General features: G+C 35.9%; 2 protein-coding genes across 5 annotated transcripts in view; both read left to right on the top strand.

Annotated features, from left to right (window-relative positions):
• The first annotated feature begins 32,071 nt into the window (after nt 1-32,071).
• LOC150109914 (glycine receptor subunit alpha-2-like) lies at nt 32,072-62,863 on the top strand. Of its 4 annotated transcripts, XM_090415810.1 has the most exons (10): nt 32,074-32,213; nt 38,542-38,643; nt 39,377-39,498; nt 41,377-41,507; nt 41,853-41,923; nt 45,689-45,915; nt 48,551-48,633; nt 53,762-53,887; nt 57,685-58,022; nt 62,611-62,863. In XM_090415810.1, the coding sequence occupies exons 3-10, from the start codon at nt 39,407-39,409 to the stop codon at nt 62,809-62,811; spliced, it is 1,269 nt and encodes a 422-aa protein (XP_090271936.1). In that variant the 5' UTR covers nt 32,074-32,213; nt 38,542-38,643; nt 39,377-39,406; the 3' UTR covers nt 62,812-62,863. The 4 variants fall into 4 exon arrangements, with proteins under 4 accessions (XP_090271916.1, XP_090271943.1, XP_090271936.1 ...); XM_090415790.1 differs by lacking the exon at nt 38,542-38,643 and having other exon boundaries at nt 32,072-32,213; XM_090415799.1 differs by lacking the exons at nt 32,074-32,213; nt 38,542-38,643 and adding an exon at nt 38,920-39,039.
• Nucleotides 62,864-69,770: 6,907 nt separating this feature from the next.
• Nucleotides 69,771-72,089, top strand: part of LOC150109913 (uncharacterized) — a 20,503-nt gene continuing 18,184 nt past the window's right edge. Inside the window, exon 1 of the mRNA XM_090398343.1 lies at nt 69,771-69,943. Coding sequence (XP_090254469.1) covers nt 69,771-69,943 — 173 coding nt within the window. The remainder of the gene's footprint in view (nt 69,944-72,089) is intronic.

Below are 72,089 nucleotides of genomic sequence, written 5' to 3'. Positions count from 1 at the left end.
TTCATTCCTTCAACGTCACCTCCTGGATGATATACTTTTGCAAAGTGCTCACTCAGTAATTACACTATATCGACTGATTCAGTGATCTCCCTACCATTGGTGTTCCTGAAAATCATTCTGCCATGTACAGTTTTTCTTTTACTAGCATCATACTGAAAGAACTGTTTGGGATTTTCTTTAGCTTGCATAGCTAATTTCCTTTCATAATCTGTTTTCATAATCAAAGAACTAAAAGCAATCTCGCCACCAGCAGAGATCTTTGAAAATGACATCTTGGAAGAGGAGATGAATAAGGCTATAAAACATCTCAAGAATAACAAGAGTCCTGGGAATGACAACATAATAGGCATGATGCAAAAATATGGGGGAGAATTATTTGCAAAAGAAATACATCAGCTATGTAATGAAATATGAAGATCGGGGTATGCCCCCCGAAGAGTGGAAAAAATCGGTCTTGGTTGTTCTTCATAAGAAAGGCAATGCTTTAGAATGCACCAATTACAGAACTATTGCATTAATGAGTCATCTTGGCAAAGTGCTGATGAAAATACTAACAGAACGCCTGAAGGGGCATATGGAGGCACATCTTCTGGGTGAGCAAGCCAGATTTCGACAAGATCGAAGTACAGTGCAACAAATGCTCGCACTAAGACTAATAGCAGGAAAAGCTTGAAGAAAGAACAAAAAGATATATTGCTGTTTCGTGGACTTCCAAAAAGCATTTGATAATATTAACCAAAATATAACAATGGCTGTCTTGGAATCCTATGGTGTGGACAATAAATTGATCCTCCTGCTGAAAGATATAAACAGCCAAGCACAAGCAAAAATCAGAATAGCAGGTGACACTGGAGATTGGTTTGCCACTAGTCAAGGCACAAGGCAAGCGGGCCCAATATCACCAATCATCATCTTCATCACACATATCTGGGAAGAACACTAGATAAGATTAAAGAAGAAGGTGGAGGCATTTCAATAAATGGCATGAGAATAAACTACCTCTGCTTTGCAGATGACATCGTCCTGATTGAAGAAGATGCAGCAAGGCTGGAACAGACATTGCAAACACTATACACAGAAGGAAAAAGATATGGACTAAATGTCAACTTTAAAAAAACTAAAATAATGATATTCGGACAACAGGAGTTACTGAACAGAGTTACGATTGACAGATTTCAAATGGAAAATGTGGATCACTTCTCATATCTTGGATGCCGCATGACTTGGACCCCAAAAAAGAAATAAAAATTATAATAGCCAGAGCAACAACTATTTAAAAGCCATGGACAAAATATGGAAGAGCCGAGCTATAAAGATGCAAACTAAACTGCGCATTGTAGAAACCTGTATCTTCAGCAGCATGCTCTATGGATGCGAGGCCTGGGTATTCCTGAGAGAATCTGAAAGGAGGATATTGGCATTTGAGAGGAAGTGCTATAGAAAGATCTTGAGAATAAGCTGGATACAGAAAGTGAACAATGAGGAAATCTGCAGACGAATACAACCAAAAGAAAACCTGATCCAGAAAATAATCAAAAGGAAACTACATCTATTTGGCCATATATGTAGAATGAATGATCAGAGAAAATTAAAAGCGTTGCTGTTTGGAATGATCGAAGGAAAGGAAAAAAGAGGAAGACCAAACAGAAAATGGGGCGATGACATCGTCAAATGGTGCAGAAACTCTATACACAAATTGAGTCATCTGCACAAAACAGAATGCAATGGAAGAATCATATCAGGATGGCAGCAGACACCTACAGGCATTGGACCCATGGGTGTTGACGATGATGATGAATCTGTTTTTGCTTTTCTCACCACACTCGTTACCCTTCTGACGTGCACATTATACCACTCATGTGCCTGCAGTTGTTCTTTTTCTGCAACTCAAGTTTAATGGTGTTATTTATCCATTTAACCCCTATTTGCTTTACTATTCAGACTCTAGGTATACAGTCAGCCATAACTCCTGCAACTGAACCAAGCAATCTCCTAAGCTTTTTATACTTGCCAGCACGGCAAGTCCACATGTACCTTGTCTTAATCGAAAATTTCACATTTAGCCACCTCCCAGGTCAAGATCCTATGATCACTCTCACCGATAGGTGGCAACATGGTCATATTCATTACAGTCAAATTCTCATATGCTATTACTAGGTCAAGCACTCTCGAACCCTTAGTATTTTCCTTTACATGCCGTCTCAGATAGTTATCCCTCAGTAATTGGATAAAATCCATTTCCTTCCTCACGTGTCCTCTCCTCCTTCCAATCAATGTTATCTTAGTTGAAATCCCCCATAATAATTACCTTTCTTCCACTCATTTCATCAATTTGCCTATGCATATTATCCCCACTATCTATTCCATCATCTGGTCTATAGCAGCACCCAACTGTACATTTTGTTCAGTTAGTCTCAATCTCATACCAAATAGCCTCAAATGAGCTCTTTTCACTATCCTGCAATACAACTTCTATTCTCCTTGGTTGCAGTTCATCAGCTATCATCAATAACACTCCTCCACCCATTTTATTCTCTCTGTCCCTCCTGAACACACTATACACTACACATTCTATCCCACTAACTACATCATCTTCTATCAGCCATGTTTCACCAATGCCAATAACCTGTGGCCAGGAAGAGCCAACCAAGGCCAAAAATTCTTCCTTCTTGTTCCTAATACTCCTGGCATTAGTATACATGAAATGCAGTGATCCCTTAGTCCCAGCCCTATATTGATGCGTTATTCTAAATGACCCATTCCCATTTTTTGTCCTTAGTGCTGGCTCGGGTACATTATATACATTCTTACACTCATCTGTCTCACTGATGTCTGCAAATCCACTTCCTCCCCTCCTTAATAGTTCTAGTTTCTCTGATTTTGCACATCCACTCTCACTTCACCCAGCAACACTTTTTCCAGTCTTTGACACCAAATCAATTCAAATGTAAGCCATCCATCTTGTACAAATCCTTTCGCCCATCAAACTCACTCCACACATTCACAAACTCTACACCACACTGTCTGCATAACCTGTGCATAAAGTCATTTGCGATTATGGCCCTCCTCCTAAACTCTTCTCTGTTATACCATGGCAAAAGACTCACTATCCTAACTCTGTCACTCTTTTCTTTCGCTACCTCTAATAATTCCTTCACGTCCTCTCTCATATCAAATTTACCTCCTTCCAAATCATTCGTTCCCGCTACGACTATCATTTCTTTCACCCTCTACGCTCTAATACTCTCACTCACATCCTTAATTTTTGCACCCGTAAACGTTTATCAGGGTTCATTCAAGTGCACATTATTATCTAGTAGCTAGTCTGAAGAAGAACGTTATAAAACTGTACCTATGAAAAAAAAAAAAAAATATATATATATATATATATACACACACACACAGGTATCCCTTGCTTAACTTGGTTTTGCTTAACGCAGATTTGATTAACGCGGCGGAATCAATTGTGGCAATCCCTTGATATACATGGCAAAAGTTTTGATTAACACGCCTTTATCTCTGCGGAGTTCACAGCTGATCTGACAGATACATGGAAAATGTTTAATATAAATATTCTTACACGATTCAGTGTATAGCTTGGAGGTCATGAGTTGCTGTGCATTCATATGTTGCGAGTGATATTCCACACTTATTTTTGCTGTCAGTTTCGTTTAACACGTTATGGAAAGGTTTGCGATATTTGACAGCAAATTGTATCTGAGAGATACCACTACCTCCGATGTCACTATAGTATTGTTTAGTTGTTGTTTTTTTTATTCTTTGTCCAATAATTTCTAGATTGTAACTGAAAATAAATAAACCATCATGTAATACTGAAATAGAGAGCCAAAGGCTTATTTATCATATATGTCCTCTAGGAGATGTGTTTTACATTATGGAAAATACTAAGGAAAGTGATCTGGAGCTTACTCCACCTTTACTATGACTTGCCCATAAGGTTGCCTATGCTTGCATCTGCCGAAACTTTTAGTTTCTATATATTCGGAACAAAACTCTTGTAGTTTCTATATTTGGCTATGAAATAATATTAGATTCAATATTAACTTCATTTGTTATGTATTATATTTGCAGCGTTTTTTCTTTATGTTTCATTGCTTATTTGCCAAGATCTGGAGAGTCATTTTGCTTGTTATCGTACAATTTATGCCGATAAGAAAAAAACTAAAACTGTTCAAACGACTCTTGATAACTTCTTTTGATAAAAAAAATTGCAGTAAATAATGTAGGTACAAGTACTTATTAAACATTTACTTTACATTCCATATTTATCTTTCCTAAAAGTGCACCATATAAAACGAATTATTAATACAGTAATCGATTATGGATGAATTGTAATTTTACCATTGCTTATTAGATTTAACGCGATTTTGATAACATCGAGGTATTAATTAACTGCATTAATCGAGGGATACCTGCATGTGTATATATATATATATATATATATATATATATGTGTTATGGTTAAAGTGATAAATCCAGTTATTATTAATAATTACCGGTTAAAGTGAATAATTAGAATCACTTTAACCTTTTAAAGTGAATAATTCCTAGAGGAGTCTGGTAAATGTAATAAAAACATGTTTATAGGTTTTATATAGATGTTTTCATTCTCAATAGAAATTATAACAGCTTAGGTTAGGTTAGCTTATAATGAAAAAAGTAAGGAAAGTACTTCTTTTGAAATCAGAAATCATTATAAACTAACCTAACCTAAACTAACCTGGATGTCGCATGTCAAACCAGAGTGGAGTCGTAGTTTGTCGTAGGCAGATTAATGTGGATGAAAGATAAACGGTGTTGTGGGCCGAGATTAATCATTGTAGGCAGATAAATGGAGATAACAAATAAAAGTTATTGTGGGCAGATGAATTGGGATAATAGATAAATCAGAGAAGAACTGATCAGTGTTTTTCTCCATTGATGAGGAAAGAGGTACAGCAATGACGTTTATTTATTAATCATTCATCTGTCCACAACAACTTTTATTTGTTATCCCCATTTATCTGCCCGAAATCATTAAGCTTGGCTCATAACAACGTTTATCTTTAATCCCCATGAATCTGCCCACGTCAAATGCAACTACACTCTGGTTCAACATGCGACATCCAGCTGAGTTTAGGTTAGTTTATAATGATTTCTGATTTCACTGAGTGCAAAAGAAGTACTTTCTTTACTTTTTTCATTATAAACTAACCTAACCTAACCAATAAAGGTTAGGTTAGTTTATAATGATTTCCAACCAATAAAGGTTAGGTTATGATTTCTGATTTCATTGAGTGCAAAAGAAGTACTTTCCTTACTTTTGTCATTATAAACTAACCTAACCTAAGCTGTTATAATTTCTATTGAGAATGAAAACCTATATATAAAACCTATAAATATGTTTTTATTACATTTACCAGACTCCTCTAGGAATTATTCACTTTAACTGGTTAAAGTGATTAATTCTCGTAAATTATTCACTTTAACCAGTAATTATTAATAATAACTGGTGATTATTAATGATAACTGGATTTATCACTTTAACCGTAACATATATATGTATATATATATATATTGCTCTAAACATGGTTTTGGCTACTTCAAGTTTCCAATAAGCAAAGTGGTGTATTATTCATGAAAACATCTACTACATAGTGGTGTCTAATACCACAGAATTTGGCTTTTATTTAAGGATGTTGATGCTACACAACAATCCTTGATATCCGCTAGCCAACAGTTACTTATACAATAACATAATATTCACTGGAAAAAAATTATGCATCTTTATTAGCAGGATAATTTTTGGAACAATAACAAATACTTTACTAAAATAAATTGCATCACGGCCAGTGCTGTGATCGATCTCTTTCTCTGTCACAACATAACCTCTACATTTTAACAGATTTATCAAAAATTTATAAATTAATTTATAAAAAAATTGAATGACCCTTCAAAAAACCATGTTGCTCAGTGAGTAATCCCCATCGAGGATGCAGATATATTTTTTCCATTCGTTTGTCAGTAACTTCTATGAGACTAACTAGCATATACATCTCTATTTTATACAAGTCTCTCTCTTATGGATTAGCATTATCATTGCCAATTTTCAATCAGTAAGGATGATTCCTAATCTTAACATATAACTGAAAATAATGATAGGCAATTGAATTATCCCTGACAAACATTTATTACTACCAAGGCTAATAAGACATCACTAATTTCAGTCTTATGGTTACCAGGCTTTTATCAGTAAGTTCCTTATTCTGTATGAGATCTATGACTGTATTTATCTTCTTGACTTGCATTATCTCATCATCAGTTGTCCCTTCTAGGTTAACTCAAAAGTAATTATTAAATTACTCTACTACCTCAAGAAGAGGAATTCATTATTTTAATTTAATTTTTAAGAGTTTTTATATAAGCTATAGAAACTCTTCGAAATGGTCTTAACACTCCTAGCAACCATGAAAAAAAAATAAGAGGTAGTCTTTGGAAGGAAACTGTGAGTTTCAGTCCTGAGGTTTGGTATATCAGTAGTATGTGAGGAAGGCAAAATATTTTAGATTAATGGATTACTAGTAATATAAAATTAGATAATGCCTACAGCATTTCTTGTCATCCAGAGATGAAATGGTTTATTTTTAGTGAATTCACAAAGGGCATAGCGACAGAAGAAGTTTGTTATTATGTAAGCAGATAGCTCAATTATCACTGATTATATATTATTATTTCAGGATAGGTATCAAGAAATGATGATAATGGTAATTTCACAAGCTAAAGAGAAGAATAGTATATATATGTGTGGTTACTGGATTGTTATGGTTTATTTTATTTTATTATTCATTTATTTATTTTCTGTATGGAAACAGGTAAAGACCAGTTTAAAACAATAATGTCTACTAACCAGGTTTTGATTACAAAAATAAGCTAGTCTGTCAGAAGCTGGTCCAAGATGACAGAGTTCTTGCAATTTAGTTCATAAGATTATGTGCATCAAACAATATTTCAGCAGGAGAGGAGAAAGGAGGGGAGGAAAAGAGAGAGAGAGAGAAAGTAAATAATGTAGCAGAGTTACTTATGATGAATTCTCATAATTATCAGAGTAAACAATCTGAATAGAAATAGCACTGATGGCAGGATAGGATATTTGGCATAATGTTACTATAGGCTCAGGGAACATAGAGAAGAATGAGTGGAAAATATTAAATAAATCAAGGGGATATTAGATCCTACATTGTTTTGAAACTGAATAAGAAACTCAAAGATTGGAATCAGAGAGTTTCATGCCGAATATAGTATAAAAAAACTATAAAAGTATCAGAGAATACTAGCGTGAGCTAAATGCAAGTAGTCCTAGAATTTAGTACAAACACGGGCAACTCATTGCAAAGGTGGAGAAAGTTCTAATTGCTATTCTTGGTATTTACCATAATGTAAAAACACATTTCCTAGGAAATGTATGCTGTTATTACATTATGGTGGAAGGTCACTGCCCAGACCGGTTTCAGCCTTTTTTGAGGCTTCATCAGTGAGTAGCTAGACCAAATTAATACCAAAGGGTATAGTGAAAAGAAAAAGTGGAAAGAGTGGAAAAAAAAAAAGAAAAAGAAAGAGTGGAAAATATTTATGCAAATTAATTTAGGGAAAAATAAGTGATAATTATGGAGAATTTTAATTAACGTTCTGGAATTCTTGAGGAGCCAATGTGTTAAGCAGCATGTCTGTGTGATGGGAGTAAACATGAGGACTAAGAGTCTTAGAGAGTTTTTCAGGGAGGATAGAGAAGACAATGGGGGGGGGGGGGGGTACTGTTGATGATAGCTGATGAGTTGCAGCCAAAGAAAGTAGTATATCAAAATGATAGGCATGTGAAATGATAGTTCATTTGAGGCGGTCTGGTGTGAAATAGTGACCAACGCAACCAAATATACAGTTGGTTGTTGCTATAGGCCGGTGGGGGGTACAGGGGATGATAATGAATTCATGCATCAGCAAATTAGTGCAATGAGTACAGGATTAGTGATTATTGTGGGGGATTTTAATTATGGTGATATCAATTGGAAGAAGGAAATATCACGTGGCAAAAAGGAAATGGAATTCATACATCTTCTACGAGATAATTGCTTGAAACAGCACATAACTGAAGGGACACGTGGTATGAGAGTGTTGGACCTGTTCATTGGTTCAGAGGATATATTATTATTATTCCTGATAGCTCCAAGGAGTCCGAAGACTCATCGTGGGAAGACACCTACAACTGTCTCAACCACTGCACCGAACCTCTACTACGAATCAACGCTATCTACCGCCCACATATATATGCATGAGTAAGGTGTCCTCGTTACCTCCAATTGGTGAGAGCGATCATGTGGTATTGACTTGGAAGGTTGCAAAATTTGTGGATTTCTCTCTTAAGAAGGGGTATATATGGAACTACAGGTGAGGCAATTATAACAAGCTTCGGAGTGAGCTTGCAGCCATTCCATGGCAGAACATATTGCAGGGGAAAGACGTTAGCAGTGGATGGGATAAAATCAGTGGGTATCTGAGGAAGGCAATATCAGATTGTGTCCCCATGGTCAGGAAGACAAACAAGGTAGGCGTTAGATGGATGAGTAGTAGCATCAAGCTTGATCTGCAAAAAAAAAAAAAAAATGTTATGGGGAATTTACAAGGAGAAAGGTGATCTTTGGGAAGACCCTAGCCAAGGAGATCAAGGGTCATCCCAAAGAGTTCTTCCACTATGTGGCAAGTAAAAGGAAGAATGACTTTCGAAGGACAACTTTAGTGGGTGCTGATGGTACTGAGGTGATAAATTCAGATGTAATAGTAGAGTTACTGAGTGATCATTTTTCAAAAGTCTATCACCCAAGTGAGGATATATCTCTGTACCTGTAGAAATAACTAATGTGAGAATTGAAGTTAAGAAATCAGAGGTACTTAGTACATTGCAAAATTTAAATGCAAACACTGCTGTAGGTTTAGATGGAATATCAGCTCGCGTGTGTGAATGTGCAAAGAAATTGTTAACGCTTCTTACTTGGTTATTTAACTTAAGTTTGAACTCTGGTATGGTCCCTAGGGAGTGGAAGGAAGGTAAAGTGGTTCCTTTGCATGAAAGTGACTCTAAAACAGCAGTAGTAAATTACAGACCAATCACCATCTCGGGAGTGATGATAAAAGTATCGGAAAAGTTGGTTAAAGACAAAATTCAAGAATGGGTGGATCAGGATATGGTACTTTATAGGGGACAACATGATTTTGTTAATGGTCGATCCTGCCTTTGCCTTAGCAATTTATTAACTTCTTATAATAGAATGACATCTGAGTTAGACAAAGGAAATGGCTACACAGTGATACTTTTGGATTTTGCTAAGGCTTTTGACAGGATACCCCCCATGGAATACTGTTGTGCAAATTGGAGCAGATGGGGATGGATACTGAACTGGTGATATGGATAGGAAAATGGCTCAGGGAGAGATACCAGAAGGTGGTGTATAGAGGAGCAGAGTCCAAGATGAGGCAGGTGACCAGTGGTGTGCCTCAGGGCTCTGTGCTTGGGCTATTGTTGTTTATTTTGTATATAAATGATATAGGAAATGCCTTAAAGGGAGATATTCAGTTGTGTGCTGATGATGCAAAGTTGAGTAGTAATCCAACTACCCAGAACAGCTTCTACCTTCATTATCTTCACACAACGTCATTTGCTGCCCATCACCACCACTAGTATTTTTTTGTCCGTAAATTTCATGTATTCTCAAGTTTGATTTGCCTGTACATGGGATTAAAAACCGAAGTTTCCAAGAGACAAACCCTGCTACCTCTGTATGAGATCAGCTAACTCGCCTTCAACTGAAAAAAAAAACATATAAAGATTCCTCTCATCATAATGAGAATCTAACTTAGGCCTTTTCCAAACCAAACAGTTCAACATACCATTGTTCTTCAAATTGTAACTATTTAGTCCAACTGGAAGAGATTTGGAATGGATGAGATTTTGCCATGTGCTTTAAGTGACCGTGCTAATGAAGTGACCACCATATTCTCGCTGTTTAATGAAAGCTTTCTAAGTAGAAAAGTCCTTAAGGAATTAAAGTAGGGTGAGAGTAAAAAGACAATAGAATGAAAGTATTGAAAGTATAGACCAGTTTATGTTTCTTCTGTTGATGTCAAGAGATGAACAAGTTCATAGAGCTTGTGAACGGAATTGTGCAGATGAGGGTATTACTATTTATGAAAATTAGCATGGATTTGTTACAGGATGCTATTGTTCTAAGTGGTTGATGTGGAAAAGGCATACATTGTAATTTTTCTGGATCAAAGGCATGTGATGGAATGCTACATGATAAATGGCTATTTAAGATGCAATGTATGGGTTTAACATCTGATTAGTGGATTAGATTGGAAATTGGTTATTTGATAGATATTATCAGAGTTGTGTATGGAAAGTAGTATCAAGAAAAAGAAACTCATAAAGCATGTTCTGTGGACCCAGAACTAAAACCATTACTGTTAAACCTTTGCAACAAAGATATGAAGATATACAATACTGTTATAATGGAAAGACATGAGTTCAATTTTCATTGCGACAAGAGGAACATTCAAATGGGTTTTGCGAATTGAAAGTGAGTTAGCCAATCTCATACTGAGATAGAGGACTTTTTTCTCCTGGGAAATCTGCATATATGCAAACCAGCCAAGAAAAGAACACACAATTTACAAACAAACAATACTACTGGTTGGCAGTAGATGGTATAGTGTAGGATGGAGGATTATGTAGTAGAGATAGAGGTTGTGTGGAATGTCTGCCCACAAGGGGGGGGGGGGAGGACATAATAAATTATTGTCACATCATAATAAATAATAATGATGACACTGGAGTATTCACAGAAGTATTTGATTTTTTGCAGATGATGCAAAGCTTGGAAGGCATATTAGCAATAGAACAAATGGTGTGGTTCTTCAGAAGGATTTGAATGGGCTGCAAACATGAACAAATGAATAATGATAGTTTTATATAAAGTTTAGCTCCATTAAACTATCAGGGTGTTTCAGAATACCCATTACAAACTTGTAGGGGAAGTAGTGGGATCAGAATAGATCAGGTTTTGATCAGCAATCCATGTCTCCAAACATATTACAATGATACAGGTTGAAAATGTTTTATGTGATGTGCACATCACAAAGAATGTAAATATCAGACAGGATTATTATTATTATTACCACAGGCTACTCTAGGAGTCCTTAGACTCATCGAGGGAGGCCCTAAACATCATGTTCACACAGCTGTTCAACATTCTCACAGTATCTATCATACCTTGCCTTGAACTCGCTCACTGTCATAGCACCCACAACAGACTCTGGCAGCTTATTCCACTCATTTACCACTCTAAAAGTAAAGAACCCAGCTCTAACACCCCTGCTAACCACGCTCTTGCCCAGCTTCCATGGGTGTCCCCTAGTTCTCCCACCACCAGTCCTGATCTCAAAAATATCCTTTGAATTAATCCTATAGAATCCCTTTAGCAATTTGAATGTCTCAATCATATCTCCCCTTTTTCGCCTATCAACTAGTTTCTGCAACCCACAAATCTTCAACCTGTTCTCATATGGTTCATTCCATAGACCTGCTATCATCTTAGTCACTCGCCTCTGGATCCTCTCAACCTCCTCCCCATCAAGAAGGAACCGAGGTGACCAAATCTGGGCACAGTAGTCAAGATGAGGTCTTATCAGGGCTCGGTACAGAGGTACAATAACTTGTTTTTCTCTGCTCGTCAAGGTATTTTTCAACAACCAAGTGAGTTGATGAGCTGATTTAGCTACTTTCGCAATGTGCCCCCTAAACTTCATCTCCCTATCCACCAACACTCCCAAGTCCCTGGCCTCATCAATCTCTTGGAGTACAGTTCCACCAATGTGGTATACTGCTGCTAATCTTTTCACTCCGAAATGCATAACCTTACATTTTGTCACATTAAATTGACATCCATTCTCCTTAGTCCAGAACTCCAATCTATCTAAGTCATCTTGCAAGACTTTGACATCTTCTGCATTCACTATCGCCCTACCCAACTTTGCATCATCAGCAAACAAATGAACTGTCCCACTTAGACCATTCCCTATATCGTTAATGAACAGATTAAACAGCAGTGGTCCAAGAACAGAACCCTGTGGCACACCACTAGTCACAGGCCGTTTTTTGGACTCTACTCCTGAATAAACTACTCTTTGATATCTCTCCATCAACCACCCAGCTATCCATCTCACCAACCCTATATCCATTCCCATATGTTGTAGTTTACGGATTAGAATTCCATGTGGTATCCTGTCAAACGCCTTTGCCAGGTCCAGCAGTATCACTGTAAACCCATTTCCCTTATCCAGTTCAGCCGTCACCTTGTTATAAAACTTGAGCAAGTTACTGAGGCATGATCTACCCTTCACAAAGCCATGCTGTCCTCTGTACAGTATCTCATTTTCATCAATCCATTCCTGTATTTTTCCCTTGACTACTTTCTCCAAGACCTTGACAACGACTCCTGATATGCTGATCGGTCGGTAATTTGCAACCATAGTCTTGGATCCTCCTTTATGCAGTGGAACTATTTTCCCCTCTTTCCACGCCTTCGGGACTAAGCCAGACCTGAGACTCAGATTAAACAACATGGTCAAGGGCACTGATAATTCATTAGCCGCTTCATGCAAGACCCGTGCCGGTATACCATCCAATCCCACAGATGTATTCACATTAAGGTTCTGTAATAGACTATTCACCTCCACTTCATTCATCACAATTCCCATATAAACTAATGGTTCCTTCATTTTTTCAACGTCACCACCTGGATGATATACTTTTGCAAAGTGCACGCTCAGTAACTCCACTATATCGACTGGTTCAGTGAACTCTTTACCATCGTCATTCCTTAAAATCATTTTGCCATGTACAGTTTTTTTCTTGCTTGCAGCATATTGAAAGAACTGTTTGGGATTCTCTTTTGCTTGCATAGCTAGTTTCCTTTCATAATCGGCTTTTGCTGTTTTTACCACACTCGTTACCCTTCTAGCCTGTACTTTATACCGTTCGTGTGCCTGCAGGTCACCCCTTTCTTTAAATTCCCTCCATAGTTGTTTCTTTTTTTGCAGCTCAAGCTTAATGGTGTTATTCATCCATTTAACCCCTCCTTGTTTCACTATTCGGACCTTAGGTATACAATCAGCCATAACCTCTTGTAAATGCTCTTTGATCACTTCCCATGCTCTATCGACGTCCAGCCCTTGCAGTTGTACATGCCATGGCATTGATCCAAGCAATCTCCTAAGCTTGTCATACTTGCCAGCACGGTAATTCCACATATACCCTGTCTTAATCACAAATTTCACACCTTTAGCCACCTCCCAGGTCAAGACCTTATGATCACTCTCACCAATAGGTGGCAACATGGTCATATTCATTACAGTCAAATTCTCAGATACTATTACCAGGTCAAGCACTCTCACACCCCTAGTATTTTCAATTACATGCTGTTTCAGATAGTTATCCCTTAATAATTGAATAAAATCCATTTCCTTCCTCACATGTGTCCTCTCCTCCTTCCAATCAATGTTACTATAGTTGAAATCCCCCATAATAATTACCCTCCTTCCACTCATGTCATCAATTTGTTTATGCATACCATCTCCACCATCTATTCCATCACCTGGTCTATAGCAGCACCCAACTGTATATTTTATTCTGCCAGTATCAATCTCACACCAAATAGCCTCAAATGAGCTCCTTTCACTATCCTGCAATACTTCAATTCTCCTTGGCTGCAGTTCATCAGCTATCATCAATAACACCCCCTCCCCCAATTTTATTCTCTCTGTCCCTCCTAAACATACTATAACCTACACATTCTATCCCACTAACTATATCATCTTCCGTCAGCCATGTTTCACTAATGCCAATAACCTGTGGCCAGGAAGAGCCAATCAAGGCCAAAAATTCTTCCTTCTTGTTCCTAATACTCCTGGCATTAGTATACATGAATTGCAGTGTTCCCTTTGTCCCACCCCTATCTTGATGCGTTATTCTAAATATCCCATTCCCATTTTTTGTCCTTATTGCTGGCTCAGGTACATTATATACATTTTTACACTCAACTGTCTCACTGATGTCTGGATATCCACTTCCCCCCCTCCTTGGTAGTTCTAGTTTCCCTGGTTCTGCACAACCATTTTCACTTCATTCAGCAACACTTTTTCCAGTCTCCGCACACCAAGTCCATTCAAATGCAGTCCATCCATCTTGTATAAGTCCTTTCGCCCATCAAACTCATTCCACACGTCCACAAATTCCACACCACACCGTCCGCATAACTTGCGCATAATATCATTTGCGATTATGGCCCTCCTTCTAAACTCCTCTCTGTCATACCGCGGTAACAGACTCACCATTCTAACTCTGTCACTCTTTTCTTTCGCTACCTTTAACAATACTTTCAAGTCCTCTCTCATAAAAAATTTATCACCTTTCAATTCATTCGTACCAGCCACAATTGTTATTTCTTTCACCCCCTGTTTTTGCACTCTAATGCTCTCACTTACATCCTTAAATTTCGCACCCGGCAAGTACGATTTAGTTACACTCCCATCTATTACTCCTCTTAATAACGAGTCACCATACAATACTCTCTCCTTCATTTCGGAAACTCGCCCACGCTGTTTATTTCCGTTAGCCGAATCACTCTGGAAAGAGTTTTGCAGGTGCTCTAATTGCCGCTGCGCATCTTGTATCACTGCGCGCAGCCTACATGACATGACATTTTTTCATGAACATTTACAAAAGGTGCTTGAAGCTGTGACCACCAACTTCACAGCATGCATTACATCTGCATAGCAAGTTCTGGTGCACTCTTTCAAAATGCCTGGCATACTTTGGATCTCACCACTGCAGTCAGTATCCTTGCCAACAAATCTTCAACCGACTCCACAGGGGTTTCATACAAGACTCTTCATGTGGCCCAAGCAAAAAAGTCCAATGGAGTTAAGTCCCATGAATGTGAAAGCCATGCAACTGGACAACCTCTGTCAATCCATCACCCACCAAACATTTGGTGGAGATGGTGTCAAACATCATATGAAAAGTGTGGTGGTGCACCGTTGTGCTGAAACCACATGTTGCTTGATATGCAATATTGATGGCAAACTTGTTCTAGAATCCATGGAGGTGAGTGACATGAGGGTTGCCCCTGGACCAAATGTCACTCACCTCCATGGAAAAAATGTAGTTGATACTGCAAAGGATAGAGCTAATCTATATGCAGATCAACTACATTTTTTCCAGTATCAAGTGCAAAACAGTATCAAATACAAAACCCAGGTACAGGAATGAGAGAGACACCCATGACATGTTTGCTGCCATTGATACTCACATAAGGATTCCCCTCAACCCAACAAAGCATCTCATTGTTGAAGTCTGGGATATGGAGAGTCCTTGGAGCTCCACAGTCATGCTGTTGGCAATGAAGGAACCTGTTTCCTGTGCCTGCTGATTCATGCTGGCAAACAAGATGTGTGATGGAGTTGAACAATGAGGGGAATGTTGTGCATATACAACTGACAGGCAGCCCTCCATTATGTTGGCATAGTTATCATCCATGTAATTTGCTACTGTGCATTAATGGGATGTGCATCAATGTGACACTGCATTATCATCACTAGGGAGATGATTTTTAAGGTAAAACATCTTCATTTATATATATATATCCCACACGACAGTTTCGAGAACCTACAGCACATTGGTGCCATGTGTAAGGTGCAGATAAGGATTGAGAAAGATGTAAATGTAAGGATATTTGAAATTTAGGATCCAAAGATGGAGAATGCATATTCTTTTGGTGAAACTCAAGAGGAAGTGAGGAAGCAAGGGATCTTGGGACGACAGTGGTAGAAGTTTGTAGTTAAAGGGATACATTGCAGGGGTGATGAAGACCAGAGGAATGATGCAATACTGAAAAGGACAATGATGAATAAAAGGAACAAATATAATAGTGTAGTGATTTCATTGCATGAGAATCTAAGCAGACCTTTACTGGATTACTGTGTGCATATCAAGCTGCAGGCCAGAGGTGTGCTGGCAATTCTTGGTACATATGTTTCCAGATAGAGGATATCTTGATCTCAATGACTTCACAAAATCAGGTTAGCTTTCAATGTCCATAGGATATAGGTGTTATATTCATCGTTTGTGTTATCATCATCTCTGGTATCAGTGGCATAGCTAGGGCAGCACTTTGCATTTAAGAAATCTTGCCATACTGTTTACAGAAGAGAAAATGAGTGATGAAATAGAGTTCAACAATGTCATCAACGATTTTGCTAACAGAAAAGCAAGAAAAATAACATTTTAGAATGTTGGAATTAAAGTTTTACTTCAAAAATAAACATAGTGTTTTAATTTATTTTCCTATAAGTTGTTTTGATTTTTTGTAGTATTTTTGATGTGCATTGAGAGGGACGGCAAACTCAGGAAGTGCCTCAGGCACCAAACGCTCAAGCTACACCACTGTCTAGTATTGGCTTTTTGGTTCCGCTTTTCTTTTTTGAAAGGATAACATGTTGGTTTCATTGATTTTAAAATTAGGTTAGCTTTCCAGTACCACAAGCCAGATGTGTTTGGTAAGATGTTTGTGGTTCATCAGTATTATTATTATTAGTGTAGGAACATAACCATGAAACCGCCACCCTCTATCATCTATTATCTTCCTCAGATAAGCTCTGCTAAGCTTCGAGGAAGAAAATTATTAACTTGCAAGTATCTGTTATACACAATTGTAATGCGTTATAAATATTATATATATATAATTACTACAGCAACTGTGTATGCAATCCATCTGAGACATAAAAAAAAAAATAATAATAAATAAATAAATAAAATAAATAAATTATTATTATTATTATTATTATTATGTATATTCTAAATTCAAAAATTCTGTATAATCCTTATTGTAAATATTGTAAATATTATTATTGTATGTAATTTATACTGAGACATAATAAAATGTTAAAAAAAAAAAATTAAAAAAAAATTATTATGTCCCAAGACCTCATGGAGTCAAAAACTAATCTGGGAGGTCCTTTTATCACACACACACATCTCATCATACCGTGTCTTAAACACACTCAATCTCCTTGCATACACCACACTCAGGCAAGGCATTCCAATCATTCACAACTCTGCACGAAAAAAACCTGCTTCTCACTCCCCTACTCACACCCTCTTTATACAGTTTCCAGGGATGACATCTGGTTCTCCCCTAATCTCCCACTATTCTCTGTAGAACTTCTCCACCATTGATCTTATAACAACCCCTTACCAACTTGTAGGTATCTATCATATCTCCCCTCTTCCTTCTCTCCACCAGACTCTGCAAATTACATCTTCTCAATCTTTCCTCATACTCGACATTCCAGAGGTCAGAAACTACCTTAGTCAGTCACCTTTGGACTTTCCAACATCTCTTCATCCTTCTGAAAACCAGGTGATCAAATCTGGGCACAATAGTCCAGGAGTGGCCTAATCAAAGCCTTATACAATGGAACAAGAATCTCCATACTTCTACACATCAGTGTCCTCCTCATCATTTCCAGAAGCCTTTGTGTTGTTTTCACAATTTTGGCTGTGTACCCTATTCAAATCCTTATCTACTATCACCCCCAGATCTCTTATTTCCTCTACCTCCAACAATATATTCTCACCAAGCATAAATTCTGCATCCCATCTTTGTTTTCCAAATTTTAAAACCTTACATTTTGCAACATTGCACTCACATCCCCATTTGCTAGCCCAATCATTCAATTTATTCAAGTCTTCTTGCAAGGCCACAACATCTTCACTACTCTTTATGGTTCGTCCCAACTTTGCATCATCTACAAACAACTGAATATCTCCATCCAAATCTTCGCCAATATCATTAATATACAAGTTAAACAGTAATGGCCCAAAAACAGACCCCTGAGGCACTCCACTAGTGACTTTCCTTTTCCTGGATATCGCACACCCATACACAACTTGTTGATACCTAGCAGATAGCCAGTCTCCAATCCAATGCACTAATCTAATATCCAACCCCATCTGCTCTAGTTTGACTGTCAACTTATCATGAGGTACTCTATCAAAAGCCTTTGCGAAATCCAAGTATATTACTATGTATCCTTCTCCTCTGTCCAAGGAAGCAGTCACTTTATTGTAATAAGTAAGTAGATTACTAAAACATTACCTCCCTTTAGCAAATCCATGCTGTCTATCAAAGATTATACCATTGTTGTCAACTCAACTCTAAATCCTAGTTCTCACAAGCTCCTCCAATAACTTAATCACAACACCTGACACAGAGATAGGCCAATAGTTTGATACTTGAGTTCGATCACCTCCTTTATGAAGTAGCACAATCTTGCCCTCCTTCCACTCTTTAGGAACTTGACCAAGTGCAAGACTCGTATTAAAAAAATATCCAGGCAGGTGTCAACTCTCTGGCACATTCCTTCAGCATACACGGTGATATATTATCAAGTCCCACAGCCTTATTTATATCTAGTTTACTGAACTCCCCAAACACCTCTTACTCACTTACAGTCAGTCTTTCCTCCCCATCATCAACTGTTCTCAATCTCTCCATGAAGTCACATTCACAAGATTGAAAGATCTTTATGAACTGCTCATTAAGTATCTCCACTACACATGCTGCAACATCTGTCTTTATACACCATTTCCTCCAATCAATGTCATCCTTCCATAATTATTCTTTCTTTTGCTGGCTACATAGCGAAATAACTCCCTAGGATTCTTTTTGGCTTCATTAGCTAATTGCTGTTCATACCTCTCTTTAGCTACTCTCACCAACCAAGTCACCCTCCTTGCCTGGTCTTTGTAGACCTCATGAAATTGGTTACTTCCACTTCTCTTATGCTGCCTCCACAATGCCCTTTTTCTCTGTATCGCATGCTTAATCTCTTTATTCATCCATCTCACACCTACCTTATTTAACCTTCTCACACTTGGAATACATTTAGACATTGCATCTACTAAATAGTTTTTGAAAATCCCCCAAGCTGCATCGATCTCTTTTCCAGTTAACTCCTCATTCCATGCTACACCCGCAAGCTGTCTCCTGAGCTCTTCATAATCACCCCCCCCTCGTAGTTCCACATATACCCTTTTTCACAGGGGTCCTTGCACTGCTCGCAACCACCCAGGTAATCACATGGTCACTTTCACCAATTCGTGGATGATTTGACACTTTTTTTATATTTTCTCATTTATAATTACATCCTCTGATGAGATGACCAAATCAAAGACGCTCTATCCTCTTGTGCCCTCAATTACATACATTCTGAAGTAGTTATCTCTCAAAATCTCAAGAAACTCATTTTCTTTACTTCCCGTTGCTATCTCATCATTCCAGTCTATATTGCCATAATTAAAATCACCCATAATGATCACCCTTTTCTTATTTACTTGGCTAATTGGATTGTACATTTCATTATCACCACCATCCACATTATCTGGTCTATAACAATATCGAACCAAGTATTTGATTCTATTCAGCTCTATCTCACACCATACTGCCTCAAAACCACTGGCACTATTTCCCTCTTGCATCTCTACTTTATATGGACATAACTCTTTCTCTATCATCAATAGCACTCCTCCTCCCTTTTTCCCCTTCTGTCCTCACGAAACACATCATACCCTTCCATCTCTATTCCTGTCTGGATGTCATCCTCTTCCAACCATGTCTCATTTATTCTGACAATCTTTGGGTGAACAGACGCAATTAGTGCAACCATTTCATCTGCCTTGTTTCTTATACTTCTAGCATTTGTATACATACACAACAGATCATTTCTGGATCCACAGCTAGTTCCACTGATACCACTCACTCGATGTGATCTTTCTCCATGCTGGACTGGGGCCATTTCCCTTTCTGCATCTTCATTTTAGAACCCTTTTCAATTTCATCTGTTTCCTCTTGATCCCTGATCATCCCATTTCTTTCCTGCCTACACATGCTCTCACCTCCTCTTGGAGCATCCACCTTTCTCACGCTGTGTATCCCTGTCCACCCTGAGCTTCCCTGTTTCCCTGTTCCTCTTGCACACCCATTCTCTCATTTTCTATACTCATACTGCTCACTTCCCCATTCATTTCCACTTCTTCAATCTCTCCTGTCTTACTCTCCTGCTCTTCCACATCACTCCCCCTCTCGATCTGATTCATTCTCTCTATTCACTTCTCTACCTTCCAGCAGCAGTCATGGTACACACATTTTTGGTATTGACTTTTTGGTACTGATTTGGCTGTGTTTGTTTCTAAGGTGTGATATATTGGTTTCAGTGACTTTAAAAAGTTAGACTAGCTTTTAAGGGTTGTAGATATGTGTGAGGTAGTGTTAGTTGTAATTTTTATTACATATATGATTGTGTTCATATGTTGTTATTTTTTTAAGTTTGCGCTGTAGTTTCCTATTATGAATTATGTGCAAATAAAGTTTAAAAAGCTTATCTTAATTCAAGACTGCAATTCTGCATTCTGTAAATTTTTGTATTTTTCTTTCACTTGTCAGGATTGTTATTATTGTTGATGTTATTAGTGGTGTTTCTTTGCTTGTTAGATTATATTTTTGTTGGGATTCCATTTGATGTTTATGGTACTGTTGGTATTTCACTTGGAGATTTTTCCTTTTAATTCAGTATTTCTGTTATGGTTACATTCTGAATTCTCTTAACATTTTACTGATCTTAGCACAAAACAATTATCTTGGAATGATTGCTAAGTTGTTATTTCTTCATTTTATAAGTGAGTGTGCAAGTACTGTTGGTAATATTTATTCACGTACTGTGATATTTTTTTAATTGCATTGTGTTTATTATGATTATTATTATAAGTGTTATATATATTATTATTATGTTTATTAATATTTTTTTTTACTTTAAATTACACAAAGTAAAATATAGCCTGTGGGTAATTTCCAGTTGGGTAATTTGTACTTAAAAATATAATATTTTAGTATAGTTATAGTAGTTCTTAGTGATTGGTTCTTCATGCAGTATTTGAATGATGGTGGCAGCTGCAGCTCAGTTTGCCAATGGATTGTCACCGAGTCCCTCTCCATTTAAGGATTACATTTTGCACAACATCCTACAGGATTTTGTGGTATCCGGTGCTTGCAGCATGTATGCATCACGCCAATTGGATATCTGACAAGTGAGAGATCGGGAAGTGCATATATGAAGAAAATGCAGGAAGTGGGAAGAACTTTGTGAGTTGGAGATTAATATAATGGACCTCAGAAGTGTTGCGTCAAAGGAGGAGAATACCAACCTAGAGAGCAACAAGCAGCATGATAGAGGGTGAGAATAACAAGTAGAATGTAAATGGAAAAAGAAAAGTGGGGAGCTTGGTAAATTTGAATGATTGTGAAGTTTTCAGAGATAGTGTTAATTGAGAGGATGAATGGCTAGCAAGAGCATTTGAGAACAGCAAGAGTGATAACTGGCAGAGAGAGATGCACTGAAAGAAGAGGTAGAATGTCTCAGGAATGAGTTGAGAAACATTAAAGAAGAGATTAAGTGACTGAAAACAATTAATGCAAAGCAAAATCTGAGTAGGAGTGAGAGAGAGTCATGGGAATGACAGAAGAGAAGAGAATAGAACCAGTAGAAGAAATGCAATGAGAAAAATGCGAGGGAGTGCTGGAACCAGAGATGGAGAGATGCCAGGACAACAGGTAAGTAGGGGAAACAGAGAAAGAAAGTGCTAGAAGAGACAGAGCGTGAGGATGCAGATGAGCAAGAGAAGAGTGGTAAGAGGTGTGATGTATGGAGAATTGATGATCCATGGTGTCAAGATAGAATGCATGAGGAGTGTATGCCAGAGGAACAATAGAAAGCGTGGCTATGGCAATTGAGTGAGGTAAAAATGTGGATGATATCATTGTGATGGTGGACATGAATGACTTGAAAGGCAGTGTGAATCAGGTGGCAAGAGATATGAGGTTCGTGCTTGAGGTTGTATGGAAGATGATCAAGAGAGGGAAGACAGTGTGTGTGTATTGCCTAGGTATGATAATGCTGAGCTGCAGAGAAGAGCACTAATAATGAATAATGTGATAGCCAGAATGTCGAAAAAGAGGCTTGGAATACTTGGAGGGCATTTCAGAACAGCAAGTAACTGTATGCCAGAGACAGCTTGCATTTGAATGAGGAAGGATGTAGGCATCTGGAGAGAACCTGTTCTCTGAACAAGTCAGTGTGTCAATGCAGGAAAACTAGAATTATCAAGTTGGTTGGTAGCAGGGATGGCCTATGTAGGAATAGGTGTTTGGGAGCAGGGGAAATACATTGGGTAATTCTGAATCCAGAGGGAATAGTAGCAGGTATAGAAACAGTGATATTTTTATTCTTTATACTAATGCCAGGGGTATCTGGAATAGGAGATGAAATGTTGGTGCTGGTAGCATCAGCCTGTCCAAAGATTAATGAGATCTCCGAGGCACGGTTGACAGAAGATGATATACTAACAGGAATTGAAGTAGCAGCGTACAGCATTTTTCAATAGGACAGGAAGTGAAAATGCGGTGGAGTACTGCTTAATATAAGTGATGACGTTTGTCCTCTCAGAGTAGAAGATTTGGAGGACAATGGCACTAATAATTTTGAAAATATATGGTGAGATAGAGGTGGGCAGGAGAACAGGATACTTAGTGGGGTATTGCTACAAACCAGGGAGCATAGAGGGTGAGGAGCAGGAGCTATTTAAGCAGTTGAGATTGGCAAGTGCAAGGACTGTTATGGGAGATTTCAACTACAGCAGTATAAACTGGAAACAGGAAACTACATGTAGTAATAAAGGAATGAAATTTCTAGAATTCTTAAGGGACAAATATCTTAGGCAACATGTAGTGGAAGGAACACACAAGGTTCAAGAATTTTGGATTTAGTCATAGCATCAGAAGAGCTGATTATAACTGAGATGGTATCAACTGGGGGACAGAGATAATGACCATGTGGTTTTGACTTGGAAGATGAATAGACATGCAGGGGTATCAAAGAGAAAGGAATGTATGTGGAATTATAAGGCAGGTAATTATAATAGTCTTAGATATTAACTTGGGGTAGTTCCATGGTGGGAGAAGTTGGAAGGGCAAGTTATCATTAGTGCTTGGGAACTTGCGAAGGAATATTTATTAGCAGCAATAGTAAGCTGTATACACCGCAAGTGAAGAAGAGAAGTGCATAACTTGGTGTAAAGTAGATGACAAACAATATCAAACAAGAACTGTAGGTAAAAAAGAGGTTATGGAAGAGATATAAGGAGAGGGGTGGGGAGCAGATATACGAAGAATATAAGACTCAGGCAGGGAGGGTGACTAGCATGGTAAGGAAAGCAAAATTGGAATATGAGAGAATATTAGCCCTGAGATCCAAAGAAAATTCTAAGGAATTTTTTAGCTATGTAGTCAATAGGAGGAGAAATGATCATGAAAAATGCCATTGTTGGACAAAAATGGGAATGAGTGACTGATACAAAGGACATAGTGGAGTTGTTCAATGAACACTTTATTTGGGTATTTCATCCTGGAGAAAGAGCCTTCATAGCTCAATCGGTATAGACGAAACCCTTTGGTCGGAAAGACCTGGGTTCGATTCCCATCTGTGACATGAGGAACCTTTATCTGGTCTCTTCCAACTAAAGGTGGGTTAGCTGGCAATCCAGCTCCATGAACACACACTTCTACAGACACATGACACTCCTGGAATAAGGAGTGACCAACCTATTCTGTAAGGATTTCAGTTTCAAATACCTACATAGTAAAAGTGTGGGTCTATGTGGGAGTGTAAATCAGCGTGGATCAGGATGGATCCTGGAGAAGTAGGTTTTAATACTAGAGTAATAGGGTAGGTTCAAGGTTTAGAAGTTCAAGAGGAGAGAGTGTTTCATGTACTGAGTATTCTGGATGTCAATAAAGCAGTGGGACTGGATGAAATTTTGCCATGGGTTTGAGAGAATGTGCTAAAGAACTGCCAGCTCCCTTGACCTTGATTTTCAATGAAAGTGGGCCATGGAAAAAGTACTCAAGAAGGGTAAGACCCATTGCATATGGGTAGTAGCAGACTGGAAGTATCAAACGATAGACCAGTTTGTGTTTCATCAGTAGTTGTTAAGATCTTGGAGAAATTAGTGAGTGATCATATACAGTGTTGGGCAGATGAGGGTAATGTTATCTGTGAGAGTCAATTAACATGGATTTGTTAAGGGTCAGTCTTGCTTTAGTAATATGATTGCCTTTTATAATGAAGTCACAAAAGATTTTACAAAGGCATTTGACAATGATAAGCTGTTATTTAAGTTGCAGCACATGGGCTTAGATGTCAGGTTAGTGAACTAGATTCAGGATTTGCCATCCAATAGGTATCAGAGAGTTGTGTATGGGGGGATCAATATCAAGGAGGCAGAAGGTTACAAGTGGGGTCCCACAGGTCTCAGTCTGAAAGGTTCATCTACAGTGGTGCAGGACTGAACACTGGAAGGTGGAAAAAAAGTCATGCAGCCCCCCGCAATGGTACACCTTATTCTGTGTCGACAGTAGGCAGAGTTAGGCTGAAGCCCCATGAAACAATGAACCAAGCTTGCCTTGTAAATATAACTCAAGGTTCTAGAAGTAGCATTGTGGTGTGGAGCATGGTCTATGGTGCAGAACTGGTCCTCTGATATTGCTAGAAGATCGGATGTCCTTAAGGGAAATCTGAACATTGCTGCCAATGTTCAGATATCAAGTCCATCCTGCAATATTGACTTTTTTTTTTATCCAGTAGGTTATGATTGTTTCATGGATGAAAATGCTACAGTCCATTGAGAATGTATAGAAGACATGTTAGAAAAATATATCTGGAGGCAAACTCTTCCATCAAATCTGATCCAGTTGAAGAATTGCTGGTGAATGTGTGGTATGCTACTGCATCTATGTCTACAACCTATCACATCTTTAACACCTTGAACAAAGAACACCTTGTGGAATCTATGTCAAACCACATATGTTCTGTAATTCAGCCTAATGGACATTCAACATGGTATTAAATGAAAGTTTCTAATTCACTGGCCAGTATGTGTATAATGTATTATTATTAATTACATGATGTCTACATGGACTGAAAGACTGATCAAGAGATGTCATACATCATCCACACACCAGTTGTTCTATATTCTCTTAAATTCAGTCAGATGTAATCACTACTTCAACAGGGAAACTGTTTCAGTGGCTTATAGTAACAAAAATTGATAGTAAAATCATGGAATTTTTTTTTAATCAGTTAAAAGTCAGAACGTATAAAGAAAGAAGTGATCAAAGCAAATAAAGAAAATATGTGTAATTTCTTTAAAAACTGTACTCTTTCAGGTGTTCACCACTCCTATGGAAGGAGCATTGAAGTCCCCATTAAGTCTCAACGTTTTCAGCTTCGTGGAAAACGTAGACTTCATGCTCTTGGCAGTCACATACTCAAGAGCATTAATTACACTAATAATGACCTGATAGCCATTGTCGTTTACCCACACTTCCAGTCTATTCAAATCACTCTGTAAAATCGGTAGCCTCTCTGGTTGCCATGCAACGTTATAATCAAATTGGCTGTTACATACTACCGACACTCGTCAGTAATATATTCTTACCTCAATTTCAGGTCAAACTCTTCTTTAACGTAGTCATTAAAATCACATTCATAGTTCTACACGAACTCTGATTTCTACCGCCAGATGACTTCATAACAATCAATATCACAAAATATGCATATTAAAGAAGTGGAATAAAATTAAAACCCGCAAGAGACAAGCTAATCAGTAGGAACATGGATGCCCGTATTTTATGTACTTCGGGAAAGCTAGACTTACTTTGCAAGGAGATGGAACGCTACTGGTGTGACATCGTTGGAATACCGGACATGCGTTGGACAGAGTCAGGAAAGATGAGAGATGGAAGAATTATCTGGTAAATAGATGAGAAAATTATCTGGCAATAGTATAAAACATGAAGCAGAAGTCCGATTTCTTCTAAGTAAAAGAGGAAGAGAAGTATCGTTGGGATAGAAACAAGTAAATGACAGAATAATAATGGCAAGATTTGCAGAAAGACCATTTAACATCACCGCAGTTCGGGTCAGTTCATCAACTTCAGAATATACTGAAAAGAAATAGAGTTTTTCTGTAACAAGTCGAAAATAACGTTGAAAGCAGTACCAAAGAAAGATATACTGATTATTGGAGGAGATCGGAATGCGAACATTGGAAAGGACAATGAAGGATGGGTAAGAATAATGCGCAAATATCGCAAATATGGATATGGAGAAAGATTATTATTATTACGGGCAACCCCAAGGAGTCCGTAGACTCATCGAGGGAGGCCCTAAACATCATATCAATAACAACTATTCGGCATTTGCACAGTATCTATCATACTTTGCTTTGAACTAGTTCACAGTCATGGCACCCACAACCAACTCTGGCAGCTTATTCCACTCATTCACCACTCTCCAAGTAAAAAGCCTAGTTTTCCAGCATCCTTTCTAACTACACTCTTGCTCAAATTCCATAGATAGCCCCCTAGTTCTCCCATCACCAGACCGGTTCTGAGAAATTTCCTCTGAATTAATCTTGTAAAAATCCTCAGTAAATTGAATGTCTTAATCATATCACCCCTTTTCCGCCTATCAACCAATTTCTGTAACCCACAGAACTTTACTTAACCTGTTCTCGTAAGGTTCATTCCATAGACCCATGGAACTCATATCCTTTCCTATGTCATTAATGAACAAACTAAATAGCAGTGGTCCAAGAATAGAACTTTGCAGCACACCACTAGTAACAAGCCTTCCCTTGGACTCTATGAATAAACTACTCTCTGATATCTCTCCATCAACCATCCTTCTATCCATCTCACCAACCCTATATCCATTCTCATGTACGGCAGTTTACTGATTAGAATTCCATGTGGTATCCTGTCAAATGCCTTAGCAAAGTCCAGCAGTATCACTGTAAATCCATTACCTCTATTCAGCCATCACTGTATTATAAAAGTTACTGAAGCATGATCTACCCTTTACAAAACCATGCTGTCTATCTATCCATTCTTGTATTTTGCTCTTGACTAATATCTCCAAAACCTTGATAACAATTCCTGGTATGCTGATCGGTTTGTAATTTGCAACAAGAGTCTTGGAACCTCCTTTATGCAATGTAACCATTTTCCCCTTTTTCTACCCCCTCGGGACTAACCCAGAGCTGAGACATATATTAAACATAAATTAGCGCCTCCATAGCGCAGCTGGAAGAACGACGGTACGTTGCGCCCTTCGATTAGGAAAGGCCTAAGTTCGATTCTCGTCATGACGGGAGGAATCTTTATATGGAACTTTTTCAATCGAGGATGAGTTAGCCGATCTCATACAGCGATAGCAGGGTTTTTTCTCCCGGAAACTCGGGTTTTTCATCCCGCATACAGACAAATCGCCTCTTCAGAACACACGCAATTTACAGACAAAAAAATACTAGCTGTGGTGGTAGTGGTTGTGGGCAGCAGATGGCGTTGATGTAGGTGATTGGTAGTAGAGGTTCTGTGTAGCAGTGGAGATGGAGAGTTGTATAGTAGGTGTCCTCCCGCGATGAGTCTTCGGACTCCTTGGAGGTGTGAATAATAATAATAATAATAATAATAATAATAATAATAATAAACAATATATTCAAGGGAACTGACAATTTCTTTGTCGCTTCACATAAGACTCGAGCTAGTATACCATCCAATCCAACAGATGTATTTACATTAAGGTTCTGTAATATACTATTCACCTCGATTTCATTCACTTCAATTCCTGTATGAGCCATTCGTTCTCTCATTCTTGAAATATATCACAGCCTGGATGATATACTCTTCCAAAGTGTTCGCTTAGTAATTCTACTATTTCAGCTGATTCAGTTACCTCCCAGCCATCAACATTCCTTAAAATCATTTTGCCGTATACATCTTTTCTTTCAGCATATCGAAATAACTGTTTGGAATCTGCTTTTGCTTTTCTTACTACACAATTTACTCTTCTGGCTTGTGTTTTGTACTGTTTGTGTGCCTGTAGGTCACCTTTCTCCCTAAATTCCTTCCACAATTGTTTATTTTTTTGCTGCTCAACTTAATGGTGTTATTCATCCATTTAACTCCCACTTGATTTACTCTCTGCACTTTAGGTATGCAGTTAGCCATTACCCCCCTCAAATGCTCCTTAACCACTTTCCATGCAATATCAACAACCAGGCCTTGCAGTTTTACATGCCATGGCACTGCTCCAAGCAATCTTCTAAGCTTGGCATACTTACCAGGCCGGTAATTCCATATATACCGTGTCTGAATTAAAAATTCCACACATTTAGCCACTTCCCAGATCAAGACCCAATTAGTGGCAATATGGTCATATTCAGAAGAGTCAATTTCTCAGATGCAATTACTAGGTCAAGCACTCTCGAATTCCTACTATAATCCATTCCTTCTGTCTCAGGTAATTATCCCTGAGTAACTGCATAAAATCCATTTCCTTCCTTCCATGTGTCCTCTCCTCCCTCCAATCAATGGTACCATAGTTGAAATCCCCTATAATAATTACCTGTCATTCACTCATCGAGTCTATTTGCCTATGTATACTATCTCCATCATTTATTCTATCGCCTGGTCTATAGCAGCGCCCAACTGTAAATTTTGCTGTGCTGACCTCAATCTCACACCAGACAGCCTCAAATGTGCTATTTTCACTATCCTGAAGTAAATGTTTCCTTCTGTTCTCTTTGGCTGCAGTTCATCAGCTATCATCAATAACACTCTTCCTCATTCCTTTCTGTCTTTTCTGAACACACTATACCCCTCATATTCTTTTTTTAACAGTTTATTATCATTCCCATCACGTATACAAGATATTTATATTATACAATTCAAGTTGTACAATTCAATGTGTATTATACAATACAGTTCAAGTTTTGCAATTCAATGTGTATTATACAATACAGTTCAAGTTTTGCAATTCAATCTCCAATATTATATAATACAGTTCAAGAATTACTATCATTTTCTGTATTAATTGCACTTATTTTTGGCTATTATTTTGTTATAGTTAAAAAATGTTTCCTTATATATACTGTATATATTCAAAAAACTTTAATGACTGTTACCGAGAAATAAAAAGATGACATGGTATATTTAAAAAGATACTACTTGTTAACAAGTTTCGTTGAATAGATCAACATCTTCTGGTATCACAATCAAAGAAATATATAAAGAATTACAGAGATTTAAGATTGTAATAACAGAACAAGTACCAAAAGACAGTAGCATGTTTGAAATCAAATGCGAGCTTGAGTTCCAAACAAACGTATACTACGCGCTGTTCGAGTGAGCCAATACTAAACAGAGGCAACGTGTGCGTCAGGAGATTGAAACTTAGGCTATTACTGATATGAGAAGAATCTAGAGAAATTTCTCTAGATTCGACAATCTTTCTTTCGAGCTCATCATAGCACAGGTGGATGTTAGAAGTTTGAGTCCAGTTCACAATGTATTAGCGGCCTTCGTCTGAGTTAACTGAAAAGAGAACGTGGCTAGAGAGAGCGCTGGCTCTAGTTCTGTTATAGGAGATATCTCTACGGTGTCTTCCAAACGTAGAAGGATGGATTTAGCAGTCTGGTCATAGTATGGCTTTCCACATTCACATAAAATCTTGTACACTCCTGGAAACTGAGTTGGAAGATGTTTCTTTTTAGGTTTACTAAGTATTGAACGAAGTTTTGGGAGGGTAGTGAAGCAAGTTCTAAAGTTAAACTTCTTGAGAATTTTTATCAGTTTTGGTGAAAGAGAGCTGATGTAAGGGAAAGAGTTACATATAAAAAGCGTTAAAATAAAGGAAGAGATAGCTTTGGTTTCAAAATCCTCTAAGTAAATATTTGCGAGTACAGGGGATAAAGGATTATTCATAGCCAGTCCATGATTTTGTTTGTATATATTAACTTAAAATTTGAAGTAACCGGACCTGATGCAATGTGTAAGCAAGGCTAACATTGTTTTTGGATAATTTGTCCTTGAGTAATGTTAGGACTTCATCTCTTGGGACATTAGTGAACAAAGAAGTTATGTCCAAGCTAGCCAAGTTGTCATCTTCATTAACTGTAATATCCTTGATGTGTGTAACAAATTCTGTAGTGTTCTTGATAAAGGATGGTGCCTGCTTGAAAAACGTTTTAGGTATTTGGCAAGATATTTTGAATATCTTCTTTGAAACTTCTTTTGAAACTTTTTTGTTCACTAATGTCCCAGTATTAGTGGACAAAATAGGCCGGCAATTACCGATTTATGCCATCGAATTGTGGAATATTTACACAGGAACATTGAATGATCAGCAACGTACCATCAACGGCGTGGAGGGGTGGCACAGGGGAATTTCAGAAAACTTGTGCTACTTTATTCCCAAATATTTACCGATTCATTGATTCTTTAAAGAAACAAGAAGGGCTTCACAATTTCGAAATTAATAACCGGTAAGTCAGGCAATCAAAGAAACAAGAAGTATGTTGCAATTTCTGCTAGATTCAAAACAATAGTCCGAAATTTTCAAAATCGCAATGGAATTGATTACCTTAGAGGCGTTGCATACAACTTCGAGTTTTAAACAATAATAATATGCATTTATTCTATTAAAATAAAATAAATCCGAATTATTAAAAAATTAGGTGCATTATTTACATTTTTGTAGCTTACTCATTATCTACAGGGGGCGAAATGTGCCGGGGGAGAAATGCGGGTGAGTCATTCCGGGTTCGTCATGACTCACCTTTCTTCCCTTGAGCAATTGTGGTGTGATTGTAAAGATGGCGGCGTCCTTTGTTCTTTGCTCGTTGTTGACTGCGGTCCGCTCTGTTCACTTTTCAACCCTTCAAAATTTGGTTTCTTCTTAGCCGATTTCGGTGAATTTTATATTATCACAGTCTTCGGCGTTACTGGTAGTATAATAATAATAATAATAATAATAATAATAATAATAATAATAATAATAATAAAAGTGTGCTCCTGTTGAATTGGATATGTTTATCTATTCTGGCATAAGCAAGTGGGTTAAAATCCTGAGTTTCTAACTGAAACTCAGGATTTTAATCACACAACCAAATAAAATCGACCTTACAACTTACACACTTTTCAGATAATAATAATATTAGGGTTAGCGATAATGAGATGGTGGCAGCAATCTCTGATACTCGCCCGCTTTCCCGAATTCCAATTAAAATCATTAATAGTATTTTGGATTTGTGACTGGATGCATCCCAGTTTTCAAAATTTACTTAAGGCTAAATTGTTTCATGTACTCCCTTTCCGCCATAAAATGGTATTAACGGATTTTATGAAGAAGAAATAAAGAAACGATTGCGAGAAATTTTCACCAATAAGTAATTGATGTTAATCAATCATTAAAAAAGTATGTTATGTAATAATCGCACTCTTGTATAGAAATCACTAATTTTCCCTATAGAGTCTTTTGGAGCTGTAGGTATAATTTTATTTTACCTAATTAAAGGCCTTTGCATTTAAAATAGCCCAATTATAGCACTATATAACTTTTGGGGTTTTCAATAAACTACGGAAGTAGTAGGATTTTTTTTTTTTATTCAGACAACTGGAGTTTCTTCATCCCTGAGATCTTAAAGCCCCGAAGAAAATCGAAGAAAACTGAAATTTGTGTGTGTGTGTGTGTGTGTGTGTGTTATGTACACGCCTGTACTGATGTAGTGTATGATGATGAAGCACGCACGCACACAGCAGTAGCAGGATAGTTGGTTAAACATGCAATTATATATATATATATATATATATATGGGATTTTTCCCATTTTGTTGTATTTTTCCCATTTTCTCTTGAGTATTTATTTCGTAAACAGTTACTGTTCTCTCTTTGATGAACGTGAAACGTGATTTTCCTTCTACTTCTTGTTTGTTTTCCTTCTACCAAGTTCTACGTTACGTAGGATTAGCTTTGCTATCATCTGCATTAAAAAAATATATGAAAATTAACTGAACTAAAATTAGCTATCTAATTTTGGGCTTTGTACTTTTTTGACTGTTTTAATAAGGCAAACAGAAATCTTCCAAAATAGTACGTATTAATGTATTTCATCCAATGTATTTATTGTACTTTGATTTGAATTTAATAAATGTTCGTTAGTTTTGTTTGCATTCAGAGAAAGAGAGAGTGAGTGAGATACAGAAAGAGAGATGTTATTTTATGTAGTGCTATCTACGTAAATGATATTTGTAGCAATTGTTATTATTGCTGACTGTTTTATTTTAATTAATTTTAAACATGGAATCATTACCGATAGATAATCAGGCAGCATTTTGAAATGCACAATAATTATATTTGTTTATGGGGCGGAGGGGGGGTTATGATTGACTCGAGATAAAGCAATCGAGTAAGTAATTTTCAAGAAATCACAGGAACATTTTAGAAATTACTAAGTAGGATAATCAAAGTTTGTTTCTTCACCTTTGAAAAACTTCGTCTGGAACCTTTTGATTTGTGAATAGAACTATTTTATTATTTGTGAGAAGCAAACACAAGATGTGTTGTGATAAGAAACTACGGTCCAGGGTGGCCAATCTTTCACGTTCCATGCGGCGATTTTTTTACCTACGAGTTCGGATGTGTCATGCAAACTGTTGTACCCTTAAAAACTCTCAGAAATAATAGGTTAATATAGATATGATATATTGATTTAATATAAAAACAAGATTCTCTCTCCGTAACTCAGACCGAAGCATTAGCTTCAGTTTTCCTTCTATTTCAGTCTAATGTGTTTTATAGTGCCTATTAAGATTATGTCCTTTATTATATGAAAAGTATGTTTTCACAAACAATGAACAATGTTTAATAACTAAAACACTTTTTTTTTTTTTTTTGAATGTTAGTCAAGTGGGTTTTAATTTATTGTCCTACATGTTTCGCCGATTTTTGTTATCGGCATCTTCAGGGAATACAATTGGTAAGCTATATGAAGGTAACAGACTAGGTTTTAACTGACAGTTCTAATTCATACAAAATTAGTATTGTGCGAAATAATGCGCGTGTCTCGGGAACATGATTTATTTGTTACGAGACATAATGTAATTGGCGTGAAATTTCATTTCTTTGATGTTTAGTGATCTGATTAAAGCTTTCCAAATTTCCGGTAGGATTAGACCTTGATTCTTATTTAGGTTTCCTGTTGAACGGGCGATCGTAGCAGCCTCCTTGAAGGTTCTGGAATGGTAGTTCTCTTCTATGTAGGGCATATGACTCTTATCCCACTCAATGAGATGGTTGGTAGAGGCAAAGTGGTAAGAAAGGCCTGAAATGTCTTGTCTGTTATTTCTGACATATCCTATGTGTTCTTTCTGTCTCGTTTCGAAGCTTCTAGAGGTCTGACCAACGTAACTAACACTACAGGAGCAAGGTATATTATATACTCCAGAGTACTTGTAGAATGGATGAGGGTCTTTCGGTGATCTTAAAAATTTCCGAATAGTATTGACTGGCTTGAATGCTACTCTAATATTGTGGTTTTAGAAGGATAGCCATTTTTTTGGAAATGCTGCTGACAAATGGAATAGTTATAGTACTGATGTATTGGGTGTCATCACGTTGTCTTTGTGGTATATCCGAAAAGAGGATATTGTTGCAGAGTCTTTTAGGATAACCATTTAAGGATAGCTCTCTGGATATTGTAGTTAATTCTTTTTGTAAGTCATCTTGGTCTGTTGTGTAATGTATAGCTCTTTTCTTAAGCATGCGGATAATGCTAAGCTTCTGGGATATATGATGAGACGAGTTGAAATGGAGGTAACGTCCAGTATTCGTTGGTTTTCTATACACAGACAGGTTGATACTGTTATTGGTTTGTTTTTTTATTAGGATGTCTAGGAATGGAAGGTTTTCATCTTTTTTTTTTCAATTTCTAATGTGAATTTGATGGTATGGTGGAAACTAACACTACTTTTGTTCAATTATTGTTTAACTTCGAACTATTTCATTTGGCAAAAAACAGTCTACAAACAACTTACCGGATTAGCCATGGGTAGCCCCCTCTCTCCTTGTGCTGACTTATTCATGGAAGACCTAGAGGATAAAACCTTATCCCAAATTACCCCAAAACCGAAAACTTGGTACAGATATGTTGATGACATCTTTATCATTTGGAATCATATGAAAGAAGAACTAATGGATTATCACAACTAAATCAATAGTTTCTACCATACCATCAAATTCACATTAGAAATTGAAAAAAGATGAAAACCTTCCATTCCTAGACATCCTAATAAAAAAAAAAACAAACCAATAACAGTATCAACCTGTCTGTGTATAGAAAACCAACGAATACTGGACGTTACCTCCATTTCAACTCGTCTCATCATATATCCCAGAAGCTTAACATTATCCATATGCTTAAGAAAAGAGCTATACATTACACAACAGACCAAGATGACTTACAAAAAGAATTAACTACAATATCCAGAGAGCTATTCTTAAATAGTTATCCTAAAAGACTCTGCAACAATATCCTCTTTTTGGATATACCACAAAGACAACGTGATGACACCCAATACATCAGTACTATAACTATTCCATTTGTCAGCAGTATTTCCAAAAAATTGGCTATCCTTCTAAAACCACACAATATTGGAGTAGCATTCAAGCCAGTCAATACTATTCGGAAATTTTTAAGATCACTGAAAGACCCTCATCCATTCTACAAGTACTCTGGAGTATACAATATACCTTGCTCCTGTGGTGTTAGTTACGTTGGTCAGACCTATAGACACTTCGAAACGAGACAGAAAGAACACATAGGATATGTCAGAAACAACAGACAAGATATTTCAGGCCTTTCTTGCAACTTTGCCTCTACCAACCATCCCATTGAGTGGGATAAGAGTCATATGCCCCATATAGAAGAGAACTACCATTCCAGAACCTTTAAGGAGGCTGCTACGGTCGCCCGTTCAACAGGAAACCTAAATAAGAATCAAGGTATAATCCTACCGGAAATTTGGAAAGCTTTAATCAGATCACTAAACATCAAAGAAATGAACTTTCACGCCAACTGTCTCGTAACAAATAAATCATGTTCCCGAAATACGCGCATTATTTCGCACAATACTAATTTTGTATGAATTAGAACTGTCAGTTAAAACCTAGTCTGTTACCTTCCTATAGCTTACCAATTGTATTCCCTAAAGATGCCGATAACAAAAATCGGCGAAACATGTAGGACAATAAATTAAAACCCACTTGACTAACATTGAAAAAAAAAAAAGTGTTTTAGTTATTATACAAGTAGTCAAAGAAGAAAATCACGATGAACAATGTTTTTTTCTGACGGATTCGCTTATAAATAAGTAAAAACTTATATTCAATAAAAAGAACTCATTCTCCCACTGTTCATTGAATTCACTTGTACACATGGATAACTGAATGTAAAAACAAGGCTTAATTGTCGAAAAAAATACAAAACTGCAAATGTTCACAAAGGACGAACAAAGCACAACTCTGTAGAGCACGAGTATCAATTGTAAACTGACTGACAAAAACCTGCAATAACCTCGACGCACCGCTATTGCTAACACATGGCTCTTCAGGATCAAATAAGTGAATGTGCAAAAGATATACACGAAACAATAAAATTGCTAAAAAAATAATTACGAAGTTTTAGCTTTTTTTGTACCAATCTGTTTTTGGTTAATACTTTTTGCATGAATAGGCTTACTTTTTTTTATTATTATTATGATATCATTGCGTTCTATTGCGCCACGGCTGCCCATCCCTGAACTATGCAATTACAATAATGAACATTTAATATACATCACTGAAGCCACTTGTAAGAGAGCCGATAAAATAAGCACATTTTTTTTTCCATTCCATAATAGCACTCTAGAAGTTGAATTATTAAATAAAAGATATATTTCTAAGTATCGTTGCATATGCTTCATAATTTTGTTCATGAATTACAATCATTCCTCTGAAGTCTTTCATTTCCCAAAGAGAGTAAGTGGCAATTTTTTAGTCCTAACTTTCGTAAATCGACTGACCACCTGTCCTCACTCTTCGTCAACACAAGTAACTTGAGTATATTTTTATGCAATATGATAAACGAAATCGGACTCGTGGATACAATAATCACCTGCCTCCATTTTGTGCTCTCTATACTCTTAGGTATTATTATATACATATAGTGTGATGTACAATCACTATTTCTGAGAAGCACTGTTAACAATATGAGTTTCGTCTTCGACAAAAACCATACCAAATTGTACTAAAGATTGACTTATTCGAATACCGCAAAAAAAGGGAAAAAAAAGAAAAACGAAAAAAAAAGTTCCTGTTATTGGTGACTACAATCAAAATATTGAGTCATTCTTTCTCAAATCTAGCGACTTGAATTTGCCAAGTAACTACACGAGTATCCTAATTGTGTTAATCAGTATAATTAATTTAAGCAAAACTATACATTTACCTAATATAGAATTTCCTTTTATGAAGGAAATACTGCTTCCCAAATCCACTGTTATGCTTATGTATAGTCATACACCGTACCGCCCAACTTATAAAAGGCAGCCGATATTTGTATTCTAAGATATAAAATTAATATCATCTTAAAATGTCAAACAAGATGTTGTAAGTTTAACATACTGATTTAAGTTTCTAATAATTTTAAATTATTATAAACATATGATCCGCCAAAATAATAATTTTCATTTTGATATTATGTCAGAATAATCAATAGTTATTATATTTATGAATGAGAAAACGATGCATCGAAAAGATGACTTATTAACGCCAAAAATTTAATTCTGCTAATATGTAAAGAGCAATAGCATGACTAGTAGCCAAGCTCTGTTATAAACACCCGATGATGAAACCACAATAAAGGTTGCAACAGTTCTGGGTAGTGACCCTTTCCAATCATGATGGTGTTTTACAGATGCCCATGAAGTAAGCATGGGCAATTAACATAAAGAAATGGATTTCTGAAGTAGATCAATGAATGTGGAATAGCCTCCAATGACGAACGCTTTTCATTCTGCGAACGTGCAATGTCTTCATCATCGGGGGGTCACCGCGAAGAGGTAATCGCCATCCAAACAGTTGTCTTACTGGTAAATCTGGAAATGAGTGATCCATATGATCCTTCACAATAATGACGCCAGCTTCAGTGGCATAGTTCTTTTCTTATTTTTTCTCTTCTTACTCTGTGTGAAGTTACGTATCTTCATATTTGCATTGATATTATGTTTCAACTGCTTCTTTTGCCCTCTTTCAGGTTCTGAAAAGAAAATCTTATATCATTGACAGAATCAATCTAGTAAAGGCTATGATGGATAATAATTTCGTCAATACTTGATCAGTTTGTCAATAGCGCTGATGTTAATTGATCTCTTTCCAGTGAATCTTACGAATTTTTCAGTGAAAATTAATTTTTTTTTTTCTTTTGAGGTTTCTGAGGTGCTTCCGGGATGTGTTAAACATTTCGCAATCATACAAAAAAATTTCGAATGTGAATAGCTCTATAAACTAAAAGTTTATTTAGAACATAGTCCATCTCATCAATGATTCATTTTCATAATTCCTAACTTCTGCTACTAATGCTGCTCTAATGGGTTCACACACACTGAATATTTTGTCACCGATCTCAACATTTGCTTATAGATAACTTCCAAAATAGGGAAATTTTCACATTTTATAGGGTTTCATAAGCCATCTGTATGACCGGTATCTACAGTGAATCAGCTGGAGCAGATTGGTAAGCAACTTATATCTGATGTTAAAAAATGTCAATTCATCCTCGGCTTCTTTTAAATATCAACAACGATTTAAAGTTAGATTGCAGAATGAGTGATGAAACGCAAATGAAACTGTCATCAGCATACCAACGTTCAATGGGTGACATTTTTTGTTTGTCTTTATTTCGGATCGGATCCTGTTAAAGTTAAAAAAAATTCCCCTCTATTTTATACACTGTTTCTACTCGTGAAGGGAAGTTTACCTTCAATGAGATGCAAAACTCTTGCAATAAGACAGTAAAGTTTGATTTGGTTTATTTAGATTTATGGACGAAGCAACTCACGGGCTCTGAGGTGTGTAGCGCTGGTTTGCCTGTTCTGAGAGACGAAAAAACCGAGTTTCCGGGAGAAAATCCTCTATATGAGAACTGCTAACTTACATTCAGTTGAAAATCCCTAATAAAGATAAGACAGTAAAGAGTATAAGTAGGAAGACAATGGGTGCTATGTAATAATACTAATAATAATAAGCAGTACTCACAGGCCTTTAAGAACCATGACTAGCCAAGTATCCTTGACTTTTTGTAACCATAATTTTAGGATAAGGATGTTAATTATATGTAAATATATATATCCTTGTATGTAAATTGTGTGGTTTTTCTGTCCAGTTTGCTTTGTAGCAGGGTGAACAACTAGAGATTCAGGGAAGACCCTACCACTTCGGTATGGGACTGACTAATTTACCTTCTGTTAACAAGGTCCTGATGAAGGTATGTGTGTTTCAATATCAATGAAATAGTTTAAAATGAAATAGTCTCTCTCTCTCTCTCTCTCTCTCTCTCTCTAATAGGTCAAGTAATTGCTGGTAAGCAATAGAACTGCTTGCTGAATTACAATATGTTATATGCTTTGAAAAAGCGCTTTCATTCGTTACATGATCACACCCGAGTATCACTGTTTCTTAATATAAAAATATTTAGTAAAAGTTATGTGCGCGCATTAGGTTTAATAAAGAATACATAGCACGAGATCATGAACTACAGAATGTTTTTCAGTTGCTGTACTGAGAAAACAGTGAAATACTGAGTAGTCGGACATTTTTTATCTTTGCTTCAGTAAAGTAACATTTATTCTTCTAGTTATGTATTTCTCCAAATATATCAAAAGTAATTTATTTTATTGTTAACTTAAACATAATTAATTCCTATTTCGATCATATCTAAAAAAAAAATTTTAAAAAATAAATAATAAAAAAACAGAAACTATACAATTAATATATTATACATTGGTTTAATATATTAATTGTATATTAATCTTGGTTTGCAGGATTATAGCATAACCTATAATTCTGCGATTCGTCAAAGGTAGTTAAAGCTAGAATAGAATCCTTAATTTCATCTATAAGTTTTTACATTATTTAATTTTTAAACTGAGTCATCTTAAAAATAAACAGATATCGACAACCGATTAAATGAATGGTATCCACTTTTTTTTTTTAAAAAGGAGTGTTGCTTTCGTTGAAGTGTGGTTTTTATGAAGAGAGCAGTTCTGAAATATAAAATGTGTAACAGTGTGTTATTCCTTTTGAAGTTATTTCTCATAACAATACTTATTCTACAATCCAAGTAAGTAATGAATTATTTATTTCTTTATCTTGTGCATATGAAATATTCTATAATTATAGAAGTAATCAATCGCATCGAGTTTGCAATACCTGTTACAACTTTTATTTTTTATTATTTTATTATACACTTTAAATGTTGTAGGTTTTTATGTGAATTGAACCAAATCAAAATATGTAGGGAGAAAAAAAAGCAATTCTTGAAAAATAGAATTATAATCAAAGATGCAATTTGTACTATATTATAAAAGTAGATTGATTGCGTGCTGTTCAACCATGAGTATTTCACTCAAGTATACCCAAGTATTATCGACATATCTTTCAAATAAAAGTATTCAATTATTTTCAACATCTTTCAAAATAAATGAAGGAATAGAAAATATTATAAGAGATGAGAGGATTATTAATGTTCCAGTTTAAGTTATATTCATCAATTATAAAATAAATAAACAGCGTAGTTTTACAAACTCAGCTGGTAGCTGACTGTTTGTTTTCTATACCGTTCTGATAGCGTCTATGAGCTACAGCCTTCATAATTTTACTGTTCGATGAAGATTATTCAGATTCAGCTGTCCTCACATATGTAATTTCGGGAAACAAAATAATAATCTCTGATGATATAAGTTAGATTTACAATTGAAAGTTGCAGGACAATGCTTTTCTGTATGCGAGAAAACTAACATATTTTTGCCAGTGCTCAGAATAACTGTTGTTCTTGCTATTTAGAATTACAAACAAAATAACTGATGTCAAAGCCAGTCTGTTAAGTCAGTTAACTATGTATGTACTTCTGGCCAGTGATTTTCTGTTGTGGAATGAAAGAAGAAGAAAAAATCCAGTTTTCAGGAGGAGAATCCTCCTGAAAACTGGATTTTTCAGGAGGATTCTCCCATCTCTGTATGAGACCAGATATCTCACCTTCAACTGAAAAGACTATATATTTGAAGGCTCTTCGAGTCCTAAAGGAATTGTAAGCGCAAAAGAGCGGAGGATAGGCATAAGGTAGAAAGTGAAGGAGAGGGAATGAAGAAGATTCGTGAGAGAGGGATCATTATTTAACTGGACTACCCTCTTTTGGATAGCATCGAGCAATCTTAGAGAGGATTTTGATGCACTATCTCATATACACGTATATGAGCCATATTCGATGACTGGGTAGATTTCGAATTTGTGTAGAGTTAGCAGTTATAAAAGTGTATACTTTTTGGTGTGTGGCACTGAAGGTTGTTGTTGTTTTCAATAAGTTGAGAACTTATGCTTTTTTAAAAGTATATTGTTCTACAAATAGTCCTTTGATCTTATATTATTATCTGTAAACTGTATTCCCCTCCTGCTCTCTCAAATTACGCGTTACGCTATTTTCTGAGCTAATAGAATATCAAACTATTGCATAAGAGAGAATCAACCTGCTCACTGCTAGTCAGTAAGCTCGGAAATTTCACGTGTCGCTGATTGGTGATGTCATACTGATGATGATGATGATGATGATGATCGTAGCAATTTTACTCCAATAAACTCGAGTTTTTCCTTCCTCAAAATAGAGAAACTAGACAAAACACAGATATTTTACACATATAATATATTGGCATCATACTTTATTTGCTTCTGCTGTAATTCCAAACTACAACCGTCACAGCCACCTACGTTTCTGAATGTCATTGCATAAAATAACACAGCCACTAAGTTTTATCCAAGAAACACTTCACTGGAAGTCTTTGTATTCATAACACGGATGGAATTAAGTTAGTTTATGTAGTAGGCAACTTATACTTGGATTAAAATTAAAGTAACATGTTTTAGAGTAACTCTATCCATATGATTACCCAGATTCGATATTAATATACTTGAATCTCTCTCTCTCTCTCTCTCTCTCTCTCTTCAGGTGTCTTTTTTTTCATGATCAGCCTACTAGTGAACCATTGCATTTTCCTCCAAATGTGGAGCCTTTGGCTAAAAAAGTCGAAGAGATTGTACCAATTGGATATGAAAAGTCCATACCTCCACAAATTAAAGGTAAGAAATAAAATTTCTTTGGTTAACATACTAAATATTTTATTGTCAACTGAACGTGAAACTTAACAAATTAAAAATATAAACGCAAATGACACGAATCAAGGCAAGGCCAATCATGCGAGAAGACAACGTATTTTAACACGTCAGAATCTAAAATAAATTGATGTAATAACAATTAAGCTGCTTAAGTGATGAACATGACTTATTATCAATTGCCAATATGGTTAGTGAATTTAATTCAATGGGCTAAGAATTACAGTTACCATTATTCATAATAAAATATTATTTACAGTTTTTATATACTGTGTTTTAGGTTTATTATTATCATTGCTGTTGTTGTTGTAGAGGGCGAACCTGTAAATGTTGCTGTTGACGTGGCACTTCTGAGCATTCGTCATGTGGACGAACCAAGTTCTGTAAGCTATTCTAAAAAATTATTATCTTATTAAAATGAACTAAAGAGATACTGTACCTTGTATTTTTTTCTTGTGTTTTAAAGGTAGGTAGGTAAATATTAAATAATATATGTCACAAAAGCTACATTTTGAAAATCCTGTTTTACTATGGGATTTTCAAAATAGGCTTCATTTTGGCGATATAAACATCATTTAAATTAAGGGGATATTAAATCCCACATTGTTTTCAAACCGAATAAGAAACTCAAAGATTGGAATCAAAGAGTGTCATGCTGAATATAGTAAACTATAAAAGTATCGGCGATTACTAGCGTGAGCTAATGCACGTAATCGAAGTATGTAGTACAAACTCGGGCAACTCGTAGCAAAGGTGGAGAAAGTTCTGATCGATATTCTTAGTATTTTCCATAATGTAAAACCCATCTCCTAGGAGATGTATGATGTTATACATTATGGTGGGAGGTCACTACCCAGACGGTTTCAGCCTTTATTGAGGCTTCATCGGTGAGTAACTAGACCATAATGCCAATGTGTATAGCGAAAAGAACTTATATACTCTGTTATACGAGTTGTCAAAAAGGTGCACCCATAAGTTACTTAAATATAAAGAGCTAATAGGCTTCATTTCGACGATATAACAGAGTAAATACACGTAAACGCCTAACGCCATCTTATTTCTCCACCTTTTTTTTTTTTTTTTTTTTTTTTTTTTTTTACATCTTCAAAAGCTCTGTACTCCAAAAAGCCTTGAATTGCTGCTTAAAGAATATCTCTTTATCAAGTAATGCAAGTTGACCGTTATTTAAGGCTTGATAAGTTGATCACATGACTATTGCTTGCAGGTGGTTGGCCGCTCCTTGTCTCACTTGTTTATTGTTCACTGTTGGAGTTGTTTACCGGAGAAGAGATATCCTGATTGGTTGGATTCGTATGATTGGCATTCAGATTTCGCGGTTGTTTTAAAATGTGAAATTTGGCCTAATTATGTTACCGGGAACATATTCAGGATTATGTTATGAACAAGGAATATGTTATCAGAAACAGGGCGACATCAGTAAATGAATTTAAGGAAATGGACGTTAGACAGTGTCTGAGTTAAAATATTAAAGTACATTAATATCGAACACTATTAATTAAATAATATTACTATTATATGAATGGCAATAATTTAATACAAATTAATTAATTGAATGATATATTACAGTGATAATTCTTAATAAAAATTTAATTTCTTTACTGTATTTAAATATTTCAAAATAAACATACTTTGATATTCCCATTATCAGTAAAATGAATAATTAAGCGATTGATAATTTATGTCTATGTATATTAAAGGAATATTGATGTGATTTTTCCACGTTTTCAATGTATACTATTATTATTATTATTATTATTTATTTATTTATTTTATTTTATTTTTTTTTTTTATTGTCCTATGGTATTATTACACCAGATCAGAGAGGTCAAGTTCATGTATTTTATACAGCACCCTTTCTGGGTTGTTATAGACTTCACATTTGGAAATATTCATACAGTTTAGCAAAGGCATAGGTGATGGTTCCTCGATGTTACAGATTTTGCAGGTGGGGAAGAATTTTATGCCATTGCTAAACTTGATTGGTCTTGTATGATCGGTCTTGAGGCGAGAGATCATAGTAGTGGCACTGTGATTAAATTTGGAGTTGATGGTAGCTCCTGGATTTTCTGCTGAGTACCAGTGGTGAGTCATGGCCTGAAGAATTGTTCTTTTTATGTTTTCTTTTTGGGTGGTTTTAAAAAGATCGAAATCTGTGGTATTTATCACTTGATGTTGCGGCCATTTTTGCTACTTCATCTGCAGTTTCGTTTCCCTTTAATCCCACATGGGATGGGATCCACTGGAAGATTATTTCGAAATCCTTATGTAGTTTGTTTATGTTTTTTGCTATGTCTTTAAATATTTCTTGATGGCTAGTGTAGCAGTTCTTAATTGCTTGAAGGGCTGCTAAGGAATCTGTGAAAAATATAAACTCCTTCGGGTTTTGTTTGTCCAAATATTGCAGTACTGTGTTAATGGCTATTAATTCTGCATGGTATGAATTGCATCCAATGCTGTTAGTTGTTTTTAGTTCTATATCTATATTATGACAGCCATAGATGAGTACGCCACTCCCAGAATTGCCATTTGGATTTTTGGAGCCATCTGTGTAGATCTTTATTGAGTCAGGTCCATATTCCATTATTTTTGAAAGGGCTAATGATCTCAAGATTTCAGAGTTTTCTAGGCTTTTTTTCTCATGTTTCCCTATTTCTAAGTTCATAACTATATTTTTCCTGTCTTGATTTGGAGGAAATTCTGGGTAGTCGGCTATTTTATTTGGACAATCCCAGGGAAATTTTATGATTTCATGCATTGTTGATTTTTTCTGTATTCAGTTTGTTGGTTTCCGGTTTTTAAAAAGTTCACTTGTTCTATGATATGCAAGGTTGGCTTTTTTTCCAAAAAATTTGGTAAGATTTTCTTGTGACTTAATTTTCAAAGGAACAAGGTTGGATTCGAATTCTGCTATTTTTCCAGGAGTTGTATTCCTTAGTCCACATATGATTTTAGCTTCATTTTTCTGAATTTTTATAAGCTTGTCTAAACTGGTTTGTGATGTTTGCATCCAGATAGGCGAAGCATATTCCATTATGGGATGGATAGTAGAGGTATATGTGACTTTTAAGGTTTTTGCATCGGCTCCCCACTCTTTACCTGAGATACTTTTCATGATATTTTGTCTTCTTTTTGCTCTGACTGCAACATTGTTGATATGTTTATTGAAACTTAGCGATGGATCAAGAGTAACTCCAAGGGGGGGTTTTCATTAAATGTAATTAGTTGACTGTTTAGCTTGATTGTATATTATTGAAGTGCATTATCAAAAAAAAAAAAAATAATAATTCTGATACTTGCAATAACTTGCAAGTATTATTATGTAAATGACACTGCTAAAGCGTAAACCATAATTAGAATGGATTTTAAAACTCATGTTGGGTAACATATATATGCGTAATTCTTGAATTAGATTTATGCAATTTGATATGTTTGGCAGATTTTGGACCTTAAATGACACAAGTTCAGTTTTTTGTTTATTTTCATTCTTTTCCTTTTCTTGTCCTACTCACATCCGGTAACCTGTCTGTATCATCATTTTTCACAGTGACAGTTCAGTTTATTCTATCCAGAGACTTTAAAGCAAGAAAACAATTCCACTGGTCATCCGCAAACTAGTTTGGTGGTGGGACTTTCACCTTAAGATTCTCCAAACTTGTCTTCAGTCTTTCTTCTATCACTCATACCTGTACCATTCTCTGCCTGCTCTACTTTATGGAAGTGACAAAATGAAATTTCTAGGAAGGAAAGTAGGCTATGTTTTCAGGGGTGGGAAAAGAGAAAAGAAAAGAAATAGTAAAGAACTAAAAATAGGCTCAGTATTGAACAAAATGTACGAATAAACCCAGCTTGAGAACCCAGAAGTTAGGGACAAGCAAAAATGTGGAATGAGGCCAGAACAGGTCACTAGTGCTAAATCCTTAGAAGAATGACGATGATGATGAGTCAATAAGTATCGCGGATTATTATTATTGTTATTCATGTAATATATTTAATTAAATACAATACAATTGAATATCAAGTATTTTGATTTTAAAACGTTACAGTTTTAAAATCAAAATGCGTGACAAAATAAAAAAGAATGATAATATATAACTTTAATAAATTAAAGTTACATATTATCATTCCAGCAACTGACAATAGATATATTCTTTCACCAATACTGGAAGGATCACCGGCTTATGTTTCCTGCCAAAAATAATACCAGACTGGTCCTTGATAGCAAGTGGTGGCGTGAATACTTGTGGATTCCAGATACTTATTTTAAAAATTCCTATGAGGGTACCGTACACAATGTCTTAACCAATGAAGAATACATTATCCTCAAAGAGGACCAAATGTTATTTCTCGCAGCGAGGTGAGTCACTTGATATAGTATCTTCGTTTTTTTTTAATAGCAAGTAAAAGTATTACATAAAATACCAGTATAAGTTACTTTATAGACTTAAAATGACTTTAAATTTAGCGAATAAACTATTCCACTTTGGATCAAAGTCTGTTTTGTAAACATTGAAAGAAAACAAACATTTACGCTTCTGTAATAAATATTTGCTATATGATATCGATGCCGGGCTGGTAATCTGGTTCTCCATTGTTTTGAAACATCCAACAAATTGTTGTCTCTCATGAAGACAAACACACTGTCGGACATGAAACGTTTCAAATTTCGGCTTATCAGCTTATCAGTTTAACGGCTTAATCGACTTAACCCGGCTCAAAACAATGAAGAGACAAAAAACGTGACATAAAAGCGTTTCAGATTTCGGCTTATCTTTTTATATATAAAGAGTGTATATATATATATATATATATATATATATATATATACACTAATTAATGGTTGAACTCGCATATGATAGTTGTCGGTTGGGGAACGAAGTATATCACTGGAATATTTTCTTCCCTGTCTTCGTGATCATGCATCATATTATTTTGAAAGCATATCTATTCCATTTAACAAAGTACATTTTAACAACGTTTTGGCCTTAAGTAATAATTTATGCATTCAGGTTCATTCGTTTCGTGTGGGGAAAATATTAACAACATCTACTTCGGAAAGTACTGTTTTAATCGTTCAGAAAACAACGCACTGCTTTGTGCATTGTGTTCAAAAACAAGAGGATATTTATCCAGGCAAATTACGCATTATGCGCTCTATCTTAACAATTTAATGTAGAAAACTGTTTAGATTTCATTTAATTTTCTAATGAATATTTGAAGACACGTTGAAATCTTCCACAGATTTTTTCATTCCTTAGCATTTCGGCAGTTTAAGTGGGGAAAAAAAAGTGTTTTATTACTGTTTCTTGGCTACCGAATACTATTCGCTCCTGTGGACGTATTTCTTGAGAAGGACTCTTTCAAATAGAGGCTGAGAGATAAGTACGATGAGCACTCGTAGACACCTGATGAGAGACAAAGAACCAAAGTATTAACAAGACATGGTGAGAGTGTGTCTCAAGAAACACTACAAATATCTGAGCACAGTAATGTGACTGCAAGAAATGTGATCGTTTTATCACATGAAATTGTATCGCTTGCAGATGAAGATTAGCACAATAACATAGGATATCGACAGGCGGAGATGGAAGCCGTCACAAACAGTTATTAAACTGTTATGTGGAGATCATTCTATTAATTTCGGTTAATTCACAACATATCATAACAAAATTTACCTAATAATCGTTAATTTTTCCGAATAATAATAGTAACTTGGGTGGAATGATCATGTTACTAGAATGCAAGAAAAAAAGATCAGCAAATTACCATCAAAATTCTTACGATTACTATAAAATGAAAGGAAAATGAAGCAGAGAATTACACGGTGAGAGGTATAATTTGAATTAGAAGAGTGCATAACAAATGGAACCTTTTTTATCAACAACGTTCCCAATATGGGTCAAATGATAATTGCACTTTTTTATTTTGCATTATCTTTAACGTTCTGTCAATGGCAATGAGAATACATTTTGTGAAAGAAATATTAAAAGATTAAACGAAGTATAAGATCTTTAAGAAAGCTCTTTGAAACAACCAAAAAATAATTAGTTGTTTGAAAATTTCACTTGAAGATAATAATATTTTTTAAACTTCTCGTTCAAAGGAAAATATCCATTAAGAATTTCTTCAAGAAGATAATACCGTGAATATAAGATACGCAAAAGCATGTCCAACTTATGAAGAAACTTCATCCAGTGATAATGATCATTATCATTATCAAGATATTGCAAAAGCGTCGGTGGTGATTTGCATTTCTTCACCAAAAAAAAATTATTATCATCAGAAGATTAAGACAGCTCTTTTGCCTGATGATGCTTCGTCAGGCAAAAAAGAAATCTCCAAATTGGTTTCAGAACTCTTTACTTAAGTTCTTAAAGTTCTTAAAAGAACTGGGAGATGGACTGAGTCCTTGACTCTTTATCCCGTCATCTGAATGAAGAAAATCTGTATGGATGGTGTTATTGAGCTAAAGGCTCTAGTCATGGCTGGGTAACGGCAATAGCCGAGCCTCAGTTAAAACTTCATTGGCTACAGCATTGCCATCAGCTACCCTGGCAGTCCTAAAAAGGACTTTTTTTTTCTTTTTTTTTTTCTTCATTTTTTTTCAACCTATTCTCAGCTCTTTACTTGTGATAGCAGAAACGCTTATTAGACGGAAAAATCGAAGAACTTTATTGGCATGCTTTCAAATTAATATTTTTTTTAATAAAACACTTTTTTAACCTTTTGTAAATGGAGCTTACATTTAAATAAATAAATGTTAAATTACTATTAAAATAATTAAATTAAATAGTAATATTAATTTAAACACTGATCTCGAAATATTTGTGATAATTTATGACATGACTAGTGAAACATAAAATGATGTCCTGAATGCTATTTTTTTCTAAATATTTATTTAAAAATAAGCTAAGCTGAATTAAATAGAAATCGTTTCATCATATTATTAAGAAAGCATAAATTTCTCGTTATTGGTATTGCTATTATTTCAGGGTAGCCATCACTCTCGGCTGCAAACTACGTATGGAGAAATATCCCCATGACATTCAGATGTGCAGTATAATGATTTCCAGTCGTAAGTGACATAAAATTAGATTGAGATTTCTGTTCTTGTAAACTAAACCAGAAGTAATTATGAGAAGTTAAATTTTAAAAGTTTTTATTTTCATAATTTTTTAAATTTTCAGAAAATTGCAATTTAGTTATATTAGGAGGTTTTTTCCATTATGCGAATTGTAAAATTCTGTTTTAGAAAGATATATCACTTTAATGAATTTTTAAGTAAAATTTGATTTAAATTTAAAAGTAGTCAATGAAGTAAGTGAAGAATATAGAAATAACAATAAGAGTACGCTAGGTATTGCAAAAGAGGTAGTGCAAGCAATTGTTACCTGAGTAACACAGTAAAAAATAAATAAATAAATAAAATAAAAATAAAAATCAGCTAACGCCTTTTATTCCTCCCTTATAGGGAGTAGGCGAGGCCTTTATACCCTATCTAGCTTTCGGAGACCGAGTGGGTAGTTCAATCTCCGTCGGTAGCCAATCAGAGATAGCTGGACCATGTCTATCACTAATTATATCGGCCGCCGATAAAGAGGCGGGCAAACAAGTGCTGCCATCTCTTGGTACCTAACCCTAACAAGATATTTTACTGTCTGAAATAATGTGGGTACTACGGTCGATTTTCTTGAGTTTTCGGGATAAAAAAACCCGAGTTTCCGGGAGACAAAACCCGCTTGCCCATGCCAGAGATCGACTAACTCGGGAATCGTTGAAGACAGGCTTAGAAAAAGTTCTTCCAGTCGGCGACTAGACTTGAACGTAAGTCTGACTTCAAACGACCAAGCGCTTCTCTTACCAATATTTTTCAGATATGCTAGAATATTTATTTTTCTGTTGAGTTAAAAAACGTAGTTCACGGCTTTATCATAAAGTTACGAGATTAGTTTTATTACGTTGTAAAAGATCAATAGAATGCACTAAAGACCTGTTTATCAGCCACTTTGACATTTCGTAGCAGGTTCATCTTTCCATGAAGTCAGTCTAATGATAAAATGTCGTTTTAGATCGATATTTGCTCTTATTTATATTAGTCAGTGAAAAGGTCAACTTTCAGCGAAGCTATGGAACTTATCAACACTAAGAATGATCAATCTGCAGGAACCAAAGATGGTAACAACATTGTTAGTGGTGAGTTTATTACTAGTGCAAAGAGAATGGTAGCTTAATTCATCTATGTTATTTGCGTGCATTACTTACTCACCAAATGACGCATGAACAACGCTTTCTGGGATTTTTTGGTTTACATAAGATGAAAATATCTAGGAAATACAGGACATTATTAATATACGTCTAATCTTCAACTAACATGCGAATGAGGAGAGCATGTTATTTGGATCATCAAAAGGCATTCTGAAGAGTCAAAATTGCCTCTCAGCTGCTGGTCAACAACGTATTGGGTTTATAGATAGGATAAAGAAAGAAAATACCACTCTTCAAAGTGGGTGAACCCATCATCACACACTAAGAAGCCCAAGATCCCAAACATGTTGAACGTTTTTCGAAATTTACAGTATTATGCATTAAGACATCTGGAACTTATTTTCATCTTGTGCTAGATGGAATCCTAAACATTTTATCATAAATACAGCCCGCTCCCCTTTCAAACTTTCCAAACCATTCAAATGCTTGATTTCTTCCTCTCATGTAGAAAAATCATGAACAGAAATTCTATTTATGGTTTCCTTCTCCATGAGAATCAAGTTCTATTTGACGCTCAGCATTCTTTAGAATGAATCAACGTTTGTAAATGAGGTACTTAAGGATCAAGGCTAGATAACTGGAAGGAGAGACCTCCACATGTACTTTTGGGGAATGCGGAGAACCTACCAGAGCTTCTGACCTGATATCCAGTCCTCACCCTCTCGTGGTGCACCTTGTTCGGTATCTACCTGGATACTGAATGAACGAGGATGGGCTGGCAATTTTGGATTTAGCGGACCAAATTGTATTCTTATGGGCTTAAACCATAACTCAACATGATAGTATAACATAATAAAATTTCAAACTACATCAATGGAAAAAAGATGGAACCAGCAGAATAATTGGATAAATAATCGACATAATAGTGTCACCGAAACATGGAAGACATAAACGGGCGAGATCTTTCTAAGACGAAAATATGAGATGTTATATTTCGGAAATGACAATCAGAGGAAAGGAGTAACTATAACGTTAACCATTAAATATGAGGATAATCTTCTTAAATGGCAGGCAATATCAAGTAGAGTAATGGGAGCTAATATCAGAATATGGAACTGAACAATGAGACTTATTTTTGCTTATGATCCCTCAGAAAGTTATGATAAGGAAGAATGGGGGAATTTTTGAGGCATCAAAGAAGGCAGCTGACACAATGAAAAAGGAAAAGTTAGTCCTTGTTGGAGACCTAAACAGCAGAGAAGGAAATGATTACCAGACAGATAGAAAGGTTTGGGGAAATTTTTGAGAAAACAGCAAAGCTGATAATAATGGTAATTACCTGTCAGATTTCTGCTCAATATATGGACAGGTTATTACTAACACCATGTTCCAACATAAAAATATGCACAAATTCACATGGAGAGAAGAGGCAAGAAACAAGAAAAGTCTCATTGACTATGTTATTATTGACAGTGATGTTTTTTCAATGGTTCAGGACAAGAGTAAACAGAGGATTTGAAATAGGAAGTGATCATATTTAGTGTTGAGCAGGATAAAATTGAATTTCATATGGAATAGAAGGGTGTGTAAGAAAGTTTTGAAACGAATCAGAGTTGAACAGCTATTACATATAAATTGAAAACTCAAATGCACAAACATTATCAAAAAAAAACAAAGAGTTCGAAAACAAGAAACAAGCCTTGGAGATCCAGTGGAAAACCCTAAAGAAAACGTTGACTAATTTAGCCAGAGAAGAACATGGTGATGAATCTGCAAGGACAGAAAAATCAGAACTCCATGATGGATTCAAGAAGTTAAAGAGGCAGTCAAGGAAAAGAAGAAAGCATATTGAAAGTTCCTGGCAAGTAAGTCACCTTGTACTCTTAGAAAATACAGAGACAAATGAAAGAAAGCATTGAGTAAAATTAGCTAAACAAAACTCACGGAAAGACTTTGGTAAGAACATTGAAAATAAATATCAGGAAGGTTGCAAAATATTCCGTAGGCTGTTGAAAAAGCTCAGAAATGGAGGAAAGAATGCTGTAAAAGAATTGGAGAAAGATGACACGTAAACTGAGGATAAAGATATTCTTTACCTAAATATGGAGTAATAATTGTGGAGTAATTACTTTTAAAGATTGCTAAATGAAACAAGCAGTGACGGAATGGTGGTAGAAAACAATCAACAGGAATGGCATCTGGAATATATATTTCGGTACATGAAGTAGAAAAAGCTATTATAAACCTGAAAGTCGTGAAGATAGCTGATATTCGAAATGCTAAAATATAGAAGTATAAAAGTTTTACAATGGCTATACAACATAATTCAGAAAGCCTGGTCAGAAGGTTGAATTCCAGATGATTGAAGTAGAGGGCTCATAGTGCCCATCTTTAAAAAAAAAAGTGAATCATGGGAATAAAGGTGAATGTGAGAATTACAGAGCTATTTCTGTACCTAGTATTCCTGGTAAAACTTCTGCAAGTATTCTCCTTCAGAAACATTAAGAAAGATTGTAGAAGAGAAGCTTGGTGAAGAGAAAGCTGGATTCAGGCCAAATAGAGGTTGCCAGGATCAAATTTTCACCTTACGACAAATAGTTAAGAACTCATGGGAATATAACTGAGATATTCCCATGATTGGTCGATTGATAGAGCCTCTGCTACTAATGGCTTACAAAACGTTAAGCAAGTTTGAGCGCGGTTAGTAGTTGAAAGGGAAACAATTATTCGCTGCTGTTGGCACTCTCTCCCTCGATGAGTCTTTGGACTCCCTGGAGGTGTCACATAATAACTAAGATCTTTATTTAAGTTCTGTATATCTGGAAAAGGCATATGACAAGGTGCGCAGGGAAAAGCTTCCCAAAACGCTACAGTTGTACGTTGTAAATGGGACATTATAGCAAGCAATACTTAGTCTTTATTTGAGTTGTAAGTTAGCAGTTAGTTAGATGAAGGAAGTACAGGAAGATGGTTTAATATTAAATCGGGTGTCAGACAAGGACGTGCATTATCCCCTCTGTTATTCATTATCTATATGGATCACATTATGAAGGAAAGTGGTATTAAACATGATATCAGAATTGGAGATGTTAATGTCAGCTCTTTGCTTTATGCGGACGATGTTATACTTCTAAATAAATCCGCTACAAGTCTGCAAGATTCCCTGACTAAATTGAATAACTGTAATAAATAACTGTTGGAAAGAACTTGACATTGTTAGCATTCAGGAAGTGTTAGCAGAACTAATCTGTTGTGTGGCCATTTGAACAGAATGGGAGAGGAAAGATTATATAAACAAGTCTTCTTTGCCAGAATGGCAGGAAAATGACCAAAAAGACCAAGATGTAGGGGGATTGTTACAGTAAAAAGTGCCTTAGAAGACAGAAATATAAGATCTGATAATATTAGAACATTGACAGAGAACAGGCTAATCTGGAGGATAATTATTGATAGGAAAGTTGTAATGACGTAGCTGTTCATGTAGTACTATCATAGGATCCTGTATACCCCCTGAGGGTATATGCCAGGAATTTGATGATGATGATCTTCTATTATTTAAAAAAAAGTATGCACAGCACCATAGGAAGCTGCGCATAATCTTATAAATTTTATCCTTCTAACCAGCTTGGAGAATTGATTTTTCTTGATATCAAGTCAAATTATATCTTAATAATGTATAATGTATACATTATATATTATTAACATTATACGTATGCAAGTATAATGTTATTAACCTGATGCCAGAATAATTTCTTTGGTGTATAAGACGCTAAGAAACAAATAAAAGTTTAAATAGTAAAATCTTAGAAAACTCTTAAATCGTGATACCAATTCTTGTTTCTAAACATGTACCACTAATATTTTTTATATAGTTTATTTTATAATATTTCTGTATCTTATAGACTTTGTAGGCTGAAGACATGGTTGGAAATTTTACTACTAAGTGTATCTGAAGGTATCACTGCTTAAAATCTACATAATCCTCATTTTTATTCCAGTGCAGTGGACAACAGACACAGTAGTGTTAAACTGGCGTGATTTTGAGATATCTAAACGTATTCTGCTGGCACAGTTTGACATCGAGCTTGCAGAGAAATCCAACTGCACCAGGGAGTTCGAAGTAGGTATGTACACCCAAGTTCAATAGACCTAGCCCGCAACATTCTGCCCAGAAATTCGATTAAGGTAGCTCTTCTGAAGGCAATTAACACACACCTGAGTCGTCTAATAGTCGCACAATATTTCTCTTGACACGGGATCTAAGTACGTTCGATAAAAGTTAATTGTTGTTGGAGACCTAACACTATGATTATTATTTTTAGCACCGAGTGAAATTAGTGTCTCGGAATGGGATATAATTCCACATGATGGAGACAGATTTGATAAAAATTGCTGTACACAGATTACTTCGAGATAATTAATTAACAAAGCCAATACTTTATTAATCAATTCATCCTTGAGAAGTCGAATGAAAATAAAATGTAAATAAATCCGTAATTTTTTTAATTTCGAAAAAAACTGTAGCTGATGTTAGAATATTAGGATTATAGTCTACTCCAAACAAAGCCATCGACGCAAAACTTGGGAATGAATTGTTTGTCTGTACTAGTTTGACTACAATACCTTACTATATGTAGTTGGGAATTTACAAAAATGAAGTCTACATTAACTGTCTTACAAGCTTTGCTGCCTGTGTCTCATAAAATGAAATCGCACATCAAGGCTAAACATAATTATAGATACATACATCTTCAAGGCCCACCTTTCCTAATTGGGTTGTGGGGGCGACAGCTGCAAGAGGAACTTCCAATGGTCACGATCCTCTGCCACCAAGCTCAGGTGTTCTGGTGGGATTCCCAAACATGTCCTCCCAAGGTTTTGGATATAATATATCCAGCGAGTCCTTGACCTTCCACGTGGCCTCCTACCCTCTGGCTTGGCAAAGAGGGCCTGATGAGGGAGCCTCTCTTGTGGCATTCTGACCAGGTACCCGTACCAACGTAACTGTGATCTCTCAACACGGAGAAGCAGCGGTTGAGTATTGAGGGTTTCCCGAATTGCAGAGCTTCTGACCCTGTCGAGTCTTGTCAGCCCCGCAACCCCTCGAAGGAACCTCATTTCAGCTGCTTGAATTCGTGTCTCCGCATTCTTTCGGTCATTACCCAACTCTCATGACCATAGGTGAGGATGAGGACATAGACTGTATTGAAGACAGCCAGCTTTGCCTGCTGTCTTTAACTGTCCTTAATTCCCGCTTCAATACTACCAAACGATCAAACTCCCGCAATATTGAGTTTGCTAAGCCAATTCGAGTATCTAGCTCTACGTCCAATTTTCCATCATTCGTGAATGTGGACCCAAGGTATTTAAACTTCTCCACCTGCCTCATTGGGACTCCACTTACATGTAGAGTGCACTGGGATGGTTGTCTTGAGACCACAAATGTTTCAGTTTTGGCCACACTGATCTTCATTCCGGCGTCTGCACAAACAGCTACAAACATATCCAGGGTCCGCTGGAGGTCATCTGTGGAAGAGCTAAGCAGAACTAGGTCATCTGCAAAAATCAGACGTCCAATGCTACATCCTCCAGTTCTGACACACTCACTGCCTCGGCTGTGCCTATCAATCCAGTCCATAAATATTATGAAAAGTAGGGGTGACAGAATACACCCTTGGCGTAGGCCAACGGAGACTGTGAAAGGTTCAGGCTTTGCGCTGTTTACCCTGACACAAAACTCTGGGCATTCATACAGGGACTTGATGGCAGCTAATAGTTGGCCATCCACTCCATACTCCTGTACTACTTGCCAAAGCTTATCCCGAGGAACACGGTCATATGCCTTCTCCAAGTCCACAAAACATGTGTAAACATTCTTGGCATATTCCCAAGATTTCTCAAAGACTTGCCTTAAAGTGAAGATTTGGTCATTTGTGCTTCTATCAGGACGAAAGCCACACTGTTCTTCCTGGAACTTTGACTCAACTATGTTCCTGCACCAACTTTCCAAGCACCTAGCATACACTTTCCCAGGCAGGCTGAGCAGAGAGATGCCACTATAGTTACTGCAATCCTTCTGGTCTCCCTTCTTGAAGACTGGTGTTATTATGCCTGTCTGCCATTTCTTTGGTGCTCGCCCAGATATCCAAGCAGCCTGACACACTCGAGTGAGCCAGAGAACACCTTCTCGATTTAAGGCTTTTAGCATTCCGGGTCGTATTTCATCATCGCCAGCAGCCTTTCCCGATTTTAGCGATTTTATTGCTAAATGGACCTCTTCTAGTGTGAGACTAGTCATTGCCCGATCTGCACCTCTTGGATGTCCACAACTGCTGGGTCACCCGGGTTAAGAAGGCTCTCAAATTATTCCCTCCATCTGTGGAGGATATCCTTCTCGGTTGTTAAAAGTGCATCAGAGGCCTTAAACGCCCTTGCTGTGCACGATTTCCTCCCTCGAAGGCGGCAGATGGTCTGCCAGAATACTTTGTTTGCATTTGGATAGGATGAGTCTAATCTTTCTCCAAAGGATTCCCAAGCCTTCTGCTTTGCTGTCTTTACTGCCTCAGCAGCAGCTTTTCGTGCTTCAGCATACCGCAAACGCATCTCAGGTGACCTGACCCTAAACCATGTTAGGTAGGACTCCTTTTTTGCCCGGACAGATTTTTGGACTTCTTGGTTCCACCAAGGTGTCCTTTCTCACTGCCCGTTGCCACGCCAAGCCGCTTTCTGCCGCAGCATGAGAGTGCAGAGGCAGTGACAGCTGTTCTGAACAGCTTCCACTCCTCCTCAACATCTGCATGCTTGGGAATCTCTTTGAAACTGGAGGAAATGTCATCTGCAAAATTCTTCCTCACTGCCTCATTTTCCAATGCCTCCCATTTCACGCAGTATAGCTGCTTAGGCCTACCAGCGTTGATGGTAGCATCTGGTTTCTGAAGCCGTAGAGTGCACACAACAAGGTGGTGGTCAGTTGAGAGTTCTGCCCCTCTCCTCACACGAACACCCAACACTGAGGAAAACGTAATTATCCTCTTAAATATTCTTCGTCTGCATTTATGAGATTTCAGAGATAATAAAAATGTTATCAATTAAAAAATAATAATAAAACCTGTTTTACCCTTTCTTGGTGTGCGTCATAGTCATTTGCAAGTGTGCTAGTATAGATTGTACCAAATATTATTGTTTGTTACATTTCTAATTTGAACAGCTCTTACATTTCAGCTGAATATAGCACTCAATACATCTTAGTCTTCCTCATGCACTTATATCTTAATCTTCTCAGGCCTTTTTTTTTGTCATTCTTAAGTCAAAAATCTATTCTGATAGCCTTTTCTTCCAGATTTTTTAAAAGTGATTATACCCTTTTAGATTAGCACTGCTTACACATTCTTAAATATTAAGTTTGTTCTAGTTTTGGAATTACAGTCGAAATAGTAAAGCTATGAGACCAAGGTATTATATCCGTTCGTGTTTTTTCTGGCTAGTTTACCAGATTTGCTGGAACAAAGCCAAGAGTTACCGGGAAGAAAATCCTACCATCCCGGTATGAGACCGGCTAACCTACCTTCAGTTTCTTGAATACCAAAATATCACGATAGTTTCTTAATATGGTTTCTGCCATCTGCTCACCGTTCCCAATTTTTCCTCGTGTAACTTCTACCAAAACAGACATTATGAAACTATCGTAAGTTTGGAGTAAAACAATATGTTAAGATAATAAATAAAAACTAAGCGTTAACAAAATAAAATGAACTTAATAAAATAAAACAAAATAAGTTATATGTTGTCACCTGTCTTTTGAAATTATTTACATATTTTTAGTTATTGATATAAAAAAAGATAACGATAAATGAGGAGAAAGACGGACCATTAAATATTTGTATGTATATACCATACACGTTCATTTTTTTACTTCTTTCAGGAGCTTTTTCTTGTATTAACGGAGGTTTGCGCTTAACAAGGAGACTTGGATACTACGTGATAACGTTTTATGTGCCGAGTTTTCTAATAGTGCTAATGTCCTTCATCAGTTTTTGGCTACCTGGTGAAGCGTATCCTGCTCGAGTAGCACTTCCTGTGACGTCATTGTTATCTCTGGTCACTCAACTTCATCAAACCTCTATTCCAGCGGTGTCCTACATTATGGCAATTAACATTTGGATGTCCACCTGCATCATCTTCATCTTTCTGGTATTAGTGGAATTTGCGGTTGTCATCAAAATTATGGATATTCGAAAAGAACACGAACTCAAATTAAGAGTATGTAATTGTCTCATAAGCATTTGAAGACTGTTGATTATTAGTCACTTATTCTTAATATTAGTCGTCTGATTCTCTACTTTATGCTTTATATAAATAAGTTTAACTTTTTACATATGACTACCCCAAGATATAAAAAAATAAGTTTAAAAATTTATGGTGTATGTAAGACCTTCAAAATGTTAATGTAGGATGACATTCTTAAAAATGTGGCCTTTATTCAAAATAGTTTTACCAAAAATCAATTCTAAGAATAACTACCCTCATTCATGATATGAACCAGATGGAAATATTCACTGACCTAGGTAACCATTTATGGTCAGTATATGGTATCATTCAAGTGAATATTAAATAGCGTAAGGGGACAAAATTGATCCTTGCTGCAAGTCAGAACACGTTACTATCGGTGCACTGAGTTCCCTGCCTGGTCTTGCATGAACTTGATTAATTTGACGTTAATTACTATCGATGTTAGTTTTCTAATTAGAATAATGTCTAGCCTATCAAAATCTTAGTTAAGTCTATAATAATAATAATAATAATAATAGCAATGAACATTTCATTATTATTGACATTTCATTATTATTATTATTATTATTATTATTATTATTATTATTATTATTATTATTATGGACTTAACTAAGGTAAGGATAAGAGTCTCCTTTGCTTCTTCACAAGGCCTTGATAGATACGACCTCATCTGGACTACTGCTCACAATTCTGGTCTTCTTGTTTCCTTGGTCATGCTGATACAGTGGAGAGAGAGAGAGAGAGAGAGAGAAGGAGAGTTGTCGATTATGAGAAAAGACTGAGAAGACAGACTAAGAGAAGAGACTAACAAAGAGGAGAAAGAGAGTGATTTAATAAAGACCTTCAAAACTTCTGAAACGGTCAAATATGATACCAGTAGATGGAATTGTTTATTTTATGAAGGATGGAAAAAGTAAGAAAGGATATCCATGGATGCAAGGACGTTAAGGATAAATGCAGTCTAGAAAGGAGCGAGAGTTAAATTTTTCTCGCACAGAGTGGTGAGGTACTAAAATGGCCTGTCTTTAGTGGTGGTGGTGAGTGTAGATAATGTGAATTCAATAAAAGGTATGAGAGCTGGTATTGGTGATATGTGGCCTCTCTCTCTTGATGATTTCCTGACATCATGGAAGTCTCTGATGATAATAATAATAATAATAATAATAGTAACAACATGCCATCCACGAAGAACTAATGGTTTGATTTGATAAAGATGAAGAAACCCCAGAAAACCTTAAAAATGTTAAGGATGGAAATAGATGTTGACTATTGGCTAATTACACGTTATTCGAGACATATAAATGATTTATAAGAATTATGCAAAAACAGAATAGAATCAACTTATTTATAACATATAAGAAAATAGTATATGGATTTAAGAGAGAGAGAGAGAGAGAGAGAGATCGACTACTGATGCAATCTACATTCTTTCTATTATCCGAACTAAGTAGGGAGGAAATGAACATTTTGATTGTCTTAAACGGGTATATGACTCATTAAGAAGAAATATATGTCTGAAACATTAAAAAAAAACGAGAAAAGCGGGAAAATATTCGATTTCATAGCCCAGTGCTATTAAAATTACATGGAAAATACAGCTTGGAGTAGTTTGAAACTGAAGAAATAAATCGAGAGAGAAATTGTCATATTTTCATAGTCTATGCCTGGCGAAACATTTAAAGAATCCATCCCAAAAGAGTAGAAACACCTGTAAATACATGTATATTACACAATATGATATAGTGTTATTAGCTGTTAAAATAATATTAAGTATATTCTAATTTTGTTGTGTTATTTACATACAATGGGGAAAAATTAACATATATGATAAAAAAAAAAGCTAGGTAAAACAGCAAGGGCTTTGCAATTCAGATAAATTTTAATAAAACAAAAGAATAAATAGACAGAGTCAGAAAAGTGCTAAAAATGGAGAGGGGGGGGGGAAATAAATTGGAACGGTAAAAATTTAATGACCTATTCATCTTAATCACTCGGAAGTTACATTATGAAGAAACCATAATAATAATAACAGTAATAATAATAATAATAAACAAATAATAATCGCAGTTTAATGCACTTTGGTCGTATTTTCAGATTATGTGGACAAATACGCGTCTCTTCAGAGACTTAAAATCAAAGTATATGTTTGATTTGTATTTCCTCACGGTCTTTATGGTGCAGAAACTTGGGTTGTTAACAAACAAAATAAAAAACAAAAGTTAACTTTTTTTTTAAATCAATGTTTGAAAAAGATAAATTAGTGAGGATTGAATAAAAACCAAAGAAGAGAACAATAGAATTAAACTACCATATTCCAGTAATATTATTGCAAACAAGTGGATATGTGTGCAGAATGTCTACTGAAAGTCAGACTTCAAATTCTCGAAAACGATAGAAAGGAAGAAAGAAAGAAATCTCCAGGAAGATCAAGAAGGAATGGACAGAAAACATGAAGAGCATATGTTCTCTGGTCAGGCTGCCTGTTTTGCAGGATGAAAAAAAAAAAATTGAAAACCATGTTCAGGGAAGAAAAATCCTTCTACTCCACATGAAACTGGAAACTCCACTTCGACTAAAAATTGCCTCACATTCAAAGATTCAAAATAACTTGACTGTAGTTAGACAAAACTGACAAGCTGCTGTTCATGATGGCATCAGCTCAACATAGTAGGATCACGATGATGGTGATGATGATTCACATTCAGTAATGACATTCAAAAAACGCATGATGAGTGAGGTAAACAGTTTAATGAATGCAAATAGTCAATTAGCAGTTTACATTCACAAAGAAAAATAGATGCTTCTAGGTTACATTACTGTAGAAATACAGCAATCGATGTGAGTTCATCAGCCGTTCGAGTAGCCTAGTGGTGAAGGTACTTCAAGTGGAAACTTTGTTTTCTCACACATGGATAAAGGATTAAAAAAGAATAATTATATTTTTGGTATTATTAATTTAAAATTACAGTAAAAAGTTTAAGATTTTTCTATCAGCTTACTATATAAAAGGGAAAACAATAAAATTTTTAAAAAATTCGACAGCTAATCGCAGGACGCAGGACATATATGGCGCAGAGGGTGAAGCTTGTCGCATTTCATATTCCCTGTTGTCTGTTTCGGGAGCAGTGATGGGAGAGATTTGTGAGCTATTTTAGCTCGCCCTGAGTGGACAGAAGTGGTTATTCGTCGTTGGGTGTTAGGATGGCTTTCGGTCTTTTATGTTTCCAGTGGTCATTACCGTCATAGTTTCCGGCTTGATGTATTAGTTGGTTTGGATGCGTAGATGTCTTCATAAAGAATTTCTCTGCTAGGGAGCGTAGTAGTGGAGAGATGTAGGCGATATTTATGTCCCGGTGGATCTGGGCGTTCCTGATGAACCACGGGGCGTCCAGAATCATTCGCAGGCATTTGTTCTGTAGTCTTTGTAGCTTGAGGATGTTTGTCTTGGAGGTATGGCTCCAGGCTGAGGAGGCGTAAATGACTGTGGGACGGATCACTGTCTTGTACAGTAGTATTTTATTTCTTGAGTTTAGTTTGCTGTGTCTGTTGATCAAGGGGTATAGCTGGGCGATAACTTTTGAAGCTTTGGTGCATGTGCTCTTGATGTGGCTGTTGAAGCATAATCGCTTATCGAGAAGTATTCCGAGGTATTTTGCTTCAGTTTTCCAGGGAATTTTAGAGTTGAACAGGGTGATGTCTTCTTTGGGGGATGCTCGTCTTCTTGTGAAGAGTATCGTTGTACTTTTCTGAAGATTTAATTGTAGTCGCCAGTCTTTAAACCATTTTTCTAGATTCAGGATGGTGTCTTGTAGTTTTTTGGTAATGAGAAGTGGTTGACGAGATCTGGCTAGAATAGCCGTGTCATCTGCATAAAGGGCGATGGTGGATGTGAGAGGATTTTGAGGGATGTCTGCCATATAGATGTTGAACAGGATCGGGGCTAGCAGTGATCCTTGAGGAACTCCAGCGAGGATTTTCCGTTGGGTTGAGAGCGTTTCATTGATTTTGACTTGCATCCTCCTGTTGGAGAGGTATGATTTGATCAGGTGTATCATATTTAGTGGAAGGTTAGCGATGATAAGTTTGTAGAGGAGGCCTTGGTGCCAGATCTTATCGAAGGCCTTTGAGATGTCTAGGAAGACGGCTCCAGTGTGTTGATTCCAATTAAATCCTGTGGTGATGTATTCTACCAGTCTATGGATCTGTTGGGTGGTGCTGTTATTTTGACGGAAGCCAAATTGTTCTTCTGGAATGATATTTAGTTGGTTTCCATGATCTTGGAGTCTGATGAGGATGATTTTCTCAGCTATTTTCCCTAAATTGGATAGCAGGCTGATGGGACGACAGCTAATCGCAAAGTGAAACGAACTATAAATATTGCCTAATAAAACTCTTCAAAGGTGTATCTGTATGTTTAAATTTTTAACTTTAATTTTAATTTTTAACAATAGGTTGAGTAAGTGAGTTGAAGTATAGTAAATAAATAGATATTTAAATAATTATTCTGTTTGAAAATTCATGTAAAATGTCGTTCAGTAAAGTTGTTTTCTCTGTGTAGCACTTCCCGACCAATGCTGAAATCGAAGCGAACATTCATAATGAGGAGCAAGCTCATCATGCTTCTAAGTCCGTTAGTGTAACCCCATCGCTTGAAGAAGTGCACATGAGTCACATAGACATCGATCATTATGCTAGAATGCTTTTTCCTCTTGCCTATATATTTTTCGCATTCGTCTACTTTTTAGTATATGGCTTATAGTTTATTGTATTGTAAAATTATATGTGAAAATAAACCTTAATTCTGGACTCTGTATTCTGTATACGCCAAAATGATCAAGGGAAAAATTTCAAAGTTTCAAACAAACAACAAATAAATATAAAGTGTAAACATAAAGATCGAAGAAGGAAAAGTGCACACTATCATTTTTATCTTAGAGATTTTTAAATTTATTTAAATTTAGTCAGGAGTGTTTACAGCATGAATGTGTGCAACAGGAATCCAAAGTCCTTTCCCCATCTCCTTCTCCTCCCTAACGGGGTTATAGCAGAATTGCTATTTTCCTTTCAGTTGAAAAGACCTAGAAATAAATCTGAAGGACGTTAGTTACCTTTATAAGAGCTTTTCAGATGAAATCGCTCCTCAGGTCTAATAGGAAAGTAACAAGATTTTTTTGCTTAGCAAAACGCCAGCAAAGGTTGGTCTATTGGTAGCGCCTCTGCTACTAATAGTTCATGCAAAACGTTAAGCAAGTTTGATCATGGTTAGTAGTTGGAAGGATCAATCTTTCGATGCTGTTGACACACTCTCCTTCGATGAGTCTTTGGACTCCCTGGAGGTGTCACATTTTTTTTTTTAACATTTTTATTATTTCTCAGATAAATTACATACATTATAGGAACACTTATGCATAGCAAATACTTTCCCGTACATAAAGTTTTTTTTAAATAATAATAATAACAATAACTGTTTACAACGTATATTATTATAATATTCATAATGATGATTATTACAGATGTTTCTTTGCAATTTTACACTCTATATATACAATATCAATGGATATAAATCACTCTTTTGTTACAGTTATTACACACATTACATACATTTGATTACATATGATACATTACTTACATTTGTTTACATATGATACGTACATTACATACACTGGTTTTCATGTGATACGTACATTACATGCATTTGGTTACATATGGTACATCTTGGATGAGAACTAATTTCTCTGCTTTCCTCCTCGAATCTTATATGTAAGCTTATCTCAGGATGACACCAGTTGGTTATAATTTATTTTATTTTTTTTTGTTTGTTTGTTGTGCCGTGTTGGGAAGCTACGAAATCTATGATTGAGAAATTCGCGCGCGCGCGCGCGCACACACACACACACGCACGCACGCGCACAACACACGCACACACAATAACTGGAATGTACTGATGCGTCACAAAACTGGAAGCCTGAACGAATATATTGTGTTTCATTAAGTTTGTATGGTATTTTGGGTGCGTGTTTCTTGTTCAAAATATGTCCATAGAGCACTTTTCAGGCTATTGTAGTTTGAGAAGTTTCTATATTCAAAAGGTAATTTGTTTATCATGTCTTTCGCGTGGCCTTTCCGTAATGATTATTGTATTTATATGTGATATAATTAGTTGTCTGAGGTCTAGTTATACGGTAAGTATTTCTAACTGTCCTGTAGTTGGCATCTAAATAATGTTTTAGCAAAGCTGCATAGTGACATAAATGTTTTGCTGTCAGTATTTTGTGTTCTGACATTGCAATATATATAAAATCGTTATTTTCTCTTTGTTCCCAAAAGATCAGTTTTATCATTTTGTACTGTAGCGACATTAATCTATTTCATTTGTAGGGTGCACAGAAAGCATACGTTGTTATAGCGTATCTTAATATATTTTGGCATAGTGCTTTGTATATTAGTGTTTTTAGGCATATGGGAACTATGTCTTTTAACCTGTAGAGTTTGCCACTTATTGTTCGGAGTTTGTTGTGTAGATGGTTTATGTGGCTATTCCAGTTCATATCTGCATCGAAGTAAATTCCAAGGTATCGTATTGTTTCAACCTGAGTTACTGTAGTGGTTTTACTGTTCTGTGTCTTTTTTATGTTCGAGAGTGGATGATGGATGGTTATATATTTGTTATCAACTGGTTGAGTCAGTGGATTTCTGAATATAATTAATTTTGTCTTTTCTGGGTTTAGGTGTATGGAATTTTTCGTGAGCCAGTCTATGATCAGATTTATGTCATGTTGCATATTTGTTTGGGCTATGCTTGCGTTATTGTGGATGAACATTATTGCTGTATCATCTGCGTATTGGAATATCTTACCTTTGAGTGGTAGCTGATTAATATCGTGCGTGTAAATGTTGAATAGAGTTGGGGAGAGTATAGCTCCCTGTGGTACTCCACAGGTTACTGGTAGCTCTCTGCTTCGGTTTGATCCGATACATGTGATTTCCTTTCTATTTTGAAGGTAGTTTGTAAACCACCTGTGAAGAGGCCCGTCTATTCCAACATGCCTCAGCTTTTCTAACAAGGTTTGGTGTGTAAGTGTATCGAATGCTTTAGCTAGATCAATAAAGACTACCATGGCAATTTTGTTTTTGTCTAAGACGGTATTAATTACGTCTGCGAAGCCTTCCAAGAGAGATGTTGTTCCCTTATTTTTTTGAAAACCATATTGTGTTTTGGGGATAATATGAAAGGTCTCTGTGTATGCTGTGAATGTTCAGTATCATCCGCTCCATAATTTAATTGATAATTGGTAAATGTTGCTATGGGTCTGTAATTGCTGATTAAATTTCTTTTTCTATGTTTGTATATGGGTGTGATTATGGAGGTCTTTAGCATACTTGGTATCTGTCCTGTTTTAAATATTTCATTTATTAATTTTAGTAGGATGGGACTTAGGCTATTTGCATGTTGCTTTATATCTTTACCACTGATACCATCAATTCCTGGGCATTTGTTTGGTTTAATTTGATGTATTGCAGAGAGAAGTTCTGCTTCTTTTATGGTTGGGAACCATAATGTTTGTTTTGATTGTGGTCCAAGTGGAGGGTCACCTTTTGTGATTGGGGGAATACTTCTGTGCAGTTCTTGGATGGAGTCTTCAAAGTATTCGTTAAAGTCATTTGCTAGTTGTTGGATAGGTTTTGCATCTTTTATGAAGCTGTGTTTTATGGTTTCGGAAGCGGTGGTGTTGGGAACAAAATCTAGCATCTCATAAATAATAATAATAATAATAATCCACAAAAGCTTAAGAACTAATTGAGCATTTTATGTCTGCAATTAATACGTCCCTTATTTGTTCGCGCTCTCCTCTCGAGATTAACAGACAAACACTGGCCTCATAGATTCAATTGCTTCGGCCGAAATTCCAGTACTGCCAGCTAGAAGAATGTTGCATATTTCTTGATCAAAAGATAATACAGCAAAGGATTTTTTTTATTTTAATTTTTGTTTATTTAATTTTTTATTGTACTAATGCTAAATACCAGATTGCATTAAACCTTTTTGAATTTTTTTCATAATAAATAATTTACAATTACTTTGAATAGTGAAGAATTATACTTACAAAATCTCGTAGTCATTTTTTTTAACGCTGGACAGAAGAAGGAACTTTCCGATTAGATTACAAAGTTCAGTCCTGAGATAAACTATGGAATCGAAGCTGATTCCATAGTTTATCTCAGGAACAGGAGATGATTTTTCTTCCTGGAAGAAAAATCATATTATTTTTCTTAAATACCGAACTCGACAAAATCGACTATGTAGCACATACGACATCTACAAATAAAACCTGTTTAACATCAACAACATCCTTTTAGATAACATGCGGTGACTCAAAAACACGCACCTCTTTAGGTGTACGTTTTTTCTCATTTTTAAATAAAAATAATAATAATAATAATGAAAAAAAACTGTACACCTAAACGTCTACCTCAAATCAAATTTTCGAGGAATCAGATAATAGCAAATAAATCTACAGAATGATTTCATAAATAGTTCATATCTCGCGGTGAACATGGACGTTTGTGATTGTTTTTAGGTAGGAGATAGGAGATGAATTTCATCGTCCGGTGTGACTCCTGAAGTCGCTTGAAAAAGTTGCATGTTTAGTCGCTAGAGCAGGGTTTCCGAACTTTGTTTAATTTTATTTTTTAATATAAAAATATATAAAATTGATAAAAATAATTAAAAAATGCTTAGTCTGTCCGCGGTACAAATGTATTATAGGTTTGCATATTTCGTGAGAGGGAACCACATAAAAAAGCCATTTGAATATAGGATTAATTTAGATTAAATATTTTTAAAGGATGCAATTCAGATATAATTATTTTCATTCTTAAGTGTAAGATTGCAGTGAATATTGTTATTATTATTAATGTACGAATATTTATATAACGAAGTATAATCAAGTTGATGGTGAATGATTAAGAAGATCATGAATGAAGCTTCTTGTACGAAGTGGATAATGATTAAATGAAACTGATAGGAAGCAAGTAATAATGTAAAGTTAATAAATGTAGTTTTGTCATGCATTCTGTTCAATATTTTGAAAGTACGTACATATCAGCAACTAATGATGATAGTGGTAATGTAGTATAAATAGTATAATCATTACTGAAATGTAGAGTCAAAAGGCTTCAATCTGGCATAAATACGATATTAAAATGGAGGAGAAAATATTATGATCTGTCCATATTTGATAGTCAAATATAGAATGAAACGTGAAAGATTCGAACTTTACCCACAGAGCTTATGGAATGTAACCTTCGGCATCGGAGTTGCCTTGATATGCACTACTTAAAAGACTGGATTATGCACCTGCCGAAAGTTCACTTACGACGTATGATCAACTGCTCATTCGATGATTTGCACTTCTGACGAATTGTGATTTTTCGATGAACTGTTAGTTTTCGATGAATTGCCTTTCGATAAATTGTGTTTTCGATTAATTGCAGTTCGGTGAATTGCTTTTTCGAGGAACTACTTTTCGATTAATTGCTTCTTCATTAACTGTTGTTCGATGGAGTGTTTTTCGATAAATTGTTTATTCGAGTAATTTTTTTTTAATAAATTGTCTTTCGATGAATTGTTTTCGGAGAATTTTCTGGATTTCGAAGGGCATGCTGCTGGTTCCAGCTCGATGGAGTTCCAAGCTCACACATGGCATTATACAGAACATCATAGGCAAGTGGACTCGACGAGAAAATTAACCAATAACGCATTTTTACAGAAACTGGCCTAAAGATGGTTTTGAAGGAAGACTGCTATAAGTTCGATTCTAATGTTGTCTTAGCCTCGATCTGTGGAAGAGTCAGATAGGAGTTTTAACGGAAAAGTTGTTTTATAACAAAATACTGACTATAGCGCTAACACGAGTACAGTATATATATATAATACGTTTTATGGTTTATGGCCACTAGGAGGCCACAGTTGTCTGTTGTACTCTCTCCTCCCTCCCTCCCCTGAAAAGCTCTGATTCATTGATAGCTTGTGCTCACTATCAGTGGAAACCTGACGAATTGAGACTGGACTGGCTACAAAGTTGTCTGAAAAGGAAGTTAGGGCTAAAGGAACTTCGCGCTTTCCATTGAATAATAAAAGACGTTACAGAATTTATTTTAATAATAATAATCACAGTACAGCAAAATAGCGCTGAAGGTCCGTTAATGTATAACAACAGAAGGCGCATGGTAAGTGTATGATGCTTACGTATCGTATACTTATCATATACCGTATTTACTCGAATATAATTCGCATGCTTTTCCCAAATTAAAGTTAAAAAAGCATGGTGCAAGATATATGTGAGAATTTTCGGAATCACAAAATCACCATGATTTAAAAAACTGAAAATGGGTGTGACTTACCAAGAATCTGCTATTCATTATCGCTACTTTCGGTCTCGCATACGATTAGCGTGGTATTAAAACAAAAATCGCGCGACTCAACAACAAAGTATTTCAACTCAACAATTGTTGAGTTGAAATACTGATTTTAATTTTCTTCAACTAAATTCCAAAATATCTGAAACTGCAATAAAAACATTCATTATGTAATTCTTACCGTTTTAAACTTTCGTATGCGAGGTATATGCGAAAGTTTTTAATTTCTTTTTTTCGTAAAGTGAAATCAGTGGTGCGAGACATACGCGAGGACGAGTTATATTCGAGTAAATACGATACTGTAAAGCATTAAATGGGGAGGGAGGATACAAGCTAGTTCGGAAACAAATAATCACAAACGCTTTATTCCCAACAGCTCCTACTTTGAAAAACTAAGCTTTTTAGATGAATTTAACTTCACAAAAGTAATAAATAAATAAAAATAGAAACCTGGGTTTGTTTAATTTGTGTAAATCCGAACAGGAGGCCAAGCTCTAACTGTGAGTTAATAGTGATTGAAGTGTGAGGATACTCCTCATGGAATAGTAGTGGGTAGCTAATTTTCGTAGAAATTTTTAATGACTCGAATTCGGCAACATCCTAGATAATGCAGCACCAGTGTAATAATGCATTTCCACAGTGATAGACCTTACCGCTTTGTATCAGACAATGTTGTTCACTAACTTGGATATGAAAAGACTTGATCTGAAGACCGCAACTTGATGGACTACTCCAGTTTGAGTTTTAATCGGAATCAAATACAACGCTTTGCGAAGTATCTCCCATGTCCCATGGTCGCTGTTCTCACTAGCTGCATGAATGGACGTGTTATGAGGATAGCCAAGATAATCTGAGACATCCCAAGTAAGGAAAAAAGTACGTTGTCAATCTGTATTAAGGTTCCTATAAGTAGTTGTTCGTTTTATTAATTATGTTTTCATCTTATTTTTTTATAGATAGGTGGACAAGAGATATAAAATTCTTCCTGTATTTTACTAGCGTTGCTACTTCTGAATCAAAATGCCTACGTGTCAGGCTATTTGAATTTGTTTCTCCGCTAGTTGTTAAAGTCTATTTCCTTTACACAAGCGCCCTCTATGCACTCGTTCCTCCTTACAACAGTAGGGTAATAGAATTTTTTTTTGTTACGCCATCTACATCGGTTATATTTGATCAATTGAGATTATTAAGTATTCAACTGCGCTGCAATTTTTTATTTCTATTTTCGGTCGGGAGTGAGTAGAAACGTTTGTGAGTTGAACGTGTGCTTTCATGTGTTATTAATGTTTAAGATTAGACATGATTGCGCAGTATTCGCTCGTAATAATTCTATCCTCGTTTATAATTAAACAAATTGCTTCTGATTATTCGTTGCTACTCCCACATGAACAATTACCCAAAGGACCAATCGTTATTCAATCCCTCTTTAACGTGTCAGAAGTGCAACAAGCTATTGAAGAAGGACGAAAAATGTAAGTTCATTTTAAAATGCTGAGAATTTCGAACTCAAGACATTGCTCTAAATTATAAATCTATCCGACAGTACAATAAAAACCGTAAATTAATGCATCATCCTGATTTTAAGTTAATTAATGTTTTTTGAATAGACTCGTAATGAGGCAAGCAGGATTTCTGCTCAAAGTTAGATCGTTTTAAAGATTATAAAGGAAACTGACTGATTACAAGAGAAAAATAAATTTATAACGAAAATGAAGCTTTAACTTGTGGCTACTTCGTCATGAATTTGTGAAATGCTTCATTTTTGGTTAATCTTTTCCAATCGAATTAGAGTTATCCAAACTTATAGCTCTTCTTTTGTAGGTAAATAGTCGTCTTATTATTGTTGGCTACTAAGGACTTCCTTGCTATTCATAAAGCCCCCCCCCCCCCAGTAATACTACTTTTTGCTGATTTCAAACTATCGTTCTTGCTAATATTAGATTCAAATCATATATTACCTTTATTGGTCAATGAAATTAATTATTCCGCACGTGTGTGAGAGAGAGTTACAGGGAAGAACATTAACCAATTTGAAGAACATTAATCCGACTAGTCATGCTGACATTTGTTTGCGCTGCCATATTGTCATGTGAACCTGCATGCAATTATTCCCCAACATACTTATAAAAGCGTTTTTTTTTTCTTCTCGTGCTATTCAAATCGACTCAGAACGATTACCATAACCGTAATTTAGATGAGTTTTAAATGTGCGTTCGCAAGGCTCTTACTAGTCTTCCTCCCCCCCCCTCCTAGAAATCACCACTTAATTCGACACACCCTCAAAACTGTAACCTGCTTCCACTTAACATTGGATGTTTTCTCATCTGTAAATGGAACCATCATGATTTGGAAATTTTCATTACGATAATCTCCAGAGATATCAGTTAGAAAAATTAAAGAGCTCTGAAATTTACCGTAATTACTAATAAATTATGATTTGTTTGTAGCTATGAATTTGCGAAGGACGCGATCGTAGACACATCATTTGTGACACAAAAACTAATCTACCGTTTAGTTTGTAGGATGATTATCTTGCAGTTGTTTCTTCACAATCATTTGTTTAAATGTCAATATTTTCAACAAATTTGGAAAGAATTTCAATAACTTGTGCATGTTATGACGCTATTTCCTCGAAATTCATGTTTTGCTTGCAGATTTTTACTAACGATATTATACTTAGACGTCGAAATTGATTATCCAGAGATTATATATAAAACGAATGTGCTCCAGAAACCCAAGTGGCCTTAGTATTTCTAATAAACAAGACCTAACACTGAAAATGTTTACTTTAATGAATTAAATTCTTAATACTTGCGTCACGTTTACAGTATTTCGATTGGGTATTGCTGAACTGAACCATTTAGCTCTTCTGTAAAAAAAAAAAAAAAAAAAAAAAAAAAAAAAAAAAAAAAAAAAATCACAATTCCAACTGATTTGTATTTGTCAATGTTTTACACATGCTAGTAAATTATCTAAATAAAAGGCACAAAAAGTCTTTAAAGGGATTCGTGAAAATTAAATCTGAATTTCGTTGATTACTTTAAGTTGCTTTCAATGAAAAAAAAAATCCGTACTGTTTTGTATTATGAAAATTTTTTGTGCAATTTTTATAGCGATATTGAACATAAATCAACTCAATACTGCTCAAAGTGAGAATCGTCAAGAATTATTTTTTTATATTAAACATTCAAATATATGAAGAGATTTACTTTCTCAACCATGTTCAAATCTACGTCCGAAATATTTTAAAATAAGTAACTGCAGATGTACCTTTCCTGACGATACAATTTTCTTGCTGAGGTTGAGATCACTAACAAGTGATCTCAACCCGCGCATGTGCACACAATATTAGGAAAAATGAAGTAGGATAAAATACTTTTTATATTATTTAAAGCACTGAACTTAATATACTGTGTATATTTCCTGTAGAAATTAATGCATTTTAAGTGATTTTAAGATTTGAAAGGAAACATTGGCATAGCACATCACGAGACTGCTAATTAAAATAAGTGCTTGAAGGTTAAAAACAAATGTATTGGACGTACAAAGTTTATAAACATATGACTTCCATTCGTTTTCATCCACAATAACGAGGTAATCTTACAGTACACTTCTTGA

This window comes from Typopeltis vanoorti, chromosome 1 (assembly GCF_054136105.1).
Source record: "Typopeltis vanoorti isolate ZY-2024b chromosome 1, IOZ_Tvanoo_1.0, whole genome shotgun sequence".
Classification (NCBI taxonomy): Eukaryota; Metazoa; Arthropoda; class Arachnida; order Uropygi; family Thelyphonidae; genus Typopeltis; species Typopeltis vanoorti.
The sequence above is the reverse complement of the archived record's forward strand: the minus strand, read 5'-3'. Positions and strand labels throughout refer to the sequence as shown.

Coding starts and splice junctions, on each gene's coding strand:
- LOC150109914 (XM_090415790.1), top strand. CDS start 39,407: ATGAAGAGAGCAGTTCTGAAATATAAAATGTGTAACAGTGTGTTATTC. Junction 41,924..45,688: donor ATGTGGACGAACCAAGTTCT/GTAAGCTATTCT, acceptor TTATCATTCCAG/CAACTGACAATAGATATATT. Junction 48,634..53,761: donor CAGTATAATGATTTCCAGTC/GTAAGTGACATA, acceptor TTTTTATTCCAG/TGCAGTGGACAACAGACACA.